General features: G+C 49.0%; 1 non-coding gene and 1 pseudogene across 1 annotated transcript; both read left to right on the forward strand.

Moving 5' to 3' along the window:
* The first annotated feature begins 44,393 nt into the window (after positions 1-44,393).
* Positions 44,394-45,132, forward strand: LOC123050192 (phylloplanin-like; annotated as a pseudogene).
* A 2,157-nt stretch (positions 45,133-47,289) lies between these two features.
* LOC123056384 (small nucleolar RNA U3) lies at positions 47,290-47,510 on the forward strand. Its single transcript, XR_006426765.1, has one exon. It is a non-coding gene; the product is annotated as a small nucleolar RNA U3 (small nucleolar RNA).
* Positions 47,511-72,089: the final 24,579 nt, after the last annotated feature.

A 72,089-nucleotide genomic window follows, 5' to 3' on the forward strand; every position in this document is an offset into this window, starting at 1 on the left:
CATAACGTGTAAAATATGTAGTATCGTAAAATACCAGCAAACAAAAAAGAATTAAATGGAAAACACAAAATTAATGGAAAAATAAAAATTAAAACCAAACCACCCCCCCCCCCAAACATTTAGTACCGGTTGGTGCTACCAACCGGTACTAATGGTCTACCAGCACCCGGGCCTGGCTCGTGCCACGTGGTGGCACTTTAGCGCCGGTTCGTGCCGAACCGATAGTAAAGGGGGGGATTTAGTCTCCACTCTTTAGTGCCAGTTGCAGAACCGACACTAAAGGCCCTTACAAACCGGCGCTAAAGCCCGGTTCTGCACTACTGTACTACCTTCAAATCGTTTCTTCTACATCCTTCCAATGATATCTCGGTAACAAGTATCTATTCATGCATTCTTTTCTTGCATTCAACCTTGTGTAGGTTGCATATTGGCATGATATTCATTCCATCTTGTGATACTTGTTTCCTTTCTCAAAGCATCCCAACAATGAACTCTTATTGCTAGTTGTGTTGTCTTTGATGCTCGTGTGGTTGGAATTCATTTATATACAATAAGACCATATCTAGCCATGTGATATGCTCTCAAGCAAATTTCTTATTGGTATATTTATGAATTCCTTGTGGATATCGTGTTCTTTCCTTTTTGTAACTATTTCGTGTGTATATCCTTCTTTGTGGATTGATATCGTCATGATTTTCATCCACCTAGAATCTTATACACTTGAGAGGAGTTACATCTGTAGTTGATACCTTATTCTTTCACGTCCACCTTTTCTTGGTGGTTATGTGAAAGGACTTACCTTGAGTGCGGATAGTATATCGTTGCATCTTGATGCACTCTGTTGTGGTGAAGATATTGTTTTTCTCTTGCTTGTCTTGATGTGGCTTTTGCCATATCGATTGGTATCCCTCCTCTTGACAAAGCTATCATTTTCTTTCTTCACCATGGGTTGTCATAAGTGTTGGTTATTCATTGTGCATTTTTAGTGTGCTTGTGAACCCTTTTGCTTGGTGTGTGTGTGGGGAGGACATGTCATGCACCTTGTATCTCCAGTATCCAAGACAATGTTGATGCTTAATGCTCATGCGTATATTAGTCTTCTCAAGTGGTTTTCCATGACTCACACACATCGGTTTTGGTTGAGCCTATTCTTAAGTTGCCTCTTTTACATGTTGCTCAACCATTGGTTTGTTGCAAGTTCTAGGCTTTGTTTCCTACTTGTCCACTTGCACTTGTTGTGAGTTTCTATTGATTTTCGGGGAGTGATGATCCTATTTTTGTGCACTTGGTATCCTAATGCAAATATTCTAAGGAGCACACAAATCATGGGAGCTTCACTAGTGTCTTTAGAACACTCCGTTGCTCTCTTGCACTTGTCGTGAGGTTCTATTGATCTTGGGGGAGTGACGATCCTATTTTGTGCTTGTTGTATCCTATTACAAAACTAAATTGTGCACAAATCATGGGGGGCTTCTCTAGTTTCTCTAGAACACTCCTTTGCTCATATCATAATTTCTTTTATTCATGTGGCACGTAGGATAATTGGTCTAGTTGGTTCAATTGGTATCTGTTAATTGCTTGCTTCATTTGGTATCTTTTGATTGCTTGATTGCTTGTGTCTCTCTTTGTTATGTCTTTGTGGCATATCATTCTTTAGCAATCTTTGTGCCGCAATATAGTTTGTCTTCCTCCAAGTATTTACCTTTGGATATGTGTATGACATTCCACTCTCTTTTTGAGAAATACACAATTTATGGAGGAATACTCTCTATATTGGCCTTCTAAGCTTCTCGCACATTTTGGCAATCGATGCCAATGGGGGAGAAGTTTTAGAGAGTTTTGTGGACAAGTTTTCAAAGTTTTGCATTGCTTTTGTTTTGTTCCTAAGCATTTGCATCTCTTACTCATGCATCATTGGTTGTTGCATCGCCTGGTGATGCATAATTCCTTATATAAACTCTCTTGAAAGTGATTGTCATCAATTACCAAAATGGGGGAGATTGAAAGAACATGCGGTGCCCCCATGTTTGGTTTGAAGGAAATATGCCCTAGAGGCAATAATAAAGTTGTTATTTATATTTCCTTATATCATGATAAATGTTTATTATTCATGCTAGAATTGTATTAACCGGAAACTTAGTACATGTGTGAATACATAGACAAAAACAGAGTGTCCCTAGTATGCCTCTACTAGACTAGCTCGTTTATCAAAGATGGTTATGTTTCCTAACCATAGACATGTGTTGTCATTCAATAAACAGGAGTCTTGAAATGGTCGAGACATAAAGATTGATATATTGGACAGCTATATTCGGACACCGAAAGTGTTCCGGGTGATTTCGGAGAAAACCGGAGTGCCGGAGGGTTACCGGAACCCCTCGGGGAAAGATTGGGCCTACATGGGCCATAGGGAAGAGGGGAGGCATCCCACAAGGTGTTGGAGATATGCCCTAGAGGCAATCATGTATGATGATATTTCCTATGTGTTTATGAATAAAGATAGTCCTTGGACATTATCAATGATGTGTATTAGCAAGTACGTGACTTGTTTGTGGGACTATGCATTGTATGATGGCTGTCCTAAAAGGTCCCTAGTCGAAAGGGCTGTGTGGACGCGCAGCCGACTAGACTCTCATAAGACACGGTCGATGGCTTGGTCTCACTAGCCATGAAGCATTGGATGCTAACCGGATTATATGGACTTGGAAAGGTCTGGTCGGGTTCGACGTAGTCGGATCTGAGTCGAGATAAGGTCCGAGTCGGACAGTCCAATTATGAGACGCAACAATATGTCATCTGTGAGTCTCTAGTACAACATACGTTCTATGTCCTAAGACCTGAGCTGGCACATGTACTCGGGATGGTCACAGACTTGCTTTGGGCCGACCAAACGCTACACCATGACTGGGTAGTTACAAAGGTAGGTTTCAGGCTTGTCCAGACCCATGCTGCGAGACATGGTCGAGCAAGATGGGATTTGCCCCTCCGACCAGGAGAGATATACTCTGGGGCCCTCGTGTGATCCGACCAGGATAAGCATGGCCATGCGACAAGGATTATGAGATAATCCGGATAGTGGTCCGCATCACTGGAATGAGAAATAGGTCATGCTAGCACAAGGATGACAGACTCGCCTTGAGCTCGACAACATATATCGTGTGTCAAAAGGAATGGAAGTGTGATGTACAGGTTCGCTAACCAGCTTCATAGTCTGCTTGGTGTTCGACATGCCTTGCTAGAGGCCGCTACCAACCGTGCAGTTCGGAGGTGATCTGAACTGCGACCAAGCCGACTTGAACCTAAGGGGTCGCGCGCTTAAGGGAAGGAACCTACGAGGTTGGATCCGAGGACATTGGTCGGATGTGATCCGAGCTGTATTCGGATTGTGGCCGAGTAGACTTATGGGCTTTAGGGTCCGTGCGAGGCCCAAGTGTTGAGCCCGCGACGGACGCCTATATAAAGTGGAGGTGCAGCACACTCATGCGGTTGATCACTTCGGCGTTGTCACTAGGGTTTGCATGTGTTGCAAATAGACACCTCCACTCGCCGCTGATTGTGTGATCAGACCTAGCAGTCCGCCACACGGTGTTCCTCCTGCACGCGCGGATACCATTAGAGGCGGTGCACCTGCGCCGCTCCGGCGAACTTGTACGTGGGATCCGGAGACAGGCTGTTCGAGGGAGATCGGACGAGGAGGAGACGATCCACGCGGACGCGCTGCCCCAACTCTTCTTCCGCTGCACGGCACCGCGCGCCTAGTGGTAACGAACTATGATCCATCTCCCGTAGCATGTTCCTGTTGTTCTGCACGTAGGAAAATTTTAATTTGCAGTCGACGCACCCTACGGTAGAACGTAACAGTGGTATCAAAGCCTATGCTATAGGATTTGGTTTCAGATCGTATGCATATTAGATATGGGGAGGCGGCAGATGAGATCTGTTGTCGTTGAAGAGATCGGCTATGTGCATGGTTGATCTGATCAACTGCACATGGGGATCGTTGAGGCGATGTTCTCTATCAATTGGGATCGATGAGGTCGTGACACGATCTACCCCTACCGGTCTGTTATCCGCCATCGGGGTTAACAGTGAAACGTAAATCCGAATCGGATTCGCGATGATCGATGAGATCGGTCAGATCAGAGAATTCGGCGTGATCGGAGTTCAGTTGTGATCTGTGATTTCGGAAAACGTCGGACGCTGCCTGCACCCGCGAGGGGCGTGATCGAGGGACCGCCGTGTGCGTAGGGCCTTGTATTTCGTACACGATCACTCAAACCGGTAGAATGCGATTCTATGCATAACTTTGTTTTGCAGGTTTGATGTGAAAAGTATGGCTCATGTGTATGTGATGCATGTGTGTAAATTATACATGGCCTGCGTGTCATGTTTGTCAGCCGGCAGGAGCCAAAGTGTTGTCATTATATTGTATAACGACTTGCGTGTCGACTTGTGACTCTATGTAAAATTCATTACTAGTTGTAGTAGTTGGATAATAGAGATCAGGTTGGTGGCTTGGCATCCCGGTGTGACAAACAAGATGCAGTTCCTAGATGGTCATCGAAGTTGGAGCTGACCTGGAAGAACGTCCATGAAGGAGCCATACTATTTCACAATATGTGTTTATTTGTGATTATTATGCTTCAAGTTTTCTATGCATGTTAGAATGGTAGAAAGATCCCTCATGAATATCAAGCGAATAGTCATCCCCGATGTTGCACCTTCGTACATCAAGCACGTCTAGTAGTGGACTCATAAAATTGAGGTGCTGCTGGATGTCCTTGAACTGTAGGGTTCGTGTCGGACACGGACATGCACTGCATCAGGTTAACTTGACAAGGCTATCAAAACGGTTTTGGGCCTTGTGGCTAAGAAGGTTGGGGGCCGGGCTATGAGATACCTTCCCGACCGACAGGAGTCGTATAGAAATAGGATTGGCAAGGAGTTGCTTACCGAATAGGCATGTTGTCTAGCAGTGATGCTAAAGCTCACTAGTCGCATGTGCTAGTCGGATCCTGAATCACTGAGAGTTTGCGGAGGGATGCTGACTTCAGTGGGAGTATTTCTGTTTAAGGCTTGAATTACTCTACATAAACACATTGCTCAGTGATTGCATATTTTCTGTTGTAGATCAATGGCACCACCTGCTCAACCCAACTTTGCATTGAAATCAATTCTGGAAAAGGATAAACTGAATGGAACAAACTTTACCACCTGGTATAGAAATCTGAGAATTGTTCTCAAGCATGATAAAAAGGAACATGTTCTAGAGGATCCACTTCCAGAGGAACCTGCCGATAATGCTAGTGCCACAGCTAAGAATGGCTACCAAAAACTCGTTGATGAATCAACGGAGCTCAGCTGTCTGATGCTGGCTTGTATGGAGCCCGATTTGCAACAGCATTTCGAAAATGTTGAGGCTTACGATATGATCGAGAGTCTCAAGAGCATGTTTCAGACACAGGCTAGGACCAAAAGGTTCAACGTCTGGCGGTCCTTGATGGATTGCAAGCTGAAGGAAGGTGATCCACTAAGCCCAGATGTGATCAAGATGATCGGATATGTGCAAGCTTTGGATAGGTTGGGCTTCCTGCTCTTGGATGAGCTGGCTACTGATGCAGTTCTGGGTTCTCTTCCGCCCAGCTATGGGACGTTCATCTCGAACTATCATATGCATGGCATGGATAAGAAGCTCACTGAATTGCATGGGATGCTCAAATTGGCAGAGCAGGATATTAAGAAAGGCACGCATCAAGTGTTGATGGTGCAGAAATCGGCTAAGTTCAAGAAGAGTTGGTCCAAGAAGAAGGCTAAGGCAAATGGCACGGAGATGGTAACCTCCGCCGCTGCGCCGAAGTCTGGACCGGACTCAAAGACCGTTTGCTATCATTGCAAGGAAACTGGTCACTGGAAGAGGAACTGTAGCAAGTGGCTTGCAGAGCATGGCAAGAAGGTCGGGAATGCTGCTTCAGGCAAAGGTACACTTGTTGCATATGTTATAGACATTTACCTTGCTGACATACCTAGTAGCTCTTGGGTATTTGATACCGGATCGGTTGTTCATATTTGCAACTTGATGCAGGGGCTGGTAAGAACTAGGCATGTGGCACAAGGGGAGATTGACATCAGGGTCGGCAACAAAGAAAGAGTTGCTGCGTTGGAGGTCGGCACGATGCAGCTCCAGCTTCCTTCTGGATTTATTTTGGAATTGAATAATTGTTATTACATTCCTGCACTTAGTCGGAACATTATTTCTGCCTCATGTTTGATGAGTCAGGTTTATGAATTCAATCTAAAGGACAATGTCTGTTCGTTTTATTTGAATGGTATGTGTCAGAGTAAATGGCCACGGGTAGCCTAACCGACTCCCCCTGGCTCTACAAAAAATTATCGGGCTGATCAAGCCTTCAAGCACCCAAAGCACAGGGCCGCCTTCCCCTGGCCGGCTATCTCACAGTCTGACTACTGGAAGGCGACCCGGCCCTAAAAACCCTCCCGAAGAGAGCCACAAGAAGGCCGACTCTAAGAAGCCGGCCACAAGAGGATCGGCTCCCACAAGCCGGCCACCAGAAGACCGGCTCCCGGCAAGCGGCCAAGATTGCACCCTCAAGGGCTGCACCCACGTAACGGTGACGAGACGGGGCGTGGCTATAGTACAGCCTGCCACCACCGAATCCCGGAGCACGCGTGGCCATCGTGCACCGTACGGGTCGGCCATCCCCCATCCGGCACGGCATTGTTGCCATGTTGACCATGACGCCACCCACGACAGGCTGCCAGTACGGCCCGCGGGCGGCGGGCCCCTTCAGCCAGAGAGAAGCTCGAAGACGGCCAAGCCTCCCCCAGTCGGCCTGGGGCGTAGCCGGCTCCCAATAGCCGGCTACCTCCCTCCCTCGAAGTATGTGCACCATTAAGGAGACAAGACGAGGTAAGGCTACAGTGAGAGCCCGCCAGGCGGCGACACTGTAGCCATGCTTACTTCGACAAAGCCCTCTTCATCAGGGGCGAGGCTACAGTAACCAGCCACCGGCAAGACACCCAGGCGGCGGGGCCGGCCTGTCGGCCAAGAGGCCGGCAGCCGGCGGGACCCACCAGTCGGCGGGCCCCAGCGGCCGGTGGAGAAGCCGGCGAATACAGACACTGATGGCTAGGACCCGCATCCAACCAGATTACCATTGTACCCTTGGGGGGTAGGCCTATATAAACCCCCCGGGGCACCCCTGCAACGGGTTGAACTCTTAGAGTTTTAGACTACACATAGAGAGAAGAGGAGAGCTAGCCTTGCCCTTCTTCCTCCTCTAGCCAAACAGCTCAAGGAGCCACTTGTAGCCACTTGTGTTGATCTAGTGACCATGCGGAGACCCCGCAGAGCAGGACTAGTGGTGTTATCTCCACGGAGAGCCCCGAACCTGGGTAAGATTCGCCAGCATGCATGTCTTCGCCTCATCCCATTTCCAGGCACCGGCGATTTCTTACTGGCTCCCACAATGATAAGCCACCCGTTGACATATGTCGCACCTACCACCCGACATTTGGCGCCCACCGTGGGGCCAGGTGCACCGTCGTCCGAAGACCTGTTCTGGACGGGAACCTTTTTCCTTCCCAGCGAGCGTAGCCAGTCGGCACGCCCGATGGCGCTTGCCCCGACGCACTGCAAGGCGTTGATGACGCCTGCGTGGCGAGCTGCCTCGCCGATCTTCTTGGCAAGGCTCGCATCTCCGACGAGCCTGCGTCCGACGCGGGCACAGACTGCCCCGAGAGCCGCCTCGTCAGCCTCCTCGACCAGCTTCACGTCTCCAGCGAGCTTGCTGTGGACTTGGAGTCGGTCGGCTCCACCGACCCGATGCTTGTCGACTCTGACACGGCATCGCTTGACGCCTTCCCAACCAACGTGGTGATCATCGACGACCCTCTTCCTCGAGCCGACAGTGGCAGCAACGCTGTCACCGAGGTGCTGGTCATCAGCCACGGCGCCGGCTCAGGCGAGAATGCCCACGACGCCCTACAAGCGGCGCTACACGACTTTTCCGCCCCCATCCCGCCCGACGCCGACGCCGAGACACTGGAGGCACGCCGCCTCGCCCTCATCACGGAGGGCCAGAAGATAGCATCCATGAGATGCCTCACTGAGGCTCACCAGCGCGAAGTCGACCGCGCCGCCTTTGGTATGCCGCATCCTGGCGGGCCGAGCCGAGCCGGCATCGTCAAGAAGCGCGGCGCGGCCATCGCCAGCATGCTGGGAGCAGACCGCCCAGTCTACGCCACACCATTCGAGAACCTGCATGCCGCTGAGGAGGCCGTAGACGAGCTGAACGGGCTGGGGCCGACGAGCTCCCCTACATGACTAGACGCATCCAGCAGATGATCGACGCGGCCGCAGAGCGGCATGAAGCCAGCGCCCGCGCTAAAAGTCCTCCCCAACGCCGAGAGCACGGCGCGACATCCCGGACGCCGACTGCAGACGGCGCCCACGCAAGAAAAGACAAGGAGCCGGCTACTAGCCATAGTCGGACTCGGCTCACAATCGAGCGCGACGCAGAAGGCCGCCCCCGAGCTGTGGAACGACGAGGCGATCCGCCTTCTCCCCCGCCTCGTGGGGAGAGATATCCCACCCCGCCACCTGTTACGCATTTGACTCTCGGCGGCCGACTAGGCCACCGCGAAGGAGTCGGCGAGAATGACGCCCGCCACCGGATCGACCGCCTAGCGCGATCCCTGGCGCTAGAAGAAGAAGATGATGTCGGCCCGCCATGCTTTGGCCCCCGCATCCGCGACGAACCCTTCCCCGAAGGGTGCTCGCTCCCAAGAGACACGCCAAAATACAACGACTCCGTGAAGCCGGAAGACTGGTTGAGCGATTACTCCACCGCAGTCCGCATAGCGAACGGCAACAGGCGCGTTGCCGTGAAGTACATCCCGCTCATGCTTCAAGGCACGGCACGCACTTGGTTGAACAGCCTCAAGCCCTACAGCATCAACAGCTGGCTAGACTTCACGGAAGTCTTCATCCGCAATTTCACTAGCACGTACAAGCGGCCTCCCAAGCCCCGCCAGCTCTCCTTGTGCGTCCAAGGGCCTAGCGAATCAACTCGCGACTACCTCACGCGTTGGGCCGAGCTCCGCAACTCCTACGAAGGGGTGCACGAGGTTCAAGCCATAGAGTACTTCACCGCGGGGTGCCGAGAGGGCACCCTCCTCAAGCACTGGCTCCTCTGCGACGAGCCGACTACCCTCGACGAGCTGCTGATCATAGCAGACAAGTATGCCACGGCCGACTCTTCAATGAAGACCGAGCTTCGAGTGGATGCCTCTGGAAAGGTGCTCGCTCTGGCTCCCAAGACGCCGGCTGGTGACTCCAATCGACGCCCTTACCAGAACGACAACAAGCGCAAGGCCCCTATGCCACCTTCCACCAGTCGGCAAGTAGCCACAGTCGAAGACGAACAACCTGAAGAGCGGCCCATGCCCAAGAAGCAGAAGGGCGGTAGGGCGGCTTGGCAGCCGGCTTTCTCCTACGAGCAAACCCTTGATGCCCCCTGCAAGTTCCACAGCGGCGCGAAGCCGTCCACCACATGACTCTGAAGTCTCATGGGCTCACGCGCATCTCCAAAGGCAAAGGGCTGGTGCCGCCTCCACCTGCTGGCCAGCCACCTCCAGCCCCTCAGCAGTCGGCTGTTCGACCAGCAGTCGGAGCCATTCAAGACGAGTTCCCAGACGAGCACGCCGCCTACGTCGTCTTTACAAGCCAAACTGAAGACAGGCGCAGTCGGTGCCGACAACACCAAGAAGTCAACGCGGCCGCCTCTAACAACCCAGAGTTTATGCATTGGTCTGAGAAGCCTATCAGCTGGAGCCGGGCCAATCACCCAGAGGTGATGCCGTCTCCCGGCTCTTATGTGTTGGTGTTAGACGCCACCCTCGCGGCAGAAAGGCGAGCTGCCCGTTTCCCCCGTGTACTGATTGACGGTGGGAGCAACATCAATATACTGTACCGTGACACCATGGAGAAGCTGAACATCAAGACGAAGCAACTCATGCCAAGTCGGACTGTGTTCCACGGCATCGTACCCGGCATGCCCTGCTCACCAATCGGCAAGATCAAGATGGATGTTCTCTTCGGAGACAAGGATCACTTCCGCCGAGAGGCAGTCTGGTTTGAAGTGGTGGACCTAGAGAGCCCTTACCACGCGTTGCTTGGCCGACCTGCCCTGGCCAAGTTCATGGTTGTGCCCCACTACGCCTACCTCAAGATGAAGATGCCAAGTTCAAAGGGGATCATCACCATAGCCGGAGACTACAAGAAATCCTCTGAGTGTGCTGCAGCCAGCAGCCGACTGGCCGAGTCCCTCGTGATTGCTGAAGAAAAAAATATGCTGGACCGAGTCGTGTATATGGCCGGTAAGCAGCCGGCCCTGTCCCCTGACCCCAAGGAATATGATGCTCAAGGCTCCTTCCAGCCGGCCAAGGAAACAAAAAAGATACCTCTGGACCCAGAGAACCCGGAGAGGTTTGCCGTCATTGGAGCAAACCTGGACAGCAAATAGAAGGCGGGCTCGTCAATTTCCTCCGTGAGAATCGGGACAACTTTGCATGGTCCCCAAAGGACATGCCGGGTGTTCCGAAGGATTTCGCCGAGCACAAGCTACACGTCCGAGCAGACGCAAAACCAGTCAAACAACCTCTCCGCCGACTGTCGGAGGAAAAGAGAAGGATTGTAGGAGAAGAGATAGCCCGGCTTCTGGCAGCCGGCTTCATTATGGAGGTGTTTTTTCCGGAATGGCTTGCCAACCCGGTCCTGGTATTGAAGAAAAACAATAAATGGCGCATGTGTATAGATTATACCAGCCTCAACAAAGCCTGCCCCAAAGATCCGTTTGCCTTACCTCGAATCGATCAAGTGATAGACTCCACAGCCGGATGCGAGCTGCTAAGTTTCTTGGATGCTTACTCAAGCTACCATCAGATCAAGTTGGATCCAGCCGACCGCCTGAGGACCGCCTTCATCACACCATTCGGAGCTTTCTGCTACCTGACTATGACATTCGGCTTGACAAATGCCGGTGCCACTTTTCAGCGTTGCATGCAGAAATGCCTCCTCAAGCAACTCGGCAGAAATGCCCACGTCTATGTAGACAATATTGTGGTGAAGACGGAGAAGCGCGGCACCCTGCTGGAAGACCTCAGAGAAACATTTGACAACTTGCGCCAGTTTCAGATCAAGCTCAACCCTGAGAAATGCGTGTTCGGAGTACCAGCCGGCCATCTTCTAGGCTTCTTGGTCTCCGAACGCGGCATCGAGTGCAACCCAGTGAAGATCAAGGCCATAGAGAGAATGGAGATTCCTACCAAGCTGCAAGACGTCCAAAAGTTTACCGGGTGCCTGGCCTCCCTGAACCGCTTCATCAGCCGGGTAGGAGAGAAGGCTGTCCCCCTGTACCGACTCATGAAAAAGTCCACCCACTTCGAGTGGAACGACCAAGCAGACCAAGCTTTTCACGAGTTGAAGAAGATGCTGACCACGCCACCTGTCTTGGCGGCGCCGACTGAGAAAGAGCCTATGCTCCTTTACATTGCCGCGACTAGCCGAGTGGTCAGCACAGTTATTGTGGTCCAACGCCCAGAAGAAGGCCGGGCTCAGTTAGTCCAGAGACCAGTGTATTATTTGAGCGAAGTACTGTCCACCTCGAAGCAAAATTACCCGCACTACTAGAAGATGCGCTATGGAGTATACTTTGCCGCCAAGAAGCTGAAGCCCTACTTTCAAGAGCATCCCATCACGGTCGTATGTACTGCCCCGCTTGCCAAGATCATAGGCAGCCAGGATGCATCCGGCTGGGTGGCCAAGTGGGCCATTGCGCTGGCTCCTTACACGATCTTCTACCAGCCTCGCACCGCCATCAAGTCCCAAGCATTGGCCGACTTTCTTGTCGACTGGGCCGAGACCCAGTACCTACCGCCGGCTCCCGACTCCACTCATTGGCGGATGCACATCGATGGATCCAAGATGCGCACCGGCTTGGGAGCCGGCATCGTCCTCACCTCTCCCAAGGGCGACAAACTCAGATACACATTGCAAATTCATTTTGCCGCCTCCAACAACGTGGCCGAGTACGAGGCGCTCATACATGGGCTCCGGCTACCCAAAGAGCTCAGCATCCGCCGGATCCTGTGCTATGGCGACTCGGATTTGGTAGTCCAACAATCATCCGGCGACTGGGACGCCAAGGACGCAAACATGGCGAGCTACCGATTCCTCGTTCAGCAAATCAGCGGATACTTTGAAGGATGCGAGTTCCTCCACGTGCCTCGGGTCGACAACGAGCAAGCAGATGCCCTGGCATGAATCGGCTCCACCCGACAAGCTATACCAACCGGCATCTCTCTCCAACACCTCCTCAAACCGTCTGTCAAGCCGTCTCCAGAATCAGACTCCATCTTCGTACCGCCTGACCCTGACGCATTCGGATCCGACCTGGGGAACCCAGCAGGCGGCCCGGGGACTTCGACAGCCGGCCCGGGGACTGCCGTAGTTGCACCCGGCTCGGGGACTTCAGAACCCGGCCCGGGGACTGCAACAGTCGGCCCGGGGACTGCAACGACACAACAGGAGGTGGCCAACTCCAACTCTTCACCACCCAACCCACCCACCCTGGTCACCCACCCTGGTTACAGCCCCGCCCCATAGCCTGAGAACCACAACCGGGAGCTGGATCCTGGATTTGAAGAGGATCCGGATATATTCGTGGTACTTGCGGAAGGGGTGTTCTACCAGGCGAGCTATGATGGCACTGAAGTGGCCATTATCGCCGATTATCCTGGTCTTCTTCCTGCTTCCCACGTAAGTCATCAAGAAAAATCCCCCTCGAAAGAGTTTCCTCGCACTGCCTCACCTACCGCACTACCTCGTGCTCCAAAGGGGAGGCGTTCGGCATGCCATGCTACTCCGGGGGCGACTCCAAAGAGATCGGCTCTAGCGCCGAGCAAGGCCTCTAAAAGGAAGGCCGGTGAAGACACGACCGGTCCCTCGTCGAAGAGGTACGGATTTGAAGGTATACTTTATTAGTCACATCCAACTGTAACTTGTGTGTTTGTCTTGCACCAGAAAAAAGGTTCACCGGACTATGTCCGGGGGTCCGACCAGCCGTACTCCCAACAACCGGGATTTAGCCCCGCCAAAGAAACGGGAGCCGGTACGGGAACAATGTCGGACTGTCCTTCGGCCGAGGGTTCGGAAAATATGTCCGTTACCAACTCGGAAGTAGAGAGTGCCATGAACCATCGGTGCTGCAGGGCTGTTTTACGAGACCTCGAATTCTCGGAAGAGGCATTCAATGCCTTCAGCTCAGCAGAGCCACCAAGCAGCACTTAACAGATGTGCAGGTAAGTTTACTGTGCCCAAAATATGATAACCATGTGCCAGTAGCCCCCGAGACTTAAAGTAGTTGGTACAACTGATTTGAGGATCGTTGTATAACCAGGCTCTTACGGAGAAGAACGTCCTGTTAGCCCAAGAGCTAAAAAGGTGTCAGACACAGCTAACTGTTGTCGCCGAACTGGAGAAATCCAAGAAGGCGTCACCTGGTAATATTCCCCTCCATCGAGAAAATATAATTATATGCCATTAATGCTAACAGTGTTGCCTATACCATGACATAATTGTAAGAGGAACTCAAGGAGGTGCTAGAAGTCACGCAAGCGAATGAACAAGAAGCCAAAAGGCTACATGCTGCGGGCGAGCGTGTGCTGAAGCAGGTCATTGTTGAGAAAAACCAACTCCGGGATTGCAAGACCCAGCTGGGCGAAGAGCTGAAGGATGTGCGGGCCCAGCTAGCCGATTCCGTGAAGGAGAACAAGAGGCTGCGGGGCGGCATATTCAGTATGTGTCTGAACTATTTTTAAAGTAGTTCGAAGATAAAAGGAATTGATATATTTATGATTGCAGGTATATTGACGGGCCGTCCTGAAGAGGAGGTGTCCGGATCATCAAGTGATCTGCTGCAAAGGCTGTCGCAAGTGCACGAGCATGCTCGGCTAGCCATGCGGAGTGTTGCCAAGGCTTTATGGCCATCCGCCTCTTCTCCAGGAAGTATGGAGGAGCTTGTAGAGCTGTTCAAGGGCGCGCGGTGGCGTATCCGACTATGGAAGATCGGCCTGCCGAGAGGGTGCGCGAGAGGCCTGGGCCATGGTGAAAACGCGATATACCAAGCTGGATCCTAATCACATGGCCCGGGTTGGACCGCTAGGGTCAGATGGGGAAGAAATTCCCGTTAGTTTAGTGTATGACCAAGTAGAGGTGGCCGCCAAATATTCCCAACAGGATTGTAAGTTAGACTGCCTGTTGGACGGTGTAGAGGAGGAAGTGTTTGAGTCCAAGTGACTATGTACTTTCCTCGACATGTGGAACTCTAGCTGAATTGTATATCATTTGTCATGGCAGACCTTTTCGCTTCAACCTACGGACCCGAAGGTGCGGAGTGTTTCCGAGTACCCGCACGGCCGAATAGACCGGGGTATACGCGGAAACTAGGCGTAGGGGTCATAGTTGCTTGAACAGACAAGTTGTATCCAGCTAGCTATGTTATATTACATTAAGATAGTAAGAAACATCTTCCAGAGAGAATAGTTCTGTTAAGGGTTCCTTTCCCTGGGTGTGTGATACGTCTCCAACGTATCTATAATTTTTGATTGTTCCATGCTATATTATATTCTATTTTGGACATTAATGGGATTTATTATACACTTTTATATTATTTTTGGGACTAACCTATTAACCGGAGGCCCAGCCCAGAATTGCTGTTTTTTGCCTATTTCAGAGTTTCGCACAAAAAGAATATCAAATGGAGTCCAAACGGAATGAAACCTTCGGGAACGTGATTTTCGGAATGAACGTGATCCATAGGACTTGGACCCTACGTCAAGACATCAACCAGGAGGGCACGAGGTAGGGGGGCACGCCTACCCCCCTGGGCACGCCCTCCACCCTCGTGGGCCCCATGTTGCTCCACCGATGTACTTCTTCCTCCTATATATACCTACGTACCCCCAAACTACCAGATACGGAGCCAAAAACCTAATTCCACCACCGCAACCTTCTGTACCCGTGAGATCCCATCTTGGGGCCTTTTCCGGAGCTCCGCCGGAGGGGGCATCGATCACGGAGGGCTTCTACATCAACACCATAGCCTCTCCGATGATGTGTGAGTAGTTTACCTCAGACCTTCGGGTCCATAGTTATTAGCTAGATGGCTTCTTCTCTCTTTTTGGATCTCAATACAATGTTCTCCCCCTCTCTTGTGGAGATCTATTCGATGTAATCTTCTTTTGCGGTGTGTTTGTTGAGACTGATGAATTGTGGGTTTATGATCAAGTTTATCTATGAACAATGTTTGAATCTCCTCTGAATTCTTTTATGTATGATTGGTTATCTTGGCAAGTCTCTTCGAATTATCAGTTTGGTTTGGCCTACTAGATTGATCTTTCTTGCAATGGGAAAAGTGCTTAGCTTTGGGTTCAATCTTGCGGTGTCCTTTCCCAGTGATAGTAGGGGCAGCAAGGCACGTATTGTATTGTTGCCATCGAGGATAACAAGATGGGGTTTATATCATATTGCATGAGTTTATCCCTCTACATCATGTCATCTTGCTTAAAGCGTTACTCTGTTCTTATGAACTTAATACTCTAGATGCATGCTGGATAGCGGTCGATGTGTGGAGTAATAGTAGTAGATGCAGGCAGGAGTCGGTCTACTTGTCTCGGACGTGATTCCTATATACATGATCATACCTAGATATTCTCATAATTATGCTCAATTCTGCAATTGCTCAACAGTAATTTGTTCACCCACCGTAATACTTATGCTCTCGAGAGAAGCCTCTAGTGAAACCTATGGCCCCCGGGTCTATTTTCCATCATATTAATCTTCCAACACTTAGCTATTTTTATTTTCTTTTATTTAACTTTGCATCTTTATCATAAAAATACCAAAAATATTATCTTATTGCGTTGACCGTGAAGGGATTTACAACCCCTTTATTGCGTTGGTTGCGAGGATTTATTTGTTTGTGTAGGTGCGAGGGACTCGTGCGTGGTCTCCTACTGGATTGATACCTTGGTTCTCAAAAACTGAGGGAAATACTTATGCTACTTTGCTGCATCACCCTTTCCTCTTCAAGGGAAAACCAACGTAGTGCTCAAGAGGTAGCAGTGTGCGTGTATTAGTGTACATGTCCGAAGCGTGATGTGAAAATCATAGTGTGTATATCTTCTGGGGGTTCACAATGGGGTGAGTTCCAAAATGTCTTTAATTCACTGACCGAATATTCCCTTAAGAACGCTAGCTTTCGGCTTCACCCAGTCTGAGGTACACATCCGGATGACCCGGCAGGAACAATCACAGAGGTGCTCCCTTTATGCCCTAGCTGAACTAACGGCAATGTAGGGCATAAGCACATGAGACAGGCAACCCAGCTTGGCCAAAACTTAAGTCATATCGATGCATATAGTGGCGAAGAAAAGGTACATATGGAAAAACTCATTTGTGAAGAGCTTGATGCTCAAGGAATAATAATACAAAGCTTCTATACCAGAAGCCCCCGGGTATAATGGACGTACATATTTAAAGATGTATACGTCACAAGTGCGCGGTTGAGCCGCGCGAAAGCTTTAAGGCTAAAAAGAAAAGGAAAGCAAAAGAGAGAGAAAAAATAGGGTATATAGTAGGGAGAAGGGGACGAACAAAGATTTCGGCGCTAGGCATAGAATCTTCAGAGCCTGGCCGCGTTCCATGGGTTCGGCTCTAAGCGATTGTCTGAGGCATCACGCAGGCGGTACACTCCTCCGGTGAGAACTTCGTCGATGATGAAGGGACCCTCCCACTTGGGCTTGAGTTTGTCCTTTTTCTTCTCCGGCAAGCGTAGAACTAGTTCGCCAACATTATAAGTTTTGGCCCGTACTTCTCTGCTTTGATATCTTCGGGCCTGCTGTTGATAAAATGCGGAACGGGCTTTTGCAACATCGCGCTCCTCCTCCAGGGCATCTAAGGAGTCCTGCCGATCAAGCTCGGCTTCTCTCTGTTCATACATGCGCACTGGAGGTGAGTCATGAATAATGTCGCAAGGTAACACAGCCTCTGCGCCGTACACCATGAAAAAGGGTGTGTATCCGGTAGTGCAATTGGGCGTGGTCCACAGCCCCTAAAGTACGGAGTCGAGCTCCTCAACCCAGTGCTTGTCTGATTCTTTCAAAGACCGCACTAGTCTACGTTTAATGCCGCTCATAATGAGACCATTGGCTCGTTTGACTTGACCATTTGTTTGTGGGTGATAGACGTAGGCATAATCGAGTTTAATGCCCAGATTAGCACACCAGGTTTTTATCTCGTCGGCTGTGAAATTGGAGCCGTTATCGGTGATGATGCTGTGTGGAACACCATAGCGGTGCACAACACCGGATATGAAATCTATCACTGGTCCGGCCTCGGCCGTTTTGACCGGTTTGGCCTCTATCCACTTAGTGAATTTATCTACCATGACTAGCAGGTATTTTTTCTTATGGCTTCCCCCTTTAAGGGGTCCGACCATGTCCAGCCCCCAGACCACGAAAGGCCTAGTGATGGGGATAGTTTGTAAGGCAGTTGGGGGCATGTGGCTTTGGTTGGCGAAGAGTTGGCATCCAACGCAGCGTTGGACAAGGTCCTGCGCGTCTGCTCGGGCTGTCGGCCAATAAAACCCAGTGCGGAAGGCCTTGCTAACAAGGGCCCGAGCTGCGGCGTGGTGTCAGCCGAGACCAGCATGAATTTCTGCCAAAAGCTGTCGCCCCTCTTCCTCGGAGATTCAACGTTGAAGTACTCCGGTAGTACTTTTCTTGTAGAGCTCTCCGTCGTGGACCTTGTAGGCCTTCGAACGCCGGACAAAGCGTCGAGCCTCATTCTGGTCTTCGGGAAGCTCCTTCCTATTAATGTAGGCCAAGAAGGGTTCGGTCCATGGGGCAATGACTGCCATAATGACATGGGCCGACGGTGTTATTTCGGTAGCTGAGCCCCCGATACTATCGGTGTGTTCGGGATTTGGGGTTGTATTCGGATCTGGACTGTCGTTGCTGCCCTCCCCTTGCCACACCACAGATGGCTTGAAAAGCCTTTCCATGAAAATGTTGGGTGGGACAGGGTCGCGCTTGGCGCCAATGCGAGCGAGGACGTCCGCTGCTTGATTGCTTTCCTGGGCGACGTGATGAAATTTGAGCCCCTCGAACCGAGCCGATATTTTTAAGATGGCGTTACGGTAAGCTGCCATTTTTGGATCTTTGGCATCAAAGTCTCCGTTTATTTGGGATATTGCGAGGTTTGAGTCCCCGCGCACCTCCAGGCGTTGTATGCCCATGGATACGGCCATCCGAAGACCATGCAATAAGGCCTCGTATTCGGCTGCGTTGTTGGAGTCTGTGTATAATATCTGGAGTACATACTGGACGACATCTCCCGTGGGGGACGTTAACACGACACCCGCTCCTAGCCCTGCCAACATTTTGGAGCCGTCAAAATACATGACCCAATTGGAATATGCGTCGTACTCTTTAGGGAGTTCGGCCTCTGTCCATTCAGCGACGAAGTCAGCCAGCACTTGGAATTTGATGGCTCGGCATGGCTTGTATGTTATGTCAAATGGAAGTAGCTCTATGGCCCATTTGGCGATCCATCCCGTGGCATCGCGGTTGTTTATTATGTCATTGAGTGGGACTTCAGAAGCCACCGTGATTGAACACTCCTAGAAGTAGAGCCGTAGCTTGTGGGATGCCATGAAGACCGTGTATGCTATTTTTTGGTAGTGGGGGTACCGGGATTTGCATGGTGTGAGGACAGTAGATACGTAGTATACTGGTTTTTGAAGTGGGAATTTGTGTCCGTCCTGTTCTCGTTCGACGACGAGCACGGCGCTCACCACCTGATGTGTTGCCGATATGTATAGCAACATGGGTTCGCCAGCGTTTGGTGCGGCTAGGATCGGGTTGCTTGCTAGGAGGGCCTTTATTTTCTCCAGTCCGGCGGTCGCCGCGTCTGTCCATTCGAAGTTATCGGTGCGCCGTAAGAGGCGATAGAGTGGTAGTGCCTTTTCTCCTAGTCTGGAGATAAAGCGACTTAATGGTGCCACGCAACCAGCTAGTTTCTGGACTTGTTTGAGGTCTGTTGGCGTAGCCAACTGTGACAGAGCTCAGATTTTAGCTGGGTTTGCTTCTATTCCTTTATTGGAAACGATGAAGCCCAGCAGCTTTCCAGCGAGGACGCCGAAGACACACTTTTCCGGGTTGTGTTTAATGTCATATGCACGAAGGTTGACGAATGTAAGACGTAAGTCGTCTATTAGTAGTACGACGTGCCTAGTTTTGATGACGACGTCATCGACGTAAACTTCTACTGTTTTGCCGATCTGTTTCTTCAGGCATGTTTGAATCATGCGTTGGTATGTGGCGCCGGCGTTCTTGAGCCCGAAGGGCATGGTGTTGAAGCAGAATGGCCCATATGGGGTAATAATGCTGTTGCAGCTTGATCGGATTCCTTCATTTTGATTTGATGGTATCCGGCATATGCATCAAGGAAGCACAGTGAATCGTGTCCTGCAGTGGCATCAATGATTTGATCAATGCGGGGGAGGGGGAAGGGATCCTTAGGGCAAGCCTTGTTGAGGTCTTTGAAATCGACACACAGGCGCCAGGATTTGTCCTTCTTTGGTACCATCACCAGGTTTGCCAGCCAATCCGGATGTTTGATTTCTCTAATGAATCCGGCTTCGATAAGCTTGGCCAGCTCCTCCCCCATGGCTTGTCGCTTGGGTTCAAAAAAGCGGCGCAGTGTTTGCTTGACCGGTTTAAATCCCTTTAGTATATTGAGGCTATGTTTAGCTAGCTTGCGTGGGATCCCTGGCATATCTGAAGGGTGCCAGGCGAATATGTCCCAGTTTTCGCGCAGGAATTCTCGTAGTGCGGCGTCAACTGTTGGGTTCAGTTGCGCTCCGATAGATGCTGTCTTCTTGGGGTCCGTTGGGTGGACCTGGAATTTGACTATTTCTTCTGCTGGTTTGAAGGAGGTGGATTTGGGGCGTTTGTCGAGGATTACGTCGTCCCTGTCCACCGTGGAGCGTGGTGCGGTTAATTCTTCGGCCGCGGGAGCTTCGGATATTGCCTCAAGGGCCAGGGATGCGGTTTTATTTTCAGCGCGGAGTGCTATGTCCGGATCGCTGACGAGAGTGATTATACCGTTTTGTCCGGGCATTTTGAGCTTCATATACCCATAATGAGGTATAGCTTGGAAGCGTGTAAAAGCATCCCGCCCCAACAGGGCGTGGTATCCGCTGCTGAAAGGGGCCACTTGGAAAGTGATTTCTTCGGACCGATAGTTCTCCGGCGTGCCGAATACCACGTCAAGTGTGATTTTTCCCGCGCATCGCGCCTCTCGACTGGGAATGATTCCTCGGAAGGTTGTGCTACTTTGCATGATGCGGCTCCTGTCTATTTCCATTTTGTAAATTGTGTCCTCATAAAGAGGTTTAGTCCGCTGCCGCCGTCCATGAGGACCTTGGTAAGTCGAAACCTGACCACGATGGGACTGAGGACTAACGCGGCTGGCACTCGGACTATTCTGTACTTCGGCTCGTCACCGGCATAAAATGTTATAGCCGTGTCGTTCCAAGGGTTAATTGCAGCGATTTGGCAGACATCGGCAAGGTCGCGAAGTGCCCTTTTGTGCTTGTTGTTTGAAGCGAATGTTTCGAAGACCGTCAATACTCTTGTATCGTTGTTTTCTGGGGATTGCTGTTCTGGGGCATCCTTGATAAGGATGTCTTCGCCGCTCTTAGCTACCTGCCGTAGTATCCAACATGCTCTAAGGCTGTGGGTTGCCACGGTATCTGGTGTTGTGGGAAAAAATGGCTTTATTCGCTATATTCCTAACTATCATTTTAGAAATTTATAATTTTGCATGGGCCATCGAGCCATCCCTCCGGAATGGTGTGGTGTCGCATAGTGGTTTTATGTTTCTTGACTGTTGGTCTGGGCGTGCCGTGGGGGTGCGCCCTCTTCGCCTCTAGGAGGAGTTGAGTTGGGACCAACGGTTCCCAGAAAGCTTCCTGAGTTTACCAGGCGCTTTCCATCGCGCTGTACTTTTGTACGATAGTTGCTAAGTCAGCGAACTTCAGTATGCGGCAGCGATTGATAGCGTTGAGGATTCCTTCGTCCACGCAATTGTTGCAGAACGCTGATATTGCGTCCTCGTCATGGCAATCTTTTACCTTGTCTTTGACAAGGAGGAATCTGGCCCAGAAGTGGTGGACTGTTTCCTGCGATTGCTGTTTTATGCTTATGAGAGCGTCTATGTCCGGGTGGGTGGGTGGAATTAAATCCGAACCCTCACCTGACCGACCATCCGGAGTCTGAATACCTTCCAGACTCAACAGTCCGGGCTCCCGAGTATCTTCTGATTGTTTAGGACTGCCGTCCAATTCTGTGTTCGGAGGGTTGGTCGCATCCTCTCGCTGGTGGGTATCCAGTTCTCCTTGGCCGGCGGTCCGGACATAGTCCGTCTTCAATATAGAAGAAGATCTGCCGTCCTGCTCCTCGACCACCGCTATCTGGTTGGTGACCGGTGGAGTTTGAGTTTCTCCCTGATCGTTTTTAGGCCCAATCCGATCGTAATCTGTAGCGATTCCCAAAGCGGCAATGAGATCTAGGAGCTCGTTTAAGGACGAGAACTCTGCCGGATCCATCTGCTTGGAGTGTTCGGAGTTGATGCAAAGGGGATTTTCGATGGCCCAAGAGATCATTGTCGCCTCAACGCCGATCGGGCGATCATGGTAAAGCCGCCCAGCCGGAGGGTTTGGCCTGGGGCCAGGACTCCTCCAGAGGTGATGTTGTCTTTAAGGACAAGGCGAGCCATTGAACCTTTCATCGACGTCATAGTGGAACTCTCAACGAAAGCACCAATGTCGGTGTCAAAACCGGCGGATCTCGGGTAGGGGGTCCCGAACTGTGCGTCTAAGGTCGATGGTAACATGAGACGGGGGACACGATGTTTACCCAGGTTTGGGCCCTCTCTATGGAGGTAATACCCTACTTCCTGCTTGATTGATCTTAATGAATATGAGTGTTACAAGAGTTGATCTACCACGAGATCGTAATGGCTAAACCCTAGAAGTCTAGCCTGTATGACTATGGCAATGAGTATCTATCCTTTCTGGACTAACCCCTCCGATTTACATAGACACCGGGGGGATCTAGGGTTACATAAGAAGGAATCTTCATAGTTGGTCGCCAAGCTTGCCTTCCACGCCAAGGAGAGTCCAATCCGGACACTGGTACAGTCTTCGGCCTTCGTGTCTTCACAGCCCATCAGTCCGGCCCATGGATAACAGGCCGGACGCCCGAGGACCCCTTAGTCCAGAACTTCCTCAACCGGGACTTCAAAAACCTTTTGAATGACACGGAGCATATAAGATGTTCCAAGAGCTGAAATTTGTATTTCAGACTCATGCCCGAGTCGAGAGGTATGAGACCTCTGACAAGTATTTTGCCTACAAGATGGAGGAGAATAGCTCAACCAGTGAGCATGTGCTCAAAATGTCTGAGTACTACAATCCCTTGAATCAAGTGGGAGTTAATCTTCTAGATAAGATAGTGATTGACAAAGTTCTCTAGTCACTATCACCAAGTTACTACAACTTCGTGATGAACTATAATATGCAAGGGATGACCAAGAAAATTCCCCAGCTCTTCGGGATGCTGAAATCAGCGAAGGTAGAAATCAAGAAAAGCATCAAGTGTTGATGGTTGACAAGAACACCATTTTGAAGTAAAAGGGCAAGGGAAGTAAAGGGAACTTCAAGAAGAATGGCAAGTAAGTTGCCACTCCCATGAAGAAGCCCAAAGCTAGACCCAAGCCTGAAACTGAGTGCTTCTACTGCAAAGGAAATGGTCACTGGAAGTGGAACTGCCCTAGATACTTGGCGGATAAGAAGGATGGCAAAGTGAACAAAGGTATATTTGATATACATATTATTGATGTGTACTTTACTAGTGTTTATAGCAACCCCTCAGTATTTGATACTGGTTCAGTTGCTAAGAGTAGTAACTCGAAACGGGAGTTGCAAAATGAACAGAGACTAGTTGAGGGCGAGGTGACAATGTGTGTTGGAAGTAATTCCAAGGTTGATAAGATCACCATCGCACACTCCCTTTACCTTCGGGATTAGTGTTGAACCTAAAATAAATGTTATTTGGTGTTTGCGTTGAGCATAATATGATTGGATCATGTTTATTGCAATACGGTTATTCATTTAAGTCAAAGAATAATTGTTATTCTGTTTACATGAATAAAACCTTTTGTGGTCATACACCCAAGGTGAATGGTTTACTGAATCTCGATCATAGTGATACACATATTCATAATATTGATGCCAAAAAGATGCAAAGTTGATAATGATAGTGCAACATATTTGTGGCACTGCCGTTTAGGTCATATTGGTGTAAAGAGCATGAAGAAACTCCATGCTGATGGGCTTTTGGAATCACTTGATTATGAATCACTTGATGCTTGTGAACCATGCCTCATGGGCAAGATGAGTAAGACTCCGCTCTCTGGAACAATGGAGCGAGCCACTGACTTATTGGAAAGAATACATACTGATGTATGCGATCCGATGAGTGTTGAGGCTCGCGGCGGGTATTGTTATTTTCTGACCTTCACAGATGATTTGAGCAGATATGGGTATATCTACTTAATGAAACATAAGTCTGGAACATTTGAAAAGTTCAAAGAATTTCAGAGTGAAGTGGAAAATCATCATAATAAGAAAATAAATTTTCTACGATCTGATCGCGGAGATGAACATTTGAGTTACGAGTTTGGTCTTCAATTAAAACAATGTGGAATAGTTTCACAAACGCATGCCACCCAGAACACCACAGCATAATGGTGTGTCCGATTGTCGTAACCGTACTTTATTGGATATAGTGCGATCTATGATGTCTCTTACCGATTTACCACTATCATTTTGGGGTTATGTATTAGAGACAGCTACATTCACGTTAAATAGGGCACCATCTAAATCCATTGAGACGACACCGTATGAACTATGGTTTGTCAAGAAACCTAAGCTATCATTTCTTAAAGTTTGGGGTTGCGATGCTTATGTGAAAAAGTTTCAGCCTGATAAGCTCAAACCCAAATCGAAGAAGTGCGTATTCATAGGATACCCAAAAGAGACTGTTGGGTACACCTTCTATCACAGATCCGAAGGCAAGATATTCGTTGCTAAAAATGGATCCTTTCTAGAGAAGGAGTTTCTCTCGAAAGAAGTGAGTGGGAGGAAAGTATAAACTTGATGAGGAAATTGTACCTTCTCCCGAATTGGAAAGTAGTTCATCACAGAAATCAGTTCCAATGATTCCTACACCAATTAGTGAGGAAGCTAATGATGATCATGAAACTTTAGATCAAGTTACTACCGAACCTCGTAGGTCAACTAGATTACGATACGCACCAGAGTGGTACGGTAATCCTATTCTGGAAGTCATGTTACTAGACCATGATAAACCTACGAACTATGAGGAAGCGATGATGAGCCCAGATTCCATGAAATGGCTTGAGGCCATGAAATCTGCGATGGGATCCATGTATGAGAACAAAGTGTTGACTTTGGTTGACTTGCCCGATGATCGGCAAGCCATAGAGAATAAATGGATTTTCAAGAGGAAGACGGACGATGATAGTAGTGTTACTATCTACAAAGCTCGAATTGTCGCAAAAATGTTTTCGACAAGTTCAAGGTGTTAACTACGATGAGATTTTCTCACTTGTATCGATGCTTAAAAGTCTGTCTGAATCATGTTAGCAATTGTCGCATTTTATGAAGTTTGGCAAATGGATGTCAAACCTGCATTCCTTAATGGATTTCTTAAAGAAGAGTTGTATATGATGCAACCAGATTTTGTCGATCCTAAAAGTGCTAACAAAGTGTGCAAGCTCCAGCGATCCTTTTATGGACTGGTGCAAGCCTCTCGGAGTTGGAATATATGCTTTGATAGTGTGATCAAAGCATATGGTTTTATACAGACTTTTGGAGAAGCCTGTATTTACAAGAAAGTGAGTGGGAGCACTACAGCCTTTCTGATAAGCATATGTGAATGACATATTGTTGATCGGAAATGATGTAGAATTTTCTGGAAAACATAAAGGAGTGTTTGAAAGGAGTTTTTCAAAGAAAGACCTCTGTGGTGCTACTTACATATTGAGCATCAAGATCTATAGAGATAGATCAAGACGCTTGATAAGTTTTTTCAATAAGTACATACCTTGACAAACATTTTGAAGTAGTTCAAAATGGAACAGTCAAAGAAGGATTTCTTGCCTGTGCTGCAAGGTGTGAAGTTGAGTAAGACTCAAAACCCGACCACGGCAGAAAATAGAAAGAGAATGAAAGTCATTCCCTATGCCTGAGTCATAGGTTCTATAAAGTATGCTATGTTGTGCACCAGACCTATTGTGTACCTTGCTATGAGTTTGGCAAGGGAGTACAATAGTGATCTAGGAGTAGATCATAGGACAGCGGTCAAAATTGTCCTTAGAAGACGAAGGAAATATTTCTCGGTTATGGAGGTGATAAAGAGTTCGTCGTAAAGAGTTACATCGATGCCAGCTTCTACACCGATCCAGATGACTCTCCGTCTCAATCTGGACATATATTGAAAGTGGGAGCAATTAGCTAGAGTAGCTCCGTGCAGAGCATTGTAGACATATAAATTTGCAAAATACTTACGGATCTGAATGTGGCGGACCCGTAGACTAAAACTTCTCTCACAAGCAAAACATGATCACACCTTATTACTCTTGGGTGTTAATCACATAAGCGATGTGAACTAGATTATTGACTCTAGTAAACCCTTTGAGTGAGGGTCACATGGTGATGTGAACTATGGGTATTAATCACATAAAGATGTGAACTATTGGTGTTAAATCACATGGCGATGTGGACTAGATTATTGACTCTAGTGCAAGTGGGAGACTGAAGGAAATATGCCCTAGACGCAATAATAAAGTTGTTATTTATATTTCCTTATATCATGATAAAAGTTTATTATTCATGCTAGAATTGACTGAAAACTTAGTACATGTGTGAATACATAGACAAAAACAGAGTGTCCCTAGTATGCCTCTACTTGACTAGCTCGTTTATGAAAGATGGTTATCTTTCCTAACCATAGACATGTGTTGTCATTCGATAAACGGGATCACATCATTAGGAGAATGATGTGATGGACAAGACCCATTCGTTAGCTTAGCAGTATGATCGTTTCAGTTTCATTGCTACTGCTTTCTTCATGACTTATACATGTTCCTCGGACTATGAGATTATGCAACTCCCGAATACCGGAGGAACACCTTGTGTGCTATCAAACGTCACAAAGTAACTGGGTGATTATAAAGATGCTCTACAGGTGTCTCCGAAAGTGTTTGTTGGGTTGGCATAGATCGAGATTAGGATTTGTCACTCCATGTTTCGGAGAGGTATCTCTGGGCCCTCTCGGTAATGCACATCACTATAAGCCTTGCAAGCAATGTGACTAATGTGTTAGTTGCGGGATGATGCATTACGGAACGAGTAAAGAGACTTGCCGGTAACGAGATTGAACTAGGTATGATGATACCGATGATCGAATCTCGGGCAAGTAACATACCGATGACAAAGGGAACAACGTATGTTGTTATGCGGTTTGACCGATAAAGATCTTCGTAGAATATGTAGGATCAAATATGAGCATCCAGGTTCCGCTATTGGTTATTGACCGGAGATGTGTCTCGGTCATGTCTACATAGTTCTCGAACCCGTAGGGTCCGCACGCTTAACGTTCCACGACGATCGATATTATGAGTTTATGTGTTTTGATGTACCGAAGGTAGTTCAGAGTCCCGGATATGATCACGGACATGACGAGGAGCCTCGAAATGGTCGAGACATAAAGATTGATATATTGGACTGCTATATATTCAGACACCGGAAGTGTTCCGGGTGATTTTGGAGAAAACCGGAGTGCCGGAGGGTTACCGGAACCCCCGTTGAATAATTGGGCCTACATGGGCCATAGGGAAGAGGGGAGGCAGCCCACAAGGGGCAGCCGCGCCCCCTCCCTACAGGGAGTCCGAATTGGACTAGGGAGGAGGGCGCCCCCCCCCCCCCTTTCCTTCTCCTCTTCCTCTCATTTCCCTCTTTCCCCTTCTCCTCCTAGTTGGACTAGGAAAGGAGGAATCCTACTCCCACTAGGAGGAGGATTCCTCCCCTCCTTTGCGTGCCCTAGGGCCGGCCGGCCTCCCCCTTGCTCCTTTATATACGTGGGCAGGGGGCACCCTAGAACACACAACAGGCAACAGTTTTAGCCGTGTGCGGTGCCCCCCTCCACCATAATCCACCTCGGTCATATCATCGTAGTGCTTAGGCGAAGCCCTGCGCCGGTAGCTTCATCATCACCGTCATCACGCCGTCGTGCTGACGAAGCTCTCCCTCGACATTCAGCTGGATCGAGAGTTCGTGGGACGTCACCGAGCTGAACGTGTGCAGATCGCGGAGGTGCCGTACTTTCGGTACTAGGATCGGTCGGATCGTGAAGACGTACGACTATATCAACCGCGTTGTCATAACGCTTCCGCTTTCGGTCTACGAGGGTACGTAGATAACACTCTCCCCTCTCGTTGCTATGCATCACCATGATAGATCTTGCATGTGCGTAGGAATTTTTTTGAAATTACTGCGTTCCCCAACATGGTTTTGGTAATTGATGACAATCTCTATGGACTAATGGTTGCCTTGAGTTATATTTGAAGGTTTTTTCCATATGCTTTTCTTGGAGTACATGTGTTGGTTTCAAGGAGAGTTTGTGTCGACCAAGGTGCTATTCAAGGAATTACATAAAGATTGGTCTTGTGAGAGGTTGATCAATACTAAGTCAAAGAGTGAATCAAGTTGATCAACACACAAAGCGTAGAAGATGTACCGAGAGGGATCAAGTGATCCCATGGTATGGTAAGCATTGTCAATTACGCTTTGTGTACTAACCCGTGGTCTTCGTGAGAGTTCTTTGTGGGGTTAGGTTGCGGTGTGCAAGTTCAAGTGATGCATCACGAAGAGATCAAGTGCTTGAATCTTGCCGTCCATTGTGGTGACAATGGACTTGTGAAGATGTGCCGAAGAGTGCCTCACCCATGGTGGACTATGGGGGAGCAATCATCTATTCTTCATCGAGCCAACGCAATCAAGAAAGGTGGTCCAACTTGAGGGAGTCAAGATCGTCATCATATAGCTCATGTGGACTTCGTGCAAGGCAAAGGTTTTCCCTTGATAAGTCTTCTATTTTACCGGTCTCATGGTGGTAGTTGGGAGACCGGGTTATAGGATCGATTGTCGTACTATCACGGGGGACTCTCAATGAGTAGCCTGATCATATCATTCGTAGAGAGCTCAAACCATTGCATCCTTGCATCATCATTCTTGGTTCTTGTTTGGTTCTCTTTGTGAGATTTGGAGCCTATGGTCATCTTCTTGACAAGCTTGAGTTCATCAAAAACGGAGTTCACATGCTTCTTCCATTGCGTTTTCGGTGTTGGAGGTTTTACTGGTCTTATTCGAAGAAGGGTTCTCACCATTTTCTTATGGGCCTTTTCTAATTTGCTTCTTATTGTTATTTCTATCAAGACTGTGTTATCCCTTGTCTCTAGCTTTCAAACAAACTTGGTTTCGTTGAATTCGGAGTCCGTTTGCAGAAGTTGTGTCAGTTTTGATGTCCTTATAAAAGCTGCAGCGGTACTACCGCTCGTGGGAGCGGTACTACCGCTTGGAGGGGATGTAATTTTTACTACCGCTCTTGGGAGCGGTACTACCGCTTGGATCAGTACTACCGCGGCTACTTCCGTGGCTACTTCCGCTCCGGACCAAAAACTCATCACAAGTTCAGCGGTGGTAAGCACGGATGTATTTTTTTAGTACCGCTTTCAAGCAGTAGTACCGCTACCCTTTGAGGTAGTACCGCTCTGTGCGGGCTGTGAGCATAATGGTTGGGTTTTTCCCCACCTATAAAAGGGGGTCTTCTTCCCCAATGAACCTTATCCTTTAAGCTCGTGTTCTTCCCCCATTGTTGACCTTCTTTGAGCTTGCTATCTCTAAATCCCTCCATGGATTCTTGCTAGTTTTTGGGGGAAAAGAGAGAGGAGATCTAGATCCACATTTCCACCAATCACTTTCTCCTCTATGTGAGGGGAACCCCTTGGATCTAGATCTTGCAGTTCTTGGGGTTCTCCTTCTTGTTCTTCCTCTCATTTTCCTCCCTAGCATTAGTTTCTTTGGTGGGATTTGGGAGAGAAGGACTTGGGCACTCCGTGTGCCCTTGCCATTGCATTTGGTGCATCGGTTTGAGTTCTCCACGGTGATACGTGGACGTTACAAGTTGAGAAGCTTATTACTCTTGGGTGCTTGGTGCCCTTGAGCTTGTTCCTCTTGGGTGCTTGGGCGCCCTAGATGGTTGGTGGTGTTCGGAGCTAAATCATTGTGGTGTAAAGCTCTGGGCAAGCATCGGGGTCTCTAATTAGGTTGTGGAGACCGCCCCGGGCAATTTGACGGGTACCGGTGACCGCCCCCAAGGGTTGCCAAAGTGTACAGGTTCGGTGACCGCCCCCAATGGTTGCCATTTGTATGGGTTCGGTGACCGCCCTCAAGGGTCCCTTAGTGGAATCATGGCATCTTGCATTGTGCGAGGGCGTGAGGAGATTACGGTGGCCCTAGTGGCTTCTTGGGGAGCATTGTGCCTCCACACCGCTCCAAACGGAGATTAGCATTCGCAAGGGTATGAACTTCGCGATACATCGTCGGCTCTGCATGCCTCGGTTATCTCTTACCCGAGCCCTTTACTTATGCACTTTACTTTGTGATAGCCATATTGTTTCTTGTCATATATCTTGCTATCACATAGTTGTTTATCTTGCTTGGTATAAGTTGTTGGTGCACATAGGTGAGCCTAGTTGTTGTAGGTTTTGTGCTTGACAAATTAACCGCTAGGTTTCTTCCGCATTTGTTCAAGCATAAAACGTAATTATTTTAAATTGCCTATTCACCCCCCCCCCCCTCTAGGCGACATCCATGATCTTTCAATGGAGATGGTCACTTTCGGTCTTGTCAAACCCAGGTGGTCTAAACCAAACAAGAGTTTCAATAAACTAAATGTTGATGTAGTATTTTTCCCAGACGAAGGAGTTGGAGCTATGGCGGCCATACTCAGGGATGATAGAGGTAATTTTCTGGCGTCTCGGTGTAAATTCATTCCATTTGCAATAGTCGCGATCACCACATTACCGTTGGCTATGAGGGATGGTCTGGCTCTTGCTAATACCCGACATGCAAGGGAAAAGGAAGGAAATAAATTGAGAGAGAATCAAGAAGGGAGGGAAAGGAATTGATACACAATAAGGAAGAGTTGTAAGGAATAAGGATGGAAATCAGTAAGAGAAATAAGGAAGGAAAGCTCTCTAATTAAAATGAAATTATATGGAGCGCAGACAGAGACGAGGACATGAGGATGAACAGAGTTAACTGAGGCATGAGACGTGTAAAATTTTCTCCATATGCAACGCGCAGGCATTTGTGCTAGTTACTGCCTACGGCTGCATGAATACATGGAAAACAATGCCATATGTAACTATGTATGTATGCACGTATATGGGGAGGCCAAATGCAACACATCGCCCTCCACGTAGCTCGTATAAAAAAGATAAAGAGAACATAACAGGCTACACAAATATTAGTCAAGTACTCACCACAAACATATAATAGTGAGATATTAGGAAATGTGAAGGAAATATGCCCTAGAGGCAATAATAAATTTGTTATTTATATCTCCTTATATCATGATAAATGTTTATTATTCATGCTAGAATTGTATTAACCGGAAACTTAGTACATGTGTGAATACATAGACAAACAGAGTGTCCCTAGTATGCCTCTACTTTACTAGCTCGTTAATCAAAGATGGTTAAGTTTCCTAACCATAGACATGTGTTGTCATTTGATGAACGGGATCACATCATTAGAGAATGATGTGATGGACAAGACCTATCTGTTAGCTTAGCATAATGATCGTTAAGTTTTATTGCTATTGCTTTCTTCATGACTTATACATATTCCTCTAACTATGAGATTATGCAACCCCCGAATACCGGAGAAACACCTTGTGTGCTATCAAACGTCACAACGTAGATGGGTGATTATAAAGATGCTCTACAGGTGTCTCCGAAGGTGTTTGTTGGGTTGGCATAGATCGAGATTAGGATTTGTCACTCCAAGTATCGAAGAGGTATCTCTGGGCCCTCTTGGTAATGCACATCATTATAAGCCTTGCAAGCAATGTGAATAATGAGTTAGTTGCAGGATGATGCATTACGAAACGAGTAAAGAGACTTGCCGGTAACGAGATTGAACTAGGTATGATGGTACCGACGATCGAATCTTGGGCAAATAACATACCGATAACAAAGGGAATGGCGTATGTTGTTATCTGGTTTGACCGATAAAGATCTTCGTAGAATATGTAGGAGACAATATGAGCATCCAGGTGCCGCTATTCGTTATTGACCGGAGATGTGTCTCGGTCATGTCTACATAGTTCTCGAACCCGTAGGGTCCGCACGCTTAACGTTCGATGATGATTTGTATTATGAGTTATGTGATTTGATGACCGAAGTTTGTTGCGAGTCCCGGATAAGATCGCGGACATGACGAGGAGTGTCGAAATGGTCGAGAGGTAAAGATTCATATATTGGAAGGCTAAATTCGGACATCAGAAAGGTTCCGAGTGATTCGGGTGTTTTTCGGAGTGCCGGGGAGTTGCGGGAATTCACCGGGAGAAGTAATGGGCCTTATTGGGCCATACGGGAAAAGAGGAGGTAGGCCAAGGGGAGGTGGCGCCCTCCCATGGGTCCGAATTGGACTAGGGGAAGGGGGCGGCGCCCCCCTTGCCTTTTCCTACTCCCTCTCTCTTTCCCTCTTTCCTTCTCTCCTACTCCAAAAAGGAAATTAAGGGATTCCTACTAGGACTTGGAAGTCCTAGTAAGGCTCCATACTCTTGGCGCGCCCCTAGAGGGCCGGCCTCTCTCCCTCCCTCCTTTATATACGTGGGTAGGGGGCACCACAAAGGGACACCAAGTCTTCTCTTAGCCGTGTGATGTGCCCCCCTCCACAGTTACACACCTCGGTCATATCGCCGTAGTGCTTAGGCGAAGCCCTGCACTGGTAACTTCATCATCACCATCACCACGCCGTCGTGCTGACGGAACTCTCCCTCGTCCTCAACTGGATCAAGAGCTCGAGGGACGTCATCGTGCTGAACATGTGCTGAAGATGGAGGTGCCGTACGTTCGGTACTTGGATCAGTTGAATCGTGAAGACGTTCCACTACATCAACCGCGTTACTAAACGCTTTCGCTTTCGGTCTACGAGGGTACGTGGACACACTCTCCCGTCTCGTTTCTATGCATCTCCTAGATAGATCTTGCGTGATCATAGGAAATTTTTTGAAATACTATGTTCCCCAACAAAATGAGCATATAATGGTGAAATTTCCACAAAAAAAGTGTTTTCTAAAGACTAATGGATTGGTGATATCGGTGTTATCCTTACAAAAGAAAATAAAAAGAAAACTAAAGTAAAATTAAAATGAAGTAAAACTAAAAAAATATAAAAAATGAAATTCTATGGAAGAATGAACTCGTGGCATTGGTATTACCCTTTCAAAAAAAACAAGAAAAACGAAGTTCAAATGAAAAAGAAAAAACCTTCCAAAACTTGCACTAAAATTGCATTTTTTTGAAATATGCAAAGAATAAGCATATAATAGTGAATTTTCACATTCTACTATAATATACAAACATATTATTTAGTACTTCCATTTATACTTACACACAAAGAAACAAATCTAAAATAAATAATAACAAAATTTGCGCAAAATATACACACAGATTGCGCTTTTTTCAAATATGCAAAAGCATACAATAGGGAAACTTTCGCAAAGAAGTTTCTTAAGGAGGAATGAATTAGTGGCATTGTGATTAACTTAAAGAAGAATAAAACAATGACAAAAAATGAAAATAATAAAGTTTTATAAGAAAAATGAATTAGTGACATAGACATTACCCTTTCAAATAAAATAAAAACTTGCACACCACTTTGCACTGAAATTGCACATTTTGCAGTAGGCAAAGGATAATTATAATATAGTGCAGTATTTCCATGTACTTTAAAGTATTTGTACGTATACATTTACACTGACCCAACATCCAAAAATTCCACATTCTACTACAATTTACACAAATATTATTTAGTCCTTGCATTTATACTTTGTCGGTGTACAAAAGTAGGGGCTCTCCTTTTGACCCCTTTACTTGTGCACGGGCAGTCAGAGCCACGCGCCGCGGCCACACTTAGCCGGGCAGAGTAGGGAAGCCGGAGAGAAGCCGAAGCACAAGGCCAACAAAACAACGCCAAGATCAGAGACACAAAGAGCAGAGGGCCGAAGTAGGTTCCCCCGGCAAGGCCCTTGCCGGGGCAGCCTCACCAGCCCCGGCAAGGGCCTTGCCGGGGCAGCTCGCCCAACACCAGCGGAGCGCGCCACCCTTGAGCCCACGGCTTCCAACGTAGTCAACCACGTTGGAACCAAGGCTCGGGGGGCACCTCTGTGGTGGCATGCAGATCTTTGTCAAGATCATAAACACACAAGATCAGATGAGGACCAGAAGACGGTGACCCTCGGCAAGCGCCTTGCCAGGGACGACTGCACGCCATGGCAAGACCCTTGCCGGGCCCCTGGCAGGACCCTTGCCGAAGGCGTCAACAGGGCCACAGCCAGGCCCGCACCTGCCAAGACTACACCGCCGTCCCCAAGCAGCTGCTAGCTCAACCAGCTGGGCAGGCACCTGCGTGGCGACGGGCGGCCTCTACACCAATCCAGGAAGCACTTGCGTGGTGGCATGCAGATCTACGTGAAGACCCTACCACCGCGCCACCTCAGCTACCCGCCTGCCTACATGGCGCCGCATGCATCGCTGGCCTGGGCGCGTGTCGAAGCAAGGCGAGGCGGTAACGGATGGGACGGGCCTCATTCCCGTCCCCGATAAAGCTAAGGGACACCTAAGCGATGCATTAAATGCATCTTGTCTTGTAATACGGGCGATAAGCTCGCAGTACTGTAGACCTTTCCACCTCCTGTGTGCCACTGTGGCAGCCCCTTTCGACTATAAAAGGAGGCCCATGGCAAACTGGAGAGGGATTTGGCTCTTTTGGGCTACGCGGCCACCATAGCTAGTTCGAGAGCTCAAGAACTCTCTCAAATACATCCACCAATGCAGGACTAGGGTATTACGCACCTTTGCGGCCCGAACCTGGGTAAACGATCTCTGTGTTGACTGTTAACCCTACTCTTCTCACAACCCCGCGCCCCGCAACCGTAGTAGGGATTCCTATGATCCCATAGGTGTCGTTTCCACCGACATCTTTGGCGCGCCGGGTAGGGGGCGCAGTTGTGAGAATCTGGTCTAGCAGTTAGCCTAGCAGTTCTTCATCGCCATGGCTCCCAAGAAGAAGACGATCACGGCAATCGGCTCGTCGGGAGCCGAACGGCCCGTGCCAGTGCGGGCGAGCAGCGGGCCGGTCGCGGACAGGACCCGGGCCGCAGCCCGCGAGCACCAGCATCGCTCTGGCAATCAGAGCCTGGCGAGCGGCGTCGTTCGTGCGCCAGGCGACGGGCCGCACATCGCCAAATCCAAAGACGGGGATGGGCCCCACGTAGGCGGCGTGGGGCCCTCCAGGAGTGTCGCTGTGCCACCCACACGGGCGGCGCAGCAACCTCCAAGACGCCTACGCCGGCGCCCACAGTGCGCTCTTCCCAGGTGCGCGCGACGAGCAGCGCCACCACGCTGGAGACCTCGGGCGCCGCCGTGGGAAGAGTCATGTGCATCATCTGCGGGACAAAGGAGTCCAGCATGCCCGCCGAAGTGCTGGCAAAAATGGCACGCAGCCGCTGGGCCATGATAGAGCTCCTTCTAGCGTGGTTAGAAGTCGAAGCGCGCCACGGTCCACGCAACTGTCGCCACCACCCACGCCAGCAGAAGCTTTGGCGCGCGCGCAGCTGCTCCTCGACTTCCCTCCTGCAGCTGAGAAGCTCGACGAGTGGAGAGCCACCATCCGGAGCCTCGTCGCCGTCGCCAATAAAGATGATCCGCGACCGGCGGGGCCCTTGGGCCGGCGCTCCGTTGAGCCACCACATGTCAGCGGTGGGAGGACCGGGGGAGCTGCAGTCACAGTACACTCTCCTCCCCCACGCCAGCTGCCGTCGGTGTCGATCCATCGTGACGACGCATGTGATAACATTTCCATAGCGTCGTCTGACCCACGGACCCACCGCGACCAGCGCCAAGTTCTTCGAGAATGAGCCCACGAAGATGCTCGAATCACTATCGAGCGTCAGCGCGATACACGCCACCAGTCAGATAGCGGGCGGGACCCGCTATGGACCACCCAGCATCGGGGGGCTCCGGCGGCCTACCTTGCGAGGTGGGTTGCCCAGCCTTTACCCGTGAGCTGTGGCAGTTCCAGTGGCCGTCCCACCGCATGTTCAAGCCCGACGTCGGCGAGAAGTACAACGGCAAGACCCATCCGTCGGAGTTCCTCAGCATCTACACCATCACGATGCAGGCTGCCGGAGCTCGCGACGACAAGGTGCTTGCCAATTACTTCCCGTTGGCACTGAAGCCCAACGTCATGTCTTGGTTGATGCACTTGCCGGCGGATTCCATTTCTTCTTGGTCGGATCTGTGCCATGAGTTCATTGGTGCCTTCACCGGAGGCCACCAAGCTCATGGCCAGGCCAGTGATTTGCATATCATTCCCCAAAAGGAAGGGGAAACCCTGCGCAAGTACATCCAGAGGTTCAGCCGGGTGCAGTACAACATCCCCGATGTTCATCCCGCCGTCGTGATTAGCGCGTTTCATCAGAACGTGCGCAACCGCAAGATGCGCGAAGAGCTAGCGATGAACAAGGTTAAGGATGTGGCCGAACTTTATGTTCTGGCCGATAGGTGTGCCCGGGCTGAAGAGGGAAGGAAGTACCCCGGCGAGGACGCCGGCGTGCCAACCAACTCTACTAATCAAGACACCGCCGCCCCGACGAAGAAGGCCGGCGTCGCAACAAGAAACGCAAGGGCAAGACCATGCTTGCCGTCGAGGGATCCAACAGCACCGGCGCCGCCAAGAAGGCTAAGGCAGACGACCCCGGCAAGGAAATTGCCGGGTGCGCCGCTTGCCAGGCCTTGGCGGCTGCCGACAAGCCGGGGGGCTCCGACAAGCAGTATTGCAAGATCCATCGCACCAAGGGCCACGACCTCCAGAACTTCCGGCAAGTCAAGCTGCTTGCTGAGAAGCAAAAAGCTGAGTATGAGAGGCGGGACAAGGAGAAGGGCCGGGATGGTGCCGAGGGATCCTGCAAGAAGCGTGGCGGCCAAGGAGGTCGCCGCGGCAATGATAACCAGCAAGAGAGGCCCGCTCGGGGCCGCGACAAGAAGCAAGAAGACGACGATCATGACGAGGACGATGATTCCGGCGAGCAAGAGTTTCAGAAGGCTACAGAGGCCATGTGTGTCGATGGTGGTGCCTCGCTGCATCTTCTCACCGCCATCTCAAACAGTGGGCGCATGAGATCACAGCAGCGGAGCCCTTGTTCGACGCTCAGAAGCCGCGGAAGTGGTCCAGCACGCCCCTCATCTTTGACGCCGAGGACCACCCTGACCGCACAACTGCAGTCATGTGTTTGCCGTTGTTGGTCTCACCAACAATACGCAACCTCAAGGTGAACAAGATGCTGGTTGACGGCGGGGCCGGTCTGAACTTGATCTCTCCCGTTGTGATCAAAAGGCTGCAAATTCCTGATGGAGACCTCGAGGAAACGGGCACGTTTCAAGGGGTCAACCCGGGAAGGAGCCAGCCGAATGGGAAGGTCACCTTGCCCTACAACGGGATCCTCGGCCGCCCGGCACTGGCCAAGTTCATGGCAGCGTCGCACTACGCCTACAACACGCTGAAGATGCCTGGGCCGATGAACATCATCACCGTCCCCTCCGACAAGAAGGACGCGCTGATCTGCAACGACCTACTCTACTGGGAAGCAGTTGCAGCAGCTGCCGCCAAGGCACTTGCTCCTGCCGCTGAAGCCCCGGGAGGGAAGATGAAGACCGGCAAGACCTCTCGCACCCACTCCAGCAAGCGCACCTCTTCGGAGTGTTGTGCTACCATCGAGGACGTGCCAGAGAGCTCCACCGGCAAGAGCAAGAAATCCAGAGCTGCGCCACCAGAGACCGAACGATGTGAAATTGAAGTGCATTCCCAGAGAGGAAGGACTGGAGCTGTTGGCGGAGATACACGGAGGCATATGTGGCTCCCACATAGGGTCGAGGGCCCTTGCCGGCAAGGCGTTCCGGCAGGGTTTCTTCTGGCCCACTGCCCTCCAGGATGCAACGGCACTAGTAACCAAGTGTGAAGCGTGTCAGTTCCATTCAAAGAAGCTTCATCAACCAGCTCAAACCCTTCAAACAATCCCTCTCTTCTGGCCATTCTCGGTCCGGGGGCTCGACATACTGGGCCCCTTCCCCCGTGTTTTCGGGGGCTTTGAGTACTTGTACGTTGCAATTGACAAGTTCACAAAGTGGCCGGAGGTGGAAGCAGTGAGGAAGGTGACAGCACAGTCAGCCGTCAAGTTGTTCAAGGGACTAGTCTGCCGTTTTGGTGTGCCCAACAGAGTCATCACCGACAACGGCACGCAGTTCACAAGACACACCTTCATGCAATACATCCAAGACCTCGGCAGCAAGGTCTGTTTCGCCTCCGTGGCACACCCACGGAGCAACGGCCAGGCGGAGAGGGCAAATGCTGAAGTGTTGCGAGGCCTGAGGACAAAGACTTTTGACAAGCTGCACAAGAGCAGAAGGCACTGGATTCATGAGTTGCCGGCAGTTCTTTGGTCGATCAGGACGACGCCAAATCGAGCCACCGGCCACACACACCCTTTGCCCTGGTATACGGGGCAGAAGCAGTTCTCCCCACGGAACTAATATATGGGTCACCTCGAGTGCTCGCTTACGACGAGCTTGAGCAAGAGCAATTGCGGTAAGATGACGCAACGCTACTTGAGGAAGATCGACTTCGGGCGGCTGTGAGAGCAGCACGCTACCAGCAAGCCTTGCGCCGCTACCATAGCCGTAAGGTTCATGCCCAAAGCTTTGAGGAAGGCGACCTTGTTCTTCGGCGCGTTCAGTCGGCCAAGAATTCCAACAAGTTGACGCCGAAGTGGGAAGGCCCTTATCGGGTAATACGAGTCACCAGGCCCGGCGCAGTCCGCCTGGAGACCGAAGATGCTGTCCCAGTGAGCAACTCCTGGAACATCGAACATGTTCGCAAGTTTTACCCATAAGGCGCGGCTGTCGGGCCTCCCGGCAAGCCACCTTTTGTACAATCTTTGCCGGCAAGGCATATAACCCTCTATACAAAGCCAGGTGCAAACCCTGAGCATAAACAAATGAAGCGCTGGCGCCCTAAGTTATAGCATGCATCCTAGGTTGAGTCTCTCCCTCAGTTAGGGTTGATAGTGCTTAGCGGCGACTAACCCCTAGCCTAGAGGTCGAGTGTGCGTCTTTGTGTCCTCTTTGGTTCGCAGGGCACGTGGACACTTCTGCTGAGCCGCTTGGGAGAAAGAGAACGGACCGGCACTCCGGCCCCAGCAAGCCAAGACTGCCGGGGGCTGAAGACACAAGGATCCAACCACGGCAAGGTTGCCGGGGGATGCAGATTCAGATAAGTCTTTCATCCCCTATTATGCACTTCTGTATGGAACTAGGACAGATGAGACCTCGTTTCGCTCCGAAACCACCGTGCTCCCCCTTCTTCTTGTACCCAAGCCACTGGGACAGAACCGGGTCGCAGACGCGGTGGCCAGGAAATACACAAGGGGCCTAACTCTACTTCACCCCTGCCTCCGCCAAGAGTGTGAGAATGGTCGACTGAAGTGGGGGGACGGCAACGCCTGTTGCCGGGCGACAATGTTTATCTTAGAAATAACAAGGACTCGTTCCTTGGCATGGGCCTCGCTCACGCACAAAGAACCCGGCAAGCACCCTTTTTCATTAAAAACGTCCCATACAGGTACAGTTCGTACGGAATAAAAAACATGAGCAAGGGTATTACAAGTTTGAAATCTAACAAGTGCCCGCAGGCTTACAAACTAAAAAAAGATAAGATGCACGTGATCGCTTTCTTGTCCCTCTCCTCAGAAGATGGAACAAGGTAGCAGGAGGGCGAAAGGAGCGCCTATGCGAGGTGCGAGAAGCAGAAGGCGCCAAGAGAGCATCCCGGTGCCGGGAGGGAAGCTGGAAGATGAGGCAGCGGCCTGCCAAAACGCGACGAAGGCGTCGGTGCCCGCGTACTCCGAGTTGACGGCCGCCACCCGCCTTCTTCGCCTTCTCCGGCCCTCCAACGCCAGCCGCCCAAGGAGACGACGGGGAGCGCGCCAATGGAGGGCTTGACGAGGAAGGCCCTCGGCAGGGCGCGAGGCCGAGGGAGGGGCGACGCGGTCAGACGGAGTCGGGGTCGGCATCCCGCCGCTCGACTCCCTCGTCGTCGCTGTCGCTGTCCTCCTCGTCCCTCCCGCTCGAGGAGGAATCTTCATCGTCGGAGGAGCTCTCCACGCAGCACTTCAGGCGAGTTCCAAGATCTCCGAAGACCTTGACGGAGAGCAGGCCGTCCTCCATTAACTTGAAGTAGAGGACGAGCCCCGCCGTCAGGCTGTGGATGCGAGCGAACGTCTTCCATCCACGACGGAGGTACATGACCTAAGGAGCGGGGAAGTCGATGTCGACCCGCGTGCCGCCGTTCCCGCAGCCCCTCATGTGCAACCTGAGGGTCTGGGGCGGATCACGCTCCTTCTCCCGAGAAAACGGGGTAGGAAGACGAAGACGACAACGCGGTGGCCGGCGCAGCCTGATGAAGAACTCACAGGGCTGGTCCCCGACGTGGCCCTCCATCGGGAGGGGCACCGCTGGCGAAGGCAGGACCGGTGCGCCGCCCCGTCCACCTCTTCCCCGAGCGCCATGAGGACCTCGGCCTCGCCCCCTTCCCCTTCCCCTCACGGCCGGCTCCGCCGCCGCGAGCTCCTGGGAAGGGGGGACGCGCTGTCAAGCGGCAACCCTCGCTGCCATCGTTGAAGGGCCGGCACCTCCTCTCGCCATGGCAGATGGAAGGAAGGAGCGGAGGTAGAAGGAAATAGATACTGGGAGAATGTGGGATGCCATCCCCATCCCCTTCTTATAAAGGGGCAGAGTCGGGGCTCGGCCGCCCCATTCGACCAATCCAGTCACCAGGGGCGCAGGGAATCAGGACCGACCCGCTGCCCCAATCAGCGACGGCCCGGTTTCCCGTCTCCACCGCCTGCCACCTGCATGGGGGACATGTGGCGAGCAAGCAGAACCGAGGGGACGGGTGAGGCGACCGTTCCCCACCCATGATCGTGGGGCACGGACGCCTTGAAGGCCACGACCCGGGTCCGCCCGAGTAAATGAGTTGCGCCTCCGCGCCTCCCTCTTTCCTGGGGAAGGCGCGAGCCACCCCTTTACCACAATGTGACGCATGCGTGCGGGAACCGCCCCACGCATGACCCCCATGTCACGCACGACCCTCCACGTCGCGCGTTCAACGCGGGTCGTGGGGAAGCGCAGCGGACGAACAGTTAATGCGGTAAAAATCCGCCCCATCTGCCTGCGCACCATTCTAGGCCTGGCCCAACAACGCGTCGCGCTTATGTGTGGCCCAGGCCCGGGGGCTCCTATCGGTGTACAAAAGTAGGGGCTCTCCTTTTGACCCATTTACTTGTGCACGGGCAGTCAGAGCCACGCGCCGTGGCCACACTTAGCCGGGCAGAGGAGGAAAGCCGGAGATAAGCCGAAGCACAAGGCCAACAAAACAACGCCAAGATCAGAGACACAAAGAGCAGAGGTCGAAGCAGGTTCCCCCAGCAAGGCCCTTGCCGGGGCAGCTCGCCCAACACCAGCGGAGCGCGCCACCCTTGAGCCCACGGCTTCCAACGTAGTCAACCACGTTGGATACAAGGCTCGGGAGGCACCTCTGTGGTGGCATGCAGATCTTTGTCAAGATCATAAACACACAAGATCAGATGAGGACCAGAAGACGGCGACCCTCGGCGGGATCCTAGCCGAGGGAATCCACAAGACCCCCGGCAAGCGCCTTGCCAGGGACGACTGCACGCCACGGCAAGACCCTTGCCGGGCCCCCGGCAGGACCCTTGCCGAAGGCGTCAGCAGGGCCACAGCCAGGCCCGCACCTGCCAAGACTCCACCGCCGTCCCCAAGCAGTTGCTAGCTCAACCAGCTGGGCAGGCACCTGCGTGGCGACGGGCGGCCTCTACACCAATCCAGGAAGCCCTGCGTGGTGGCATGCAGATCTTCGTGAAGACCCTACCACCGCGCCACCTCAGCTGCCCGCCTGTCTACATGGCGCCGCATGCATCGCTGGCCTGGGCGCGTGTCGAAGCAAGGCGAGGCGGCGACGGACGGGGCGGGCCGCATTCCCGTCCCCGATAAAGCTAAGGGACACCTAAGCAATGCATTAAATGCATCTTGTCCTGTAATACGGGCGATAAGCTCGTAGTACTGTAGACCTTTCTACCTCCTGTGTGCCATTATGGCAGCCCCTTTCGACTATAAAAGGAGGCCCATGACATACTGGAGAGGGATTCGGCTCTTTTGGACTACGCAGCCACCATAGCTAGTTCGAGAGCTCAAGAACTCTCTCAAATACATCCACCAAAGCAGGACTAGGGTATTACGCACCTTTGCAGCCCGAACCTGGGTAAACGATCTCTGTGTTGACTGTTAACCCTGCTCTTCTCACAACCCCGCGCCCCGCAACCATAGTAGGGATTCCTGTGATCCCATAGGTGTCGTTTCCACCGACATACTTTCACATCAAAAAAAATTCTAAACCAAACAATAACAAAATTTGCACAAAATATACACACGAATTGGGGTTTTCTCAAATATGCAAGAATAATCATACAATAATGAAACTTTCGCAAAGAAGTTTCCTAAGGAGGAATGAATTAGTGGCATTGTTATTAACTTAAAGAAGAATAAGAAAATAACAAAAAAATCAAAATAAAGAAGTTGTATAGGAAAAATGAATTAGTGACATTGGTATTACCCTTAAAAAGGAAAATAATTTAAAATTTTGCACACCTCTTTGCACAGAAATTGCACATTTTGCAGTATGAATAGAATAATTATATAGTAGTGCGATATTTCCATTTACTTTATAGTATTTTGCATTTTTTTATACATTTACACTGACCTAACATCCTAAAATTCCACAAAAGAAAAACAAACTGACCATAAAGAAAAACAAAAAACCAAAGCAAAAACAAATAAAACATAAAAGAACAAAGAGGTACTCCCACCTTTCCTGTTTATAAAGCTTATCTCAATTTTTTTGTTTTTCTAATTTAGAGGGCTCATCTCCATCTCATTTTTAGTTTTCAATGCGCATTAAATATTTGCATGCAAGAATTAAAAAGGAACACACCAATGCATGTAATGTTCCTACTCATCTAGTGGTCAAGCATGCATGCACTGTAATTAATCCAAATTAATGCATGAGTTTAATTAGGGTAGTTTTGTAAAGTACGAGATACATTCCTCCAATCACAAAATGCCTTGGTTGATGAGATTTGAGATTTGAGCCCTATAAACAGGAAGAGAGGAAGTAGTGGACTAACTTCTTTGGGCTTTGCCTATTAGGAGCAAGTAATGACGCCACCGCTGGAGCTAATGCATGCAAGGACGACTCCCCTCCATGATACTGCCGCATCAATGCCTAATAGGCAACTCGTACATCCACTTAATTGTTGTCTACAGGCGCATAGATACATGGAAAACAGCACCATATGTAACTGTATGTTACAAGCATACCTATGTATGTATGCACGTTTATGCGGAGTCCAAATGCAACACTTCCCCGTCCATGTAGCTCATATAAAAAAGATAAAGAGAACATAAGAGGCTACACAAATATCAGTCAACTACTCACCACAAACATATAATAGTGAGACTATAGAAAAATGAGCATATAATAGTGAGATTTCTACAAAATTGTGTTTTCTAAAGAGTAATGGATTAGTGACATCGGTGTTATCCTTACAAAAGAAAAGAAAATGAAAACTAAAAAAATAAAAAAATGAAGTTCTATGGAAGAATGAATTCGTGGCTATGGTATTACTCTTTTAGAAGAAAGAAAATAAAAAAATCAAACATCAAAATAATAAGTTTTCTGAAAATAAATGAAACTCTTTAAAAAGAAAGAAAACTGAAAAGAAAAACCTTTCAAAACTTGCACTGAAATTGTATTTTTTTTAAATATGCAAAGAATAAGCATAAAATAGTGCAATTTTCACATTCTACTATAATACAAACATATTGTTTAGTACTTCCATTTATACTTACACACACAGAAACAAATCTAAAACAAACGATAACAAAATTTGCACAAAATATACACACAAATTGCGCTTTTTTCAAATATGCAAGAATAAGCATACAATAGTGCCCAGATGACCATATAAGCAAGCTGAATAAAAAATATAGAAGGTCTTTTGAGGAATTTGTAAACCAAACTAATTTGTGTATAACTAAATTTATGACTTGATTTTGTCAAAAAAAAAATTGTGACTTACGTGCAAAGCACGTGTCATTGACTAGAAGTCAATAAGTCCACACGCATGCGCCAATCGAGCACGCCCGCGGATCACGCGCGCACCCTAGCTAAGCTAGAGTTGTATGCCATCCGTTTGTTTGTTTGTTTGTTTTGCGTGGTATCTGGTATCCGTTGGTTGTGCCAAATAATCTGGTTCGATTGATCATTTGCCAATAATAAGAGACGGCGTGTCCATGCCCTCGTACCACTAGCGATCGATAATCTCTAGCTCGGCATGCATGCATACGCTGGCCCGTGAACTGAGCTGATGGAGATTTTTGCTGCAGCTTTGGAGCATGCGTTTGGGCCAAGTTGCTTGAAACTTTGGATCCTTCCTGCGGCCGACGCGGACGGCAGCGTGCCCAGCTACGACACTGCAAGCATGCGCACCGTGATTCAGTGAAACCAGCAATTGTTGCGGCTACCTAGTCGTGTTGAACGGCGGCAACTTGGCCTCCTCGCAAGCCTATAAAAGGGGGATCCATGCACCACACTCAGCACAGCACAACATCCTCTCACAGACACACATACAACAGAGAGATCAATCGAACGGATCCAACCCAATGGCAACCAAGAGCCTTCTTCTCGCCGCCCTCCTGGTCCTCGCCGTCGGCATGGCGCCGCAAGGTGCGGAGGCGGGCAAGCAGCCTCCAGTGGCAATCATCTCCGGCGTGGTGCCATGCAGCACCGGGAACTCCATCAACGCGGCTGCGGTTCCGCCATTCCCGAGTAAGGACCTCTGCCAGCCTCTTGCCTGGATCTGGATGCCATGGCCACCTTCCTTTCTTACGTTTCCTTTGCTTCTTTGCTGTGGACAGACGCTGCCGTGCAGATGGTGTGCGGCCGTGATGTGATGGCCAGCGCGACGGCCGACCGCAGTGGAACTTACACCATGAACATGGCCCGGCCTCCTCATCGCTGCTCGCCCCTCTACTGGGCAACCAGTGCAAGGTGGTGGTGGTCACCCCGCTAGCCGCCTGCAACGCGTCCCTGGCCAGCGTCACCGGGACGCTGACCGCACCGGTGCAGCTCCTGGGTATTGACAGTGGCAGTGGCAGCGGTAGCGGCAGCGGCGGCCTTGGGGGGCTTGGCGGCCTAATTGGCCTCATCGGCCAGATCGTGGGCGGCCTCCTCGGCGGCATCCTTAACATCATCCCATTGCCCTTCTCCGTCGTCTAGATGCTCCTACTACCAGCGTGTCGATCGAAGACACGACGTACCTAAATAATAAATACATGTCAACCTACCAATGTACCCAATGGCCAACTATCCTTTATTATGTAAAATCTACTAATGTTGTATGTGTTACCGCTTCTAAGAAGCACATAAGAAAGCATATCGCGTAATACCCTGAGTATTTGTCGTGTGATCAATGTTCTTTGTGAAAAATAAAGCTAATGTTTGTGATTCTATATGTGGGCGGCCTAGTTGTGTATAACACGATAATTTGTCTATTATTTATTATGTAAAATCTACTCATGTGGTATGTATTACCGCTTCTAAGAAGCACATAAGTAAGCATATCGCGTAATACTCTGGGTGTGTGTCGTGTGATCAATATTCGTTTGTGAAAAATAAAGCTACATATGTGATTCTATGTGTGGGCGGCCTAGTTGTGTCTAACATGATAATTTGTGTATTACTAGAGGCTCACCCGTGCTTTGCGGCGTCATTCTTCACTCGTGGGATTAACTCTTTTTTTATCGAGTTGCTTATTTCGGTTGATTGTTTTGTTTGGCTTTTATCTACGTTGGCTTGGGTTTTAATTATGTTACGATGGTGCAGTTTTCAACTTTTCATAAGCGTGCTAGATTGCTGTTGGAGACACTTTGTCCTGAGAGGAAAATGAAGTTGTTCGGTGCATGATTTATAATGTCTTTACTGGTTTTGGTCTTGGTGTAAGCAGATGGTGATTGTGTGAGCCGCTTGAGAGCTCATATTCTACGTTGAAATCATAGAATTGGTACGATGACGTTCAGGTCGTCCCATGAAGCTCTTTACTCACTGAGCTCAGCTCCCTAGACCGCTCCCTCATTTAGGGTTTTTCCCACTCGTGAGGCTGCTAGCTAAGGAAAAACAGGCAACCTTTTTTACTTGAAAGGTTCATTAAATCAAAAGATGTACACATATTTTTAAAATATTACGGATTAAGAAATGAATGATTTTTGTAAAGGGTTGTGAATTTTAAAACATCAATGGATTCCAAAAATATTTATGAATTTTAAAAAGTTTCTCAAACTAAACAAATCACCAATTTGAAATTGTTTGTGAACAAATATATGCAGATAAAAGTTCATGATTTTTTTCAAAAATCATGGGTATGAAAAATATATTCAGGTCATTTAAATGTTCATGAATATTAATAAACGATCATGAATTAAAAAATACAACATTACAAAATTAAAAATAAAAGGAAAAGACAAAACCCAAAACACTTAACCAACAACACACACTTACAGGCGGACCCCTTAATGTCCCCACAGGCCCCGACACACCAGAAGGCTCCAAATCAAGGGAGAGTATATAAAATACTAAGCCATGGATATATGAGTTTTCACCTACATAAAATAATATGTTCATAATTTAAGCAAAACCATACAACGGCAAAGCAAATTAGGGAAAGTTTTATTCATTCACTTATGTTTATTGGGTAAAAATTAAGTTATACTTAAATATGGATATTATTTAATCAATGTGCGCTCCAGTATTCGTTCCTTTCTTCTTTTTCACTTGTCATTTGTTTTTAGAAACATTCTCTAATTTGGGCTTCAACCATCTTTTGTCTTATATTTTCCCTTACAACCCCGAGAGGCCGGGTTCCATTTGTGTCTCTCCTTTTTCTTAACATAAGTTGGCTCGTCTCTTAGAAACTAAGAAGATTCATTATCATCTTTTTGTGTGAATCGACATTGATTTGATCCTGGCATTCCATATTTCCACGTCACTATCACAGCATGCGACATCGGTATAGTTTATGTTTTAGGAAGAGAAGAAGCTTCATGTGCACTCGCAAAAAAAAAACTTCATGTGCAAAAGGGAAAGAAAAAAGTAGGCTGAGGCCCAAAGAGCAATCTCATTCCTTACTTAGTACCGTAACGGGCCAGGATTCCAGACCACATAGCATACTGGGCCGCTCCATCACACACTAAACGCCCGGGCATTATGCAGGGAACAGAGGTGTTTTAGTACCACCTCGGCTGCTTACAAGCAGCAGAAGCACTGGCGGAGCTTCAGCAAGGCTACATGGGCCATGGCCCGCCCAGCTTTGCACCACATCCTCCTATTATAGCCGGCCCATGGGCCGGGGAAAAACCAAGTTCATGCAATTTAGCCTACCCAGCCCGTCCAGGAATTTGCTGCTAGCTCCGCCACTGAGCAGAAGCAGCTTAAAAGGGAACTTCCACGGCATTTATACACGACCTTACTTGAACAGGATCTGTTCTATAGGCTCGTACCGTTGCATCCTTGACTAATAAGGAGGCAAGCACTTAAGATTGGTTGATGACATCTGACCTGTGTGCCAAAGCGTGATTAACGGCTTGGATCAGCTGCTGGTTCTATGGCTGTAGATGGATGATCGTTCCTGTTCAGCCTAGCTGACACAGACAGGGTGGCTCACAGGTTGTCTGACAAGTCTCTCCCCTCCCCTTTTTTGTGATGTTCTCTTCCCCATTTTTGCAATGATCTGCACACACAGTGGTGCAAAGTTGCAGCTGATGCACACTGACAGTAACAATGCTCTCTTCACATGGTACGCTGGTGCTGAGCATCCAATTTGCTAACCTTTCTTCCGAGGGGCTATCAAGATCAACCTGGGGGCTCTTCATCCAACACACGAAACGAACTGAGATCGCTCACTCATGTTGTCACATGGCCCGGCCAAAGAACGCCTTTTTGCAGCGAGACACGGCCGGTGCCACTCGCCGAGGCGGGGCCAGAAGCTCATGGGGCTGGAGCTGATTGAGCCACATGTCTCGCTGCAAAGCTTCTCATGCATCGATCGGCGCTGGCCCAGGCACGCTTCTTTCCCAGATCGAATGAATCCTCTCCGATCTCCTACCACTAAATTTCCTTCTGAAAAGCTTCCGTGCACATGCCACAGACGGCCGTGTCTCACTGGATCGATCTAAATGATTCCTCTCTGGCACGGTGGCACCGGCCATGCCTTGAGATTCCTCACGGCAACAGTCGTCACTGCTGAAACAAGACTTCCCATGCGTGTGTGACCTCTGGGAGACTTCTGAAGTGATCTTATGAGCCCTTTGACAATCGAGCCCGTGCGTGATAATTCACACACTGTGTGATGCGCAATCACTCCATGGTTACGCTCAAGAATAGAATGGCATCCCATGCCATGAGTCAACAAGTGGTCGCCAGGCCTGCAGGTCGGTCCATACATGCATTATTGCACATCCATGAGCACCCCCCGTGCTCCTCTGACTTCCACATTCGCATCACCGAAAAATGGCAGCCCCCACGCGGTTGAGGTTAGGGAGAAATTGCCGGCTTGGCGCGTCGTTGCTTCTACCAGATCAGACCAACGTGGTTTGCTTGGTTCGTTGCCTGTAGCAGCACAGATGACGCACAGCACAACGTCTGACATGGTGCCTACTCCTTTTTGACATGATCTTGGTTAGGACTTAAGAGTCAACCGGCCGGCACCTGTTAGCTAGATCCCACGTACTACTGTCAGGCAACTGATGGGTCCCATTAAATGCGTGGATCAAACCAAGCTTTTGACTTTACGTAAACGCAGCTATAGCTTGCATTATTCTGAAGAAAAAAAAACACGGTTTTCTCCAACAAGTGCCCTAGCTAGCTATGAGATGCACAGAGATCTAAGCAACACTAACCACCTAGTTAGCATAGCCAGCCAGACCGTTGTGCAGCAGCTCACTAAGCACAATTGCAGATGATGACACAGGGATCTCGACGATCGAGTTGGCCCTTGTGTTGATGCCGTTGGTAGTGCCTCAAATAAGCTACGAACCACCATGCACATGGTCGAGCCATCGAGTACGTCGAGACGTTTGAGACGGGCAATGCGGTACGTACACCAGGTAGGGACATACGGGTTGCGTGCATGGTGCCGCGCGCGGCCGCGATCATCGGAAGGCTCCCCGGCGGGAACGCCGCAGCCAGTCTGACGAACCGTCCGGTTAAGCTTGCCAGTGCAATGCAGTGCAACCTCCGACGAGAATTGGTGGAGAAAGTCTAAGCTTGATATGATCATAGTATTTTTTCTCGTTTTCGTCGTGACTACACAATGTTTCCATCAGCAATGAGAAGGAACAACTAGGCACACAGGAACTGTTGTACTGTAGTAATTCGACACTGACTCAAAGGGAACCGATGTAACCAGGAAAGGAAAGTGAGAGTTCAGGGGTCATAAAGGAGTTGACCCGTGCACCCAGGCTGCGAATGCGATAGACACGGGCTCCACAGGCAGGCCCATCTGGCCCAGCGTACCTAACAACAAAATAACGACGGTGCGGGGTCCGCATTGTGTAGGCCTCTGGGCTTCCGTCATAGCCCACCCGGACTGTTCGCATGCGGGGTTTGGGGTCAGATGTAGGGGTGGATTAACGCTCGTTAAGCTCGTACTCGTTAAGGGTCTCTTTGATTCAAAGGATTTTCATAGGATCTTTGAAGGATTAGAATTCTTAGGAATTTTTCCTACGTTGATCGTTTGATTCGTAGGATTGAATCCTGTAGGATTTTTTCCTAAGGATTCATTTGTACTATATTTTACAGGAATTCTAACATCCACTCCAACCTTTTGAAAGAAATCCTTTATTTTTTCCGTGACACAATCAAACAAACTCAAATCCTATAGGGATCCAATGGACATACCATTCCAATCCTACGTTTTCCCTATTCCTGTGTTTTTGCAATCCTATGAATCAAAGAGGCCCTAAGCTCGTGATCGTTAAGGCTCGGCTCGTTAAGCTCGTTAAGATTAACGAGCAGAAACTCGTGCTCGGCTCGGTTCGTTTGAAGCTCGTTAAGCTCATGAGCGCTCGTTAACAGATTATAATGTGCTACGTTCTACATGATGAGTGCATAGTTGTGGTTTTTAAGATGAAATATGGTGGCTACGAAAGAAATACACTCGTTTGTTGCGGCCTATGTCGATTAGATTAAATAGATGAGCTGAGGTGCTACAGAAATTTTGCCACGTAAGATGAAAATATGTGTTGTATTGTTACTAACGAGCTTAACGAGCTGCTCATGAAAGTCGTTAGCTCGCTCGTTAAGCTTGTTAAGCTTAACGAGCTGAAATTTATGATTGGCTCTGTTCATTAAAAAGCGAGCTATGAGCTTAACGAATTGAGCTATCAAGCGCTTATTAAGCTCGCGAGCTACGAGCTTTTGGTCCAGTCCTACTCAGATGGTCAGTTTGCCCTGGTTTCACACTGGACACATCATTCAAGCCAGAAAATTCACAGGACAGGAAAAAGGCAGTGTATTATTTAGTACACTCACTCATTCAGGAGAGGAGACGCCTCCTGCTCGGCTTCCGTTAACGATAAGCTGCGTCCAATAGTTTTGCTGTACCCCTATGGTATCCATTGGCCGCGGGTGTCCATGACGTGCACGTAGTGCATAGTAGGGTTTTAGGTAAAGAAACGTGCGTGCAGCGGATTGAACCTGTCTGAAAAGCGCACGGTATATTCTTTGTGGAAATAGCAAGCGCTAGTACTGGTGTTCAGTAATCTTGCGAGTGATGGATATATAACCACATGCATGTGAATGGGTTCCCAGCTGACGCTTTCCACATTTTCCACAGAAAACCCTTTGGATTGGTTGACGTTTTTGTTGGACGGATCAGTCACGGATCGTATATCCGGGTCACCCCCCAGTCCTAACCTGCATGTGTTAGGTGCACACAGCACACATTGGCTACTTGCACTATCATGAGGCATGGGCAGTGGCTATATGACAGTCGCTTGAAAAGAAATTAGATCAGTCGATTTGTTTTAAGTCGTTGGATGAAAAATGAATGGGAAGATCTCTTTCTTCAACCCCTAGCCACATCTCATGTTCATCCTTTTCCTCAAACCGCCTGCCGTACCACCGGCCCAACCGCCTGCTGCCGCCACCCACGGCCGGCGGCGCTCCGGCGCCTGCCTCACCGCCCCGCCGTCGCCCAAACCGCCGTGTTGGCGCCCGCCAGCCGCCACGGCCACCCTCTAACCCCGGCGAGGCACAGGATTTTTTGGGGCAACATGCACACTAGTAGAAAAAGGTCCATTTGTCCCGGTTCTAGAGGGCCTTTAGTCCCGGTTCTGAAACCGGGACTAAAGGGTTGTTACTAAAGCCCCCTCCCCCCCTTTAGTCCCGATTCTTATAAGAACCGGGACTAAAGGCCCTCCACGTGGCCGCTGCCTGGAGGTCCACCTTTAGTCCCGGTTGGTAAATTTTATGATTTTTTTTAAAAAAAATTGAATTTTTTTCCCGATTTTCAAATTTATGAATTATTTTAACCTCTAATCTCTAATCACCCCTCATCACTGCTCAATTTAACCTCTAATCTCTAATCACCCCTCATCATTCCAAATCATCTAACTTCCCGGACGGTCACCCATCCTCTCAGTACCCTAGCCTGAGCACGCTTAACTTCCGGGTTCTATTCTCCCTCGTTTCCAAGTCTGCACTTGTTGTTTTCCTGACAATACTAAGATGTCAATCCTATTAACCCTCAGGAGTTTAGCTTGAGCATAAAGTCACACATTTCACTGTTTGAGTTTCAAAATATTATTCTAAAAAACAATAATTATTTAGTAACACTAATATTTTTGAATAAGTAGTATGACCATTGTTTGACCATAGTTTGACCAGATTTGACCAAAATTCAAAAAAAACTGAAATAATTATTTAGTAACACTAATATTTCTTGAATAAGTAGTTTGACCACAGTTTGACCAGATTTGACCAAAATTCAAAAAAAACAGAAATAATTATTTAGTAACACTAATATTCTTGAATAATTATTTAGTAACACTAATACTTCTTGAATAAGTAGTTTGACCATAGTTTGACCAGATTTAACGAAAATTAAAACAAAAACTGAAATTTGAGCATAACTTTTTTCCTTTTAGAATTTGTGGATTCTAAAAATTTGCAAACCGGCCGTAGGCCATCAAAATCGGATGTGGATTTTCGTGCTGAACATTTTGATATATTATACGTTTTTTTTCTGACATCGTATGCAAAAGTTATAGCCGTTTTACATTTTCCCTACACTTTTTGCGAAACATGTCCAAATTTAAGTTTTTAAATTTTCCTAACTAGTAGATGTAGTAACATAACTACATCTCGAAGGATTTTAATTTTTGAAGTTTTTATCATTTTCTTTTGCTTTTTACAAAACTGAAAAGGCGATCCACAGGGGGGGTAGAGTTTGAAAATGGGACCTTTAGTCCCGGTTCGTGTCTCAAACCGGGACTGAAGGTCTAATCTTTAGTCCCGGTTTGAGATACGAACCAGGACTAGAGCATCGCACCCTTTAGTCCTGGTTCGTGTCTCAAACCGGGACTAAAGGTCCCATTTGAACCGGGACTAATGCCTTTAGCCGCACGAACCGGGACCAATGCTCACATTAGTCCCGGTTCGTGACTGAACCGGGACTAATGGGCTTATCTGGCCCGAACAAAAGCCATGTTTTCTACTAGTGGCACCTCCCCCTCCCCCCACCCCCCACCCCCAAGAATTCTAGTGCATTTACTGTTATTGCTTCTGTAAATATAGTAGCTAAATAATCCCCCCTCCCCCAAGATAGCGACCTTGTCATCCTAAGATAGATCATCGGCGAACCTGCCGCCCTGCCACCCTAAGCTCGATCATCAACAAGCCTGCCACCCTAAGATAGATCGCCGGTGGCTGCTCCATCCTTCCTTCCCTCCGACGAACCCTGCTTCTTCTTCCAAGAATTGACTAGCCCAAATTGCAAATTCAGGCGACTTACATATAGCTATATTGCACTATCATACAGTTAGCTCTCTTGAAATAGGTTTTCACCCCGCTTTAGAAATAAAACAACGATCTACAACCAACATGCAAACTCCAAAACAAGAACGACGGCTAGGGCAGCAACGCAATCACGCCCAAAAAACAGAAAGAAATAGGAAAAAAAAGAAGTCACCTAGTGTAAGGGCATATTTATCCCTAAGATGTTTTGGTGATTGATGGCAATGCTTTTGCGGACTAATCGTGTGCATTGAGTGTTTTCAGAGATTCATCCTTTTGGCACGAGACGATTCCCTCCCCTCGGAGCTTGAAGCGAAGACGGTGTAGTCCTTTCGAATTAGTTTGGTGGACTAGTTTCATAGGGTTCACCGTACTATCAAGAGGGGGTCCGCTTTGGAAAGGCTAGGGCGAAATCATCACGTACACTTCCTTTGCCCCCTCCGAGCCTTTCAGCTTCATTGATGGGCTCGTTCCCCTTCTCAGTGTGCCCTCTCTGGTCCCAGCGGTAGTACCGCAGGCCGGAGCGGTAGTACCGCTTGGGTGCTACAAGCGGTAGTACCGCTCTAGAGCGGTAGTACCGCTGGTAGCCCCCAGCCGTAGTACCGCTGCGGTCTCGTGCTAGTACCGCCTCGATTCGAGGTGTCTTTTTTCGTGTCGGGTTTTACGGTACTAGCCGCGGCAGTGGGGGCCGTAGTACCGCTCGTATGCGGTAGTACCGCCCTGACCCCCGCGGTAGTACCGCACTGGGCCCAGCGGCAGTACCGCGAGGGGGAGCGGTAGTACCGCTGGCCAAGCGGTAGTACCTGTTGGGGAACGTAGTAATTTCAAAAAAAATTCTACGCACACGCAAGATCATGGTGATGCATAGCAACGAGAGGGGAGAGTGTTGTCCACGTACCCTCGTAGACCGAAAGCGGAAGCGTTAACACAACGTGGTTGATGTAGTCGTACGTCTTCACGATCCGACCGATCAAGTACCGAATGCACGGCACCTCCGAGTTCAGCACACGTTCAGCTCGATGACGTCCCTCGAACTCCGATCCAGCCGAGTGTTGAGGGAGAGTTTCGTCAGCACGACGGCGTGGTGACGATGATGATGTTCTACCGACGCAGGGCTTCGCCTAAGCTCCGCTACGATATTATCGAGGTGTAATATGGTGGAGGGGGGCACCGCACACGGCTAAAAGATCGTTGATCAATTGTGTGTCTAGAGGTGCCCCCCTGCCCCCGTATATAAAGGTGCAAGGGGGAGGCCGCCGGCCTAGGAGGTAGAGGCGCGCCAGGAGGAGTCCTACTCCTACCGGGAGTAGGACTCCCCCCCTTTCCATGTTGGACTAGGAGTGGAAGGTGGAAGAAGTGGAGGGGAGGAAGGAAGGGGGGCGCCACCCCCCTCTCCTTGTCCTATTCGGACTGGGGGAAGGGGGGCGCGGCCCTGCCCTGGCCTCCTCTCCTCTCTTCCACCTAGGCCCACTAAGGCCCATTAAGTTACCGGGGGGGTTCCGGTAACCTCCCGGTACTCCGGAAAAATCCCGATTTCACCCGGAACACTTCCGATGTCCAAACATAGGCTTCCAATATATCAATCTTTATGTCTCGACCATTTCGAGACTCCTCGTCATGTCCGTGATCACATCCGGGACTCCGAACAACCTTCGGTACATCAAAACATATAAACTCATAATATAACTGTCAACGTAACGTTAAGCGTGCGGACCCTACGGGTTCGAGAACTATGTAGACATGACCGATACACCTCTCTGGTCAATAACCAATAGCGGAACCTGGATGCTCATATTGGTTCCCACATATTCTACGAAGATCTTTATCGGTCAGACCGCATAACAACATACGTTGTTCCCTTTGTCATCGGTATGTTACTTGCCCGAGATTCGATCGTCGGTATCTCGATACCTAGTTCAATCTCGTTACCGGCAAGTCTCTTTACTCGTTCCGTAATACATCATCCCGCAACTAACTCATTAGTTACAATGCTTGCAAGGCTTATAGTGATGTGCATTACCGAGTGGGCCCAGAGATACCTCTCCGACAATCAGAGTGACAAATCCTAATCTTGAAATACGCCAACCCAACAAGTACCTTTGGAGACACCTGTAGAGTACCTTTATAATCACCCAGTTACGTTGTGACGTTTGGTAGCACACAAAGTGTTCCTCCGGTAAACGGGAGTTGCATAATCTCATAGTCATAGGAACATGTATAAGTCATGAAGAAAGCAATAGCAACATACTAAACGATCGAGTGCTAAGCTAACGGAATGGTCAAGTCAATCACATCATTCTCCTAATGATGTGATCCCGTTAATCAAATGACAACTCATGTCTATGGCTAGGAAACATAACCATCTTTAATCAATGAGCTAGTCAAGTAGAGGCATACTAGTGACACTCTGTTTGTCTATGTATTCACACATGTATTATGTTTCCGGTTAATACAATTCTAGCATGAATAATAAACATTTATCATGATATAAGGAAATAAATAATACTTTATTATTGCCTCTAGGGCATATTTCCTTCAGTACTGCTCTCTGCGGGGCTGGTGTGGGGGGTAACGGTTGGATTGTTCCCCCCACTATATAAGGAAGTCTTCTTCCCCAAAGTTGACCTACCTCTTCCCCCAAAAGCTCCATTGTTGCTCCAAGCTCCATTTTCGCCCGATCTCTCTCCCTAGCCAATCAAACTTGTTGATTTGCTCGGGATTGGTTGAGAAGGCCCCGATCTACACTTCCACCAAGAGAAATTTGATTCCCCCACTAATCCCTAGCGGATCTTGTTACTCTTGGGTGTTTGAGCACCCTAGACGGTTGAGGTCACCGCGGAGCCATAGTCCATTGTGGTGAAGCTTCGTGGTGTCGTTGGGAGCCTCCAATTAAGTTGTGGAGATTGCCCCAACCTTGTTTGTAAAGGTTCGGTCGCCGCCTTCAAGGGCACCAATAGTGGAATCACGGCATCTCGCATTGTGTGAGGGCGTGAGGAGAATACGGTGGCCCTAGTGGCTTCTTGGGGAGCATTGTGCCTCCACACCGCTCTAACGGAGACGTACTTCCCCTTAAAAGGAAGGAACTTCGGTAGCACATCCTCGTCCCCACCGGCTCCACTCTTGGTTATCTCTTACCTTTACTTGTGCGCGCTTATATTGTGTTGTATCCCTTCCTTGCGTGTGTGCTAGTTGTTGTTGCATCATATAGATTTCCCACCTAGTTGCATATCTAGACAACCTACTTTGATGCAAAGTTTAAATTGGTAAAGAAAAGCTAAAAATTGTTAGTTGCCTATTCACCCCCCCCCCCCTCTAGTCAACTATATCAATCCTTTCAATTGGTATCAGAGCCTCGTCTCTTTTTAAGGACTTTACCGTCTGAAGAGTATGGTTGACGTCGTAGACGGTGTGGAGGAGCACTCCGGTGTGAATCCGGTCTCGTCTACGGGAGATGGGGGAACCGCGGTCTCTCGTGAGGAATTAAATGTGGCGTTGGACACATTGAAAACCTCCATGAGTACCGAGGTCGAAACCATGTTTAATAAATACTTAGAAGGGCTTAAGCTTTCCACTGCACCATTGAAAGTGGGTGATCCCGCCAACAAGGTGACGGATGCTACCTCCCACAAAGGGGAAGCTACTAGCGAGAAAGCTCCTTCTTCTAGTGGTAAAAAGGGCACCGGCATCTTTGCCCATGTGGAACCTCCACCTGTCTATGGTGGACCGCTCCCTTCCACTCATTTAAATCATGCCGGCCCGGCTCCTAAGATTGAGAAGAATGTAGATTTTGATTCTTGGGTCTATCGTTTTAAGCGTCATTTAAATCATGTGAACTCTAACCTTTGGAGAATCATTGAAGAAGGTTTCTATCCACATGACCGAAGTAACTTCACTCCTAGAGAAGTTGTGGATCATCAATTCAATGAGAATGCTCTCTTCATCATCCAAGAAGCAATTCCACCCGAAGATCTTCCTCATCTCCGGCCTTACACCGTGGCCAAAGATGCTTGGCTCCAAGTTGTTTCCCTCTATCGGGGAAGCGCAAGCATTCAATGCTCCAACTATAAAGTGGTGCAAGATGAAGCCAACGAGTTTGCAATGAAAGAAGATGAAGAACCTCGTGAGCTTTTTCGGAGAGTAACCAAACTCGCGGTCTCTCTCCGAGATCATGGAAGTAAGGACACGGATGACAATTGGATCAAGCGCAAATTCCTCAAGGCAATGATGCCCTACCACAAAGCCATGTCCTCCGTAATTCGTCAAAGGCCGGACTTCCACACCTTGTCATCAAGTGAAGTGTTGGATGAGTTTGTTGCTATGAGCATCTTGGACAAGACCGCCAACAATGCGGTTCTTCGCTCTCAAAGAGTAAAGAAGCCCAACCTTGCTCTAAAGGCCAAGGTTAGTATGGAGGAAGAGGATGAAGAGGAAGAAGAGGAGGGTAACCTCGAAGATACGAAGTATGCCTATCATGAACACATGGCTCTTGCTTCAAGGCAATTTTGGAGCAAGAAGAACACAAGGCCAAACTTCAACAAGAACAATTCAAGTGGCGCAAAGGGCAAGCAACGAGTGAGGACTTGCTTCAATTGTGGCAATGTGAGCCACTTTGTTGCGGAGTGCCCTTACGAGAAGAGGGAGGACAATGGTGGCAAGCTCATTAAAAGGACAAGGCCAAGTCGTTCCCCAACAAGAGCAACTTCACCAAGAAGACTCCTCCCAAGGCATTGGTGGTACAAGAAGAGTACAACGAGGATGATGACGATGATGAAGATGGTGAGTCGGTTGCCATGGCCTCCGTTGCCATTGCGAAGACTCCACGGATGTCTCTCTTCGACTCACCCAATGAGAACATCACCGCCAAGTGCCTCATGGCTAAAGCCACCAACAAGGTAACCTCCAACATCAAAACTACCATCATTAATCATCCTTCTTTGACGGATAGCATTGATGAACATGAGGGGACAAATGTGGAGGAAAATGAGTTTGAGACCTTTATGGGTAAACTCAAGAGTAAATCCAAGAAGCACTTCGTTGCTCTCTTGGAACAACTTGGTGAAGCCAATGACATGATCGAGGCTCACGAAGATACCATCTCTAAGATGGAGGGGCATAGTCGTGACTATGCCGATGAGATTTCGGATCTTTCCAATGCTCTTGACGAAGAGCGTGGTCTTCGTTTGGCTCTTGAGGAGTCATACAACGATGATCATGCTAAGTTAAAGAAAGATCTTGATCATGCTCTTGTTGTGTCTTGTGTGCTAAACTCCGAGAAGGCAAAACTTGGGGTTGATCTTGCTAGACTTAAAGAGGAGTTTGACATTCTCGACAAGGCTCACAAAGTCTTGAAGGGCATTCATGCTAGCCTCAAGGAGTCTCATGATCAACTCCAAGTAAAGCTAACTAAGGAGAAAGCCACCTTTCCTCATATGGTGTTAATTGATAATGCAAATTCTACTAACCCTTGTTGTGAGCATGTGCATCTTGTTGAGGAGAATGCTAAGTTGAAGGAGCAACTTGAGAAAGGCCTTGTGTCATGCATACAAGGTGAGAAGAACCTCAACGACCTTTTGAGAAACCAAAAGGAAGTTGTGGCCAAGGAGGGGATTGGGTTCGCACCCAAGCCCAAGAACAAGAAGAAGAATGACAAGACCAAACGACCTCCTCTCAAGTAAACTTTTGTGAAGGAGGGAGAGGGTGCTTCCAAGGAGAAGAAGAACAATGCGAAGGGTGACGGTGTCAAGAAGGGCAATACCACCCCATCCAACAAAGCCGGCGGCTTTAATCCTTCTTATGTGTTATGTCGTGCTAGTGATGGGCATGTTTATGCCAAATTTGTTGGTTCTCCTCATGAGTATATTGAATGGTCCATTTGGGTTCCTAAGACCCTTGTTACTAACATCAAAGGACCCATTACAAAATGGGTACCTAAAACCAAGCATTGATCTCTTGTAGGTGTTTGCTTCCGGTGGGGGATCATGGTTGCTTGATAGTGGAGCTACAAATCATATGACCGGAAGCAAGGACTTGGTGGTGGACGTGCACAAGATTCCATCTATGCCCACCAATGTCGAGTGGGGTGATGCCTCGTCTTCTAAGGTATTGGGACTCGGCAAAGTTGTCATTTCTCATGATCTCACGATTGAGAAGGTCATGCTAGTTGAGTCCCTTGCATACAATTTACTTTCCGTTCGTCAACTTGCTATCATGGGATTTGCCACTTTCTTTGATATTGATACCGTGGCCCTCTTGTGGAGCAAGACTCTTAAAGTAGCCTTTGTTGGGCATGTCGAGAACGGTCTCTATGTGATTAACTTTTCGGAGCCACCCACTAAGACCGCGACATGCCTAATGGCTAAAGTTGACGTGGGATGGCTTTGGCATCGCCGTTTAGCCCATGTAAATATGAGATCTTTGCAAAGTCTTCTCAAGGGGGACCATGTCCGTGGACTAACGAACGTTAGTTTTGCTAAAGATCGTGCTTGCAGTGCTTGTATCGAAGGAAAGCTTCATGAGAAGGCTCACCCTCCCATGACTCTCATTTACTCGAAGAGGCCTTTGGAGCTCCTTCATTTGGATCTCTTTGGGCCTCCATCCTTTGATAGTCTTGGGGGTAGAAAGTATTGCTTGGTAATTGTGGATGACTATTCAAGATACACTTGGGTGTATTTCTTCAAGAGGAAGAGTGAGACCCAACAACCCGTCATTGACTTTGGAAATGAAGCCCAACGTCAACACAATGCAAAGATCTTGACAATAAGAAGTGACAACGGCACCGAGTTCAAGAACTACACCTTGGATGAGTTTCTTGGTGATGAGGGGATCAAGCATCAATATTCCGCACCTTACACCCCTCAACAAAACGGTGTTGCAGAGAGGAAGAACCGGACGTTGATGGATGCCGCAAGGACCATGATGGCGGAGTTCAAGTCTCCATACAACTTTTGGGCCGAAGCCATCAACACCGCGTGTCATGCATCCAATCGGCTCTACCTCCGCAAGGGCTTGAACAAGACTCCATATGAGATACTCACCGGTAACAAGCCCAACCTCAAGTACTTTCGGGTGTTCGGGTGTAAGTGTTTCATTCTCAAGAAAGGTGTTCGATTGTCTAAATTTGAGGCTAGAGCATATGAGGGCATATTTGTTGGTTATGCTACAAACTCTCATGCTTACCGTGTCCTCAATAAATCCACGGGACTTATTGAGGAGACGTGTAACGTGGAGTTTGATGAGAATAACGGCTCCCAAGTGGAGCAAAGTGGCACTTGTGATGTAGGTGATGAAATTCCTCCTCAAGCCATAAGAAGAATGGGTGTTGGTTTTATCCTACCCATTGAGGAACCCCTTGTGGCCGAAGGAGAAGGACAATGGTCCACTCAAGTGGAGCCATCACCAACCCAAGGCCCACACGCTTCCAAAGAACAAAGTGAAGGCCCTCAACCTCATGAACAAGACCAAGGGCAAAATCATGATCAAGACAGTGGAGACACACCAAGTGATGCCCAAGGTCAAGTTCTCTCCTCCGAGCAAGTTCAAGATCAAGAACAAGCTCAAGACGGCGCTCAAGATGATCAATTGAGCGCTCCTCAACTCACCTCCGAGTAGGAATTGGAGCGTCGTGCCGCCAAGATTGCTTCCAAGCTCTCCACCAAGGGTCATCTCATGAAGAATGTACTTGGAAACATTCAAAAGGGGGTAAGCACTCGTAGACAATTGGCAAACTATTGTGAACATCACGCGTTTGTCTCTTATGTGGAACCCCAAAAGGTATTTGAAGCTCTCGAAGATCTGGATTGGCTCAATGCCATGCATGAAGAACTCAACAAATTCGAGTACAACAAGGTGTGGAGATTAGTGCCAAGGCCAACGGGGAACCACAATGTCATTGGAACGAAGTGGATATTCAAGAACAAGCAAGATGCTCATGGGACCATCATCCGCAACAAGGCACGATTGGTGGCACAAGGCTACTCCCAAGTCGAGGGTATCGACTACGGTGAAACCTTTGCTCCCGTTGCTCGCCTTGAATCTATTCGTTTGTTGATTGCTTATGCTTCTCATCACAACTTTAAGTTGCAACAAATGGATGTGAAGAGTGCTTTTCTTAATGGACCCATAAATGGGTTGGTGTATGTCAAACAACCCCCCGGGTTCGAAGATCCCTATTTCCCCGATCATGTGTATCAACTCCATAAGGCGCTCTATGGCCTTAAACAAGCCCCACGTGTGTGGTATGAGCATCTTACGGAGTTGTTACAAGTCCGTGGATTCGAAATCGAGAAAATCGACCCCACTCTTTTTACTAAGAAGGTCAAAGGGGAGTTGTTTGTGTGCCAACTATATGTTGATGATATTATTTTTGGTTCCCCTAACAAAGCTTTCAATGAAGAATTTGCCGCTCTCATGACCTCAAAGTTCAAGATGTCTATGATGGGAGAGTTGAAGTTCTTTCTCGGATTCGAAATCAAACAAAGAAGAGAAGGAACCTTCATCAACCAAGCCAAATACACTCAAGACATGCTAAAGAGATTCAAGCTAAGTGATGTCAAGCCGGCTTCCACTCCAATGCCCACCAAGTGCCAACTTGACATTGATCCCAATGGTAAAGCGGTGGATCAAAAGGTATATCGCTCCATGATTGGATCCTTGCTTTACCTTTGTGCATCTAGACCGGATATCATGTTGAGTGTGGGAATTTGTGCACGGTTTCAAGCCGCACCTAAGGAAAGCCACTTTGTGGCGGTCAAGCGAATCTTTCGATATTTGGCTCATACCTCAAACTTTGGCTTATGGTACCCAAGAGGAGCAAACTTCAAGCTTGTAGGTTATTCGGACTCCGATTGGGCGGGAGACAAAGTGGATAGGAAATCCACTTCCGGAGGGTGCCAATTTCTTGGTTGCTCTTTGGTAAGTTGGTCTTCTAAAAAGCAAAGTTGTGTGTCTCTCTCGTCCACCGAAGCGGAGTATGTGGCGGCCGGGAGTTGTTGTGCACAACTCTTATGGATGAGGCAAACTTTAAAGGATTACGGTGTCATTTGTGACAAAGTGCCTCTTTGGTGTGACAATGAAAGTGCCATCAAGATTTCTCTCAACCCGGTGCAACACTTCAAGACGAAGCATATTGAGATTCGGTATCACTTCATCCGGGATCATATTAGGTGAGGGGAGATCGAGCTCAACTATGTCAACACTCATGATAACCTTGCAGATATTTTCACGAAGCCATTGGATGAAGCAAGATTTCGCGAGTTAAGGCATGAGCTAAATATCATTGATTCGAGCAATGTGGTTTGAACCTTTGCACACCCCTCACATTCATCATGCATTCTTGTCTAGGTGTAGGCATGGACATAGGGGGAGTGTTGTTCTCTCAATGAACTCTTCCTCCCCCCATAATGCATAAACTAATCTCACTCTTTCACATTAGCCATTTTTGATGGTACTTGTGCGTCAAAGACGAGTTTTGGTCATGGGCCCAAGGATAATTCTTCGTGGTGCCATACCAATTGACTCAAACATAGGTGGCCTCGGCCACCGCCCTCTCGTGTAGAGGTGTGTGGTTCTTGTTCTCTTGCTGGTGCTCTTGTTGCTTTGTGTTGGTTTTCTCTTCTTGCCGTCATTTCCCTTCTTTTCTTTTTGTGCCTTAGGTGTTGAGTCTAGTTTTGAGTTGCGCTGGGCGGTACTACCGCTGTGAAGGCGCGGTACTACCGCTGGAGCGGTACTACCGCCAATCACCATGGTACTACCACTGAGGGGCGGGGCCAGGGGGTTAAGTCGTGGGCAAGGGTGGTTTCCTCCCCCCCCCCATACCCATTTGCTTCGTCCCCTCGTTCCTCTTCCTCTCTCCAGCACCATCTCGCCGCGGGAGGGCTCCGGCGGCCCTCCATCTCCGGACCGTTCCTCTCCATTTCCTTCGGTGGAGTCGATCCCCACCTCGTTCTCTTGCCATGGATGCCGGTATTGCCCCCGTTCCTCTTCTCTTCTTGTCTAGTTTTCAGATCTCGCGTTTTAGGGGCAATAGTGGTTGCATCTCTAGATTTTTGGCCAAATCTAGGCTTGAGTAGGTTGGAGAAGGCAACTAGACTCTTTGGATTGATGTTTGGTAGGTTTATTTTTGAATTTGGCATCCCCGGTAGTGCCGGATCTGACCACGGCAGTAGGGATCCTCCGTGCCCCGTCTCGGGCGGTACTACCACCCATCTGGCGTGGTGCTACCGCTGGAGCGGTACTGCCGCTGTGGAGGCACGGTACTACCGCTGGTGCGGTACTGCCGCTGTGCAGGCACGATACTACCGCCGGATGCCCAGTTCCATCGTTTCCTACCACATGTTGATCCATATTTGTTGTGTTTATTTGGTTTTGATCGTTCCTTCTGGTTGTTTCGTGTGTCCGTGTGTTTGGTTCCAGGTGATGAACATCCTGAGCAACAAGTCCGCCGTGTCAACCCCGGGCGTTCAACGTCAAAGCGGTACCGCTCATCTGAGCCTGCAGGTGGTTCCTCCAGTGCTCCACCGCCGCCAGTAGGTGCTTCCTCAAGTGCTAATCCTCCTCTCAAGAAGAAGACTGCCAACAGGCCGAAGCCAAGTGGCAAGAAGGTGACTGAGATGACTAGCAAGGAATTCTGGGACAGGCGTCGCCGTAACCCATATGAGGAAGACCAAGAATCCAACCTTGTCAATCGCCCGTTCTGGAACCGGTTTCAGTATGCCACCTACTTTGACGTGATCAAGGCTAAGAAGAACCTCTTTGTCAATGTTCATTCCATCAACACGGATGCTATGGAGAAGGACCCTGAGTACTTTGGTGATGCCCTTCAGATGTGCTCTCAGTTGAACATTCTCAGGATCATGCAGTTCAACAAGGACTTTGATGCAGATTTGCTGGCTCAGTTCTTTGCCACTGTCCACCTAGGAACTGATGAAGACAGGACACTGACTTGGATGACTAATGGGAAGTTGCTAGCTATCAAGTGGAAGGCCTTCATGGAGTTGCTTGAGGTGGAAGATCAAGGGCTCGAGACTCCAGTCGGATTTCGTCCTCACCGCAATGTTACCTCCACTCACAAGCAAGCCCTCTGGCCCTACTGTACTCGGAAGGTCAACCCTGAGACCAGGAAGGAAACCTATGAGTTGTCTGCCTTTCTGGACATCCTTCACCGTATCTTCCGCGAGACTCTCTTCCCTCGTATCGGGAATCTGGACATGGTACACTCTTATCTCGTGGACATGCTTCTCTTCTGCCAGCGTGAGAAGGAAGCAAACACTGGCGAGTCCCTGGACATCTCTCATGTTATCTGGTCTGAGCTTCTTGCTGCTATTTCTGAGCGCAAGTGCCCGATTTATGGTCCGTTCATTATGTTGCTCATTGAGAAGGCCTGGAGACGTACCTATCCTGGGGAGCAGCTGGAAATTGGAGAGTTGGTTTCTCATGAGAGCGTCTGAGGAAGAAGGATAATTGGGGCACATCCGTTCCTAGATCTGGAGTTCCATCTTCTGCTGCTGCCATGGAGACCGAGGGCGAGGCTGATGCCGATGATGACGATGAGGATTATGTGCCTTCTGGGACAGAGCCTTCTGCGGCAGAGCCCTCTTGGGCAAAGAAGCTCAAACACAAGATGAAGAAGCTGTTCTGCATGGAGTCTCACGGTCAGTACATGACTCATGTGGCTGAGAAGAAGGCAAGGGGATGTCACAAGGAGCTTATGCGTTAGTTGGGTGCGACAGTCACCAGCGGCTCTGAGGGTCAGATCACTGAGGAGGAGGAGTGGATCCAGCAGCACTGTCCGTGGACCGATTCAGATGCCGAGCAGTTTCCGGCTGAGGATGGCGGTGCAGATGATCACGCAGAGTCCTAATGTTCGAGATCCTCAGCATGCTCTCACCTGGAGCCGTAGGTTAGCTCTTTGCCCCTTTTGGTGTCTCGATGCCAAAGGGGGAGAGAGTTTAGGGATTTGCGTCGTTGTGTTCGTTGTGTTTGCTACCTTGTGCTTTGTTTGGTTTTGTGTTCAGTGAGACCTTAGTTCCAGTCATATGGTGTGAGACATATGCTACCTTATCCTTATCATATCTTTATCTATGTCTCTAGTCATTTGGTATCTCATGAGTTGCATGCTTATTATGTTATATATCCTGCTCTCTTGAATCTCGCTTAGGTTGTTGGTCTCTAAAATACAGGGGGAGTGTTGATCCTAGTATGTGTGTCGTGCAGTCCAAAGCACTTATCTTGATGGCACACATCTAGGGGGACCCGTCTATATTTTAGAGATTGGGGTTTTCTTATGTCCTTTGTCTTTTCCCGTTTGTGCAAATCCCGTATTGTCATCAATCCACCAAAAAGGGGGAGATTGTAAGGGCATATTTATCCCTAAGATGTTTTGGTGATTGATGACAATGCTTTTGCGGACTAATCGTGTGCATTGAGTGTTTTCAGATATTCATCCTTTTGGCACGAGACGTTTCCCTCCCCTCGGAGCTTGAAGCGAAGACGGTGTAGTCCTTTCGAATTAGTTTGGTGGACTAGTTTCATAGGGTTCACCGTACTATCAAGAGGGGGTCCGCTTTGGAAAGGCTAGGGCGGAATCATCACGTACACTTCCTTTGCCCCCCTCCGAGCCTTTCCGCTTCATTGATGGGCTCGTTCCCCTTCTCAGTGTGCCCTCTCTGGTCCAGCGGTAGTACCGCGGGCCGGAGCGGTAGTACCGCTTGGGTGCTACAAGCGGTAGTACCGCTCTAGAGCGGTAGTACCGCTCCAAAGCGGTAGTACCGCTGGTAGCCCCCAGCCATAGTACCGCTGCGGTCTCGTGCTAGTACCGCCTCGATTCAAGGGGTCTTTTTTCGTGTCGGGTTTTACGGTACTAGCCGCGGTAGTGGGGGCCGTAGTACCGCTCGTATGCGGTAGTACCGCCCTGACCACCGCGGTAGTACCGCTCTGGGCCCAACGGCAGTACCGCGAGGGGGAGCGGTAGTACCGCTGGCCAAGCGGTAGTACCGCTCTCTGCGGGGCTGGTGTGGGGGGTAACGGTTGGATTGTTCCCTCCACTATATAAGGAGGTCTTCTTCCCCAAAGTCGACCTACCTCTTCCCCCAAAAGCTCCATTGTTGCTCCAAGCTCCATTTTCGCCCGATCTCTCTCCCTAGCCAATCAAACTTGTTGATTTGCTCGGGATTGGTTGAGAAGGCCCCGATCTACACTTCCACCAAGAGAAATTTGATTCCCCCACTAATCCCTAGCGGATCTTGTTACTCTTGGGTGTTTGAGCACCCTAGACGGTTGAGGTCACCGCGGAGCCATAGTCCATTGTGGTGAAGCTTCGTGGTGTCGTTGGGAGCCTCCAATTAAGTTGTGGAGATTGCCCCAACCTTGTTTGTAAAGGTTCGGTCGCCGCCTTCAAGGGCACCAATAGTGGAATCACGGCATCTCGCATTGTGTGAGGGCGTGAGGAGAATACCATGGCCCTAGTGGCTTCTTGGGAGCATTGTGCCTCCACACCGCTCTAACGGAGACGTACTTCCCCTTAAAAGGAAGGAACTTCGGTAACACATCCTCGTCCCCACCGGCTCCACTCTTTGTTATCTCTTACCTTTACTTGTGCGCGCTTATATTGTGTTGTATCCCTTCCTTGCGTGTGTGCTAGTTGTTGTTGCATCATATAGGTTGCCCACCTAGTTGCATATCTAGACAACCTACTTTGATGCAAAGTTTAAATTAGTAAAGAAAAGCTAAAAATTGTTAGTTGCCTATTCACCCCCCCCCCCCTCTAGTCAACTATATCGATCCTTTCACCTAGTCGCTGCCAACGGGTGGTCTTACAAAGACGATAGACGATGCGCTGCAGCCAAAAGCACATCCAGCATGAGTCCGAGTCGATCGCGGTCGCGCTGCCTAGAGAGCAGGGGTGCCGGTGCTTCAGAAAAGCAAGGAATTTGAAGAATGAGCCAGACGCCTGTCGCGGAAAGACCCGCTCAATCGCCATTTTATTACGTGTCATTCATAAAGTCGATGACATCGCCGCGAAGATAAGCCAGAATAGACGGCGATGTCGTCCAGGCTGGGTAGCTCTGGCCTCAAGGAACTCGGCGAGGTCGTCCAAGGGTTAGCTCCGAAGAAAACAAAAGGCGGTAGGGTCCAAGCAACATCTTCCCGCGAATAAGTAATTTTACCGGAGCCGGGATGTACCGGTGTTGGATCCACTGTCGATCGGTTTCATCAACATCCGTGCAGTCTGACCCGGTATAACACAATAATTCATTCCAGCAACTATACTTCGTAATACAGTCCGAGACAAAATAGTGACTAGCAGCTTTTTGCAGAGAAGAGAGAGAGAGAGTTAGAATTGAGAGACAGATGCTGCATGCATTCTCTCTCCATACAAATGACATGTACTTAATTTCATCCTTAAATTTTAAATGATTGATATCTGTTAAATGAAATGCCCATTTTTGAAACTTTTTATATATTTAGAATCGTGGTGACAAGATCTTTAGAACAAGATCAATCTTGGATATATTTGAAATACTTTTTATTTTATATATTTCACAAAGCTGAAATAATCAGTTTCACTCCTCGCAAAAAAGAAGAAGAAATAATCAGTTTCACACACGCAACAATCTACTTCACATAGCCGAAATAACCAGTTTCACATATTTAAAAAATGGACCTAAATTGTTGCATAAAACTCACTTGACTCATTTCAGAATATAATTTCACTCATTTCAAAAAACTTATTTCAATCCTTAAGAGACCGATTCCACAGGTTTTACCAAACAAAACTTGATTCGGTCATTTTGATTTACTAATTTCAATTATTTCAAAAACATATTTCAAGTATTTCCAAAAACAATTTCACTCGCTTCATAAAACATATTTTGCTCATCTCAAAAAAGTTTTGAAATAATCAGTTTCACATGTTTGAAATAACTAGTTAAATTTTTTGAAATAACTAGTTTCACGTATTTCACACCAAAAAAATGTGGCATGTGTATTTAAAAGGATTTCACTCATCTTAAAAAGTTGGTTCCATTTATTTCAGAAAACTAATTTCACTTACATAATTAGATTTCACTCAATTTAGAGAAACACATTACACTCACTCAGTTGTAATACTATGTTTCACTCGTTTCAAAAAACTGATTTCACTCATTCCAAAAGATAGATTTCACACATTTCACTAGTTTCAGAAAACAAATTACACTCACTCATTTGAAATAAGTGAAATTTAAATTTTGATATGATTGAAAAAGAAAAACTTAAACTAGTTTAAATATATTCAAAATTGGTCTTGTTCTATAGATCACATGTTCAGGAATTTGAATATATAAAAAATTTCAATGATAGAAAATTAGTGTTAGAGATATTGTTCATCTAAAATTTTAAACAAAGATAAAATGGATGGATTTGTGTGTGACACGGATGAGAGATTCTGCATGCATGCATGCGTACCGTTCCTGTGAAAAGGTACTACATCATTTGACATTGATTAGACTAAAATCAGAAATACAAGCGATTTTTTGCAATGAATACTTTCATGTACACATGCACATGGTCCCCCTTTTCGAAAAAAAATGCACATGGTCCCACTGGCAGCACCTCATTGGTGGGAGGATCACCGGTAGCTCCCAGCTCCGGTAAAAAACACTTTGCGCATCTTCCCGGCCATCGACCGCGCGCGGCAGCTGTGGTCATGATCGAAAGTCAGACCACTCCACTACTAGCACCATAGGAGTGTTTGTTTAGGAACGGCAGTGTCACTGGCGCTTACTACTCCGTATTAGCTTGTCTTGCGAATCACAAGATGGGAACGGGATTTCCCTAGCTCTATGGACGCATGTCCCTTTGGATCATTGGAGATGGTTGACCTTTTTACCTTGGGCGGATCGATCAGTCACGGATTATCCAAGTCCAAACCACGCATGTGGTGTGTTAGCTAGGCGCACACGCTAGGGTTTTGCGATGGAAACGAGAAGGGTCGACGAAACCAACCCACTCCCACGCTCGCTAGGATCCAAACAAGTCCAGTCTGCCATGCCCATGCATGGGTCTCGGCAGCTGTCGGGGAGAGAAACCGAGTAGACCCGGCCAATACGTATGCTTCACGATCCAAAGTCAGACCACGCTTTGACCCAGATAACAGCTAAAAAATTCCGGATCTAGGTCGTAGCTAGCCCCCATACTATATGCCGTGTCAACGCCAAGCCTGACAGCGCAAAAGTCGCACTCGATAGTGAGCCGCAACACGTCAACACCTCTGCCTTTTCCCCCCTCCGACGACGCGATCGGTCGACGCCGGCGCCGGCCGACCGGGTCAGCGTCGCCGTCTTCGCCGGCACGTGTTACAGGGAGTGGGTGCGCGCGGCGATGCTCCTGCATGCTGCTGCTCTGCCCGCGGTGGCGTGCCACGCGTGCGCGCACTATGGCTGTCGTCGTCGCCGCCGTGCCCGTGCGCGCGCCGTGTGTCGCACAGCCAAAGACGGCGTAAGGCCGGCCGGGATGACTCTCCGTCGCGCTCAGGGCGGGGGTGGGTTCAGTTCCCTGGGTCGCACGGCACGCACCAGGGGCGGCTTGCCGTCTACGACTCGATCGGCCGATCCACCAACAAAGTGAAGAAGATTGAATAATCGCCTAATCGGGAGTGATCGAGTCTAGCTAGCTATCAATGCACACGATCGAGCACCAAACGATCCAACACTTTTCGCGGGTAAAATTATGTGTCCGTGGCTACGTGCAATGCACGAGCACGAGCACGAGCACGAGACGATCGAGCACCTAGTCATGCGCTTTTCGCCAGTAAAATTATGTGTGCGAGCTTGTGGCTGATATGCAGCCAGAGGTTGCTACCAAAGACAAAGACAAATAGTAGTAACACTTTGGTGCTCCATGACGTACGTACGTACGAGAATTAACAGATTGCACGCTAGCTACTACTCCCTTAGCTAAACGTATATCGGGCTAATTAATCATCCGTCCCACCTTGTGCTAATGGCCAGTCCCTTGGCGAAAACACAGAGGGCAAATCAAAGGGCAAGGTCGTCATGATCACCGCCGTGCAGGTTGGTGAAGAATCACTCGATCGGGCGGCAGGGGAAAGGAGATATGAACAGATTCGACCGAGGTTATGTCTGTCTGTGTGAACATATATTCTATAACAATAACATTACTGACAGCACTCATGCACACTCATCTCTGCAACTGGTGCACTGGTTACCACGCTAGCTCAGCTAGGGAGTGGAATGAATAGCAAGTTGACCTTCCTCCCCAAACCCAATCATTTCTTTATTTCTTTCATGTGCAGCTGGAACTGCTACACTAGAGTACTGAATGCCGAGGGGAAAAATGAGACGAAATGAATAAGAAGTTGACCCTCCCGATCTACCGAACCCGGCCAAAATGATTGATCGTATGTGTGTCGCGCTGGTCAAGGCTTTGCCGATACGTGGCAGCGACGTGGATGGGGACACTGGATCCTGTCCCGCGCGATGAGCCGAACGTACGTACGCTGGCTAGATGCTGTCCCCGTCCCACCTTTTGACTCGGCCTCCGACTACTGGAGTTGGAGTGGAGCTAGCGGTAGAGGTGTGTGTGTGTGTGTGTGTTTTGTGGCTAGATTGGGTCGATCTTTTTTTTTTTGTCGATCTGTGTGTGTTGTATTGCGTGTGGATGGAGTGAGTGGGCGGCTGGCTTTTTCTGGGCACGCGTGCGACCCCCTGGGCCCCGCGCTGTTGACGGCTTCGCTCTCTCCGTCGCCGTAGATCGACCAGCGGGCGTAAGCATGGCGTCAACCGAGTCGTCGTCGCGCCAAAGCTGTGCGTGCATTCACCGTGTTACATGCATGCAGTTGTAGTGCTTGTTGAGTATGTATTTTGTACTGCATCTGTATTGGAGTTGTGACTCACCTCCTAGTTTTGTATAGTTGAGGTAGAGGCCTTCCCTTGTATTATATATGCGTGCACCGGCACCCTAAATCAATACAACGATTATTGTATTGCAAAACATCTCTCTACATGGTATATCAGTTTTTAGGTTTTAATCCTCGCATTCCGCTGTCGCCGCCGCCGCCGCGCGCTCCTCCCGCGCCGCCGCCGCCGCCGCGCGCTCCTCCCGCTCCGCCGCCGCCGTGACCCCAGCGCCGCCGCCGCCGCGCGACTCCTCCCGCGCCGCCGCTGCTACCCAACCGCCGCCACGCGACTCCTCTCGCGCCGCCGCCGCTACCCAACCGCCGCCGTCGGACCCGCGATGGCGTCCACCGGCCCATCCGCCGTCGCCTCTGCCGTCCCGCCGCCAGTGCCCTCCGATGCAGCCCAACCGCCGTCGGCGCGGCCGCCGCCTACGGCGCGCCCGGCGTCACCCACATGCAGCTGGCGCCCTCCGGCACGGCCCCGCCGCCGTAAGGCACGCCCGGCGTCACCCACATGCAGCCGGCCCCGCCAATGGCCGGCGGCCATGCTTTGCCCGCCCCGTCGATGGCTTCTCCGGGCTGGTGTTACCCGTTGCCGCCTTACCAGCCGAATGGCGCCGGCTACGGCGCCCTCCTTGCGCCGCCGCCCGTCAGCGGTAATGGTCCACCCTGAAGGAAATATGCCCTAGAGGCAATAATAAAGTTATTATTTATTCCCTTATATCATGATAAATGTTTATTATTCATGCTAGAATTATATTAACCGGAAACATAATACATGTGTGAATACATAGACAAACAGAGTGTCACTAGCATGCCTCTACTTGACTAGCTCGTTGATCAAAGATGGTTAAGTTTCCTAGCCATTGACATGGGTTGTCATTTGATTAACGGGATCACATCATTAGGAGAATGATGTGATTGACTTGACCCATTCCGTTAGCTTAGCACTCGATCGTTTAGTATGTTGCTATTGCTTTCTTAATGACTTATACATGTTCCTATGACTATGAGATTATGCAACTCCCGTTTACCGGAGGAACACTTTGTGTGCTACCAAACGTCACACCATAACTGGGTGATTATAAAGGTGCTCTACAGGTGTATTTCGAGATTAGGATTTGTCACTCCGATTGTCGGAGAGGTATCTTTGGGCCTTCTCGGTAATGCACATCACTTAAGCCTTGCAAGCATTGCGACTAATGAGTTTGTTGCGGGATGATGTATTACGGAACGAGTAAAGAGACTTGTCGGTAACGAGATTGAATTAGGTATTGAGATACCGACGATCGAATCTCAGGCAAGTAACATACCGATGACAAAGCGAACAACGTATATTGTTATGCGGTCTG

The sequence above is a fragment of the Triticum aestivum genome, chromosome 2D (genome assembly GCF_018294505.1).
Source record: "Triticum aestivum cultivar Chinese Spring chromosome 2D, IWGSC CS RefSeq v2.1, whole genome shotgun sequence".
Taxonomy (NCBI): domain Eukaryota; kingdom Viridiplantae; phylum Streptophyta; class Magnoliopsida; order Poales; family Poaceae; genus Triticum; species Triticum aestivum.